Genomic DNA, 72,089 nt, shown 5'->3' on the forward strand with positions numbered 1-72,089 from the left:
GTCTCAGGATTCACTTCCCCACTGTCCCAGGGAGAGCCCTGGGGTCAGCGTGATCCAGAGACACATGCAAGTAGCAAAGCAGCAAATGTTTCTCTCCTGAGACTCTAAAACCTGTCTAATTTTATCTCTCAAAATTGAAAGCAGACTTTCTGCCAGTCTTCCCATATCTTCCTTCCTGTCATTCTCCCTCTTTACCTAAAGCCTGAGACTTCCCTCTAAAGCCTGAGACTTTTAAAATTGTTCAAAATTAAATCTTAACTTTGTCACCTGGGCTCACCTCGAAGTGAGGTACAAGCCCAGATTCCTGAATGTCCTTATGTTAAGCAGCAGCTCCATGTATTTTCACTCTCCCCTTTGGGCTTTTTTAAAATCCCAGCATTTTTCCAGTGTTACTTTGATGTTTCACCACTTCCCAGCAGATCCCTTCCCTTCTCCTTCCCTGGAAAGGTCTGGCAAAAACATCTCTCCAACAGGTTTTGAAATGACATCTCTTCCCCTGTTGGTGCTACTCTCTTCCCTTTGTGTTTTCACCTTTCCAGAGCCATTACCTTGGCCTATTCATTCCCCAGAGACCCGCTTTTCCCCTCGGGGCTCGCAAGTCAGTGCTTTGCACAATGCAGACAATTTATTTGCATGCTCCTCATTTCAAAACAGAGGCCACATTAAATTTGATGAGACTATACAAATGTTTAAATTTCAACACACACCTCATCAGACTGAACCGACTGCACTGTCCTTATGGGAAATTCAAGGAGCGAAAAGCCCACGCAGTCACACTCCGTGTCCCCAGCTGGAGTGGGGGAGAGGAATGTATATATGCATACATATTTTGAAATAAATATATATTAAGAGCAATACTTTCAGTAAAACAAATTCTCAACCATTCCTTTTTTTCCACAGTAAGACAAATAAGCTCAAAAGGGATGGAGTGTGATAAAAAGGAAACCCCAAAGAGGAAGGAACAGACAGGAATTGTGTGCAGCTGGGAAGGAAAAACTTTGCAACAGTAATTAATATGGAAATAATCTTCGCCCAGTCTGCAGAAAGCGTGACATATCTTAAGGTCATTCCAACTCAGAAAATCTTTTCTAAGCTGAATCCTTAAAGGGGGGTGATTTAAATTAATAGGTACAAACACCCTCAGCTGCACAACAGTGACCACAATCACAGGCGCAGGCCAAAGGATGCCCGAGGTGCAGTCAGAGCCAACAGCATCCTCTCGAGAAGGGCAACAGAAAAGCTGCTCCTTGAAAGTCCTATCTATAGACACAAAGATGTTCTTGGGAAGTGTAAAATCAGTAGTTGCTTGTCAGATATTACTCTCTTACATTATATTTAGGAAGAGCACGAAAGAGTTCTAGTGATTAAACACTACCATTACAGCAGGCTGGCAATAACAGCTCTCCTAGTTGACTTCCAGCTGCCATCACCGAGGGCACTTGACTTGCAAAAGTCAGTCTGTCCTCCTGGTGATTCCAGCACAACCCCATTTTCCTCCTGGCAATGACAAACTTTGTCTGCCTTTATCACCGGGCTGAAAACAGAATTTCCTATGCAAGTCACACCTGCAAAAATATATTCAACATGACAGAGCTAATCAATGACAATACTGTGGAGACAGTTGAACAGCACTTCCACAGAGATCATCGCCGGTTTGTAAAAACTCTGGGCCGCAAATAATTCATTGCCCCTTTATTGAATAATTAGATATTAACAGAGAACCACTGATTAGACTGTACTGATATCATAGTGCATATTTTCTCTCTTGACTTTGTCACTGAGGTCACTATACAACCCAAAGCCGAGGAGGATAGAGGGAGACAGTGTATGGGCATGGCTATATGGAGAAGCCTTTCATTAACCTTGCTGATCCCCCATAATTTCATATGTCAGCAGCTAATCAGCGACTCACTGACATCATCAAGGGATAGGGAGAAAAGATCTCCCGAGGGAACGATCGCTCCTCACAGGAGAAAATCTATACTTATACCAGGAGGTTACATGTATTTTGCAAATAAATAAAGTGTTCTTGCATTATTTTTAATTAGTGTTGAAATATATGTTTCTACTGTTGGCGACAATGATTTATATTCAGCGTGATGGAGATCGCAGTTAAAGGAGTCAGTCCTTGATAGTCCACTCGCTTCAGTCTTTGTCCAGTGTTCATACTTCATCACTTAAGAAACATAAGCAAAATCATCTTCTTACTGACTCCTAGTCCACAGTTTTACTAACAGCATTGGTTTCCCAGCCAGAAGAGGAAATACAAGGGACACTGGTTTTCATAGAGTTGGATTTTAACCATTTTGTATTTACTTAATACTCTTATCCCAGAAGATTTTGTACATCTAATCAACACAGCAGTTAATTCATCTACAGCCAAAAAAAAGCCTCCTCCTAAGCGGGATATAGATGCCTCTTTAACGGCTTGCCAGGGTACCAAAGGGCAGTGCAGACTGGGGGGGTCACCCACACCAGCATGGGGTGTGCAGAGGATGCTGGCCAGGGGTTGTGGGATTACATCACTTGAATTTCAAGGAAATAGCATGGGATCTGAAGGGATAACAGATAGTCAAGCCTAGCCCATGTCATTCAAAAGGTTTCCCAGAGCAATGCATTTTCCCACAACCTGCCCGAGCACAGAGGGAGAAGGGAAGTGCCACGTCCTGCATTGGTGCTGCTGAACTGCCCTGGCTCTTCTCGGGAGCAGCGGTAGTTTGTCTGGCAGTCCAGCCTAGACCCTGATGTATGGGTGATCTTATGAGATCACAGCCTGGACTGCAGTAGCTGCAGGGGTATTTCACAGAATCACAGAATCGTCTAGGTTAGAAAAGACCTTGAAGATCATCCAGTCCAACCATTGACCTAACACTGACAGTTCCCCACTACACCATATCCCTAAGCACTATGTCAACCTGACTCTTAAACACCTCCAGGGATGGGGACTCCACCACCTCCCTGGGCAGCCCATTCCAACACCTAACAACCCCTTCTGTAAAGAAATGTTTCCTAATATCTAGTCTAAACCTTCCCTGGCGCAATTTGAGGCCATTCCCTCTTGTCCTATCGCTTGTTACTTGGTTAAAGAGGCTCATCCCCAGCTCTCTGCACCCTCCTTTCAGGTAGCTGTAGAGGGCGATGAGGTCATTTCCACCACATGGTGTGGATGGGGAGTGTCACACAGCTCATTAATACTAATAGAAGGCACTTGTTAACAAGGAAGAGGTGGGCAGCAGGGAGTGAGGTCCCTCACACCCCCAGAAAACAAGCCTTGAAACCCTGCATCCCTTCCCACAGAGATATATATTCGGAAACAGGCAGCCTACCTGTGTAGTCTTTCTACAGGGTATTGTACAGGCATCAGTTTGACAAAACCAGCCCATTTGGAAAGCCAAAGAACCTTCCCCCTTGCACAGTGCTAAGGACACACCTCACTCGCCTCCTGCGTAACACACACCTCCCACAGCCACTTGTTAAGCATCCCCAAGACCAGCTCAGTATCATGCTGCATGTCCATGAGGCAATTACCTCAACCAAAAATAATAATTAAAGAATTATATTCCTCGGCATCACTATCCTATGGACTGATGGATTTGTGCAACTGGACCTGATTTTGCAGGATGTTGAATGCCCCAAATCCCTAACGACTACACGTGAGCTCAATGCCTGGTGTCATGTGTCTCTATTCATCCATCGACCACCCAGCAGTAGACGTGTCACGTCCCCATATGGAAAAACTCACCCCACCTCAATAAGACATTATATATGTACAACTAATGCAACACCATCATCAACCTAAATAAAGGCTTTCCCAACAACCAGGTTAGCTTGAACGTATAAGGATATCTTGTATCCAAAATATAATTACAATAGTGCTTGATGACAGTTAAAGTGCAGAAGAACCTCACATTTCAGTCTTTCAAAATCACCTGTATAGAATGGAAAAATAGACATTTCTGCCTTAACAGTGAGATTTGCCCTGCACTGACAGAGAATTTTGAAGAAAAACATATCCAGACAAGAGAACATGGTATGTTAAAAAAAAAAAAAAAAGTATTTAAAGAAGTAATTTTGGAGTGGGGGGAATATTACAGTTGAATTCTACTTAGAACTGGACATTTTTTTCTACTGTGATAGATGGTACCCTTCAAGCAAGCAGATCTTACAGAGCAGTTGACTATTCTTTTTTCCTGAGTTTTGGAGGGTTATGAGCTAAAAAAGTAACACAGCAGAGGTAAACAGTGTACTTAATTTCACACAACTCTTGCTTAACAGTAGTAAACTAATGACATCCCAAATCACTAAATCAAGTAACTTTTAGGAACATGCTCAGGTGATAACATGAAACATATTCACTTACATTGGTGGCAAAACAACAATATTCTAAAATATTATTTTTGTATAGATTTGCACTTTTTTTTTTTTCTGGCTGTAAATATATATATTTCTAAAACTCAATCTCTGATTAGCACCTCTTCTCTTAGCACTGACAGAGTCTGCACCTATAGATCTCATGGGTCTCAGCAAGCAGTCCTGATCTATAATTTAAAATGTTGGAATTACAGAATTACTTACTTCTTGTAACCTTCATTCTGCTTCTTCTGTTTTGTTGAATACAAATATTTTAATTGCTAGGGAACTGTGTCTAATATGCTACATTCTAGTTCAAATCATGACCATATGTATTATAACACAAAGCCATTAATAGCAGCATATCCAGGAAATTGCCACTTACAATCAGCTGCCTGCCAACACATTATAACCACACCAAAATCAAAGATGAAATAGTATTTGCCTGGTAATGAGAATATTTCCTATTTAAGTTGCTATAGAGGTTATTCCTTCCACAGTTCATGTGAAGTTGAACATCACTTATTGGCAAATGTTTGCCTCTCCCCCAGGTATGATTTTTGTGGTTGTTAATGTATCCACTTAAAATCTTCTTGATTTCTGGAGTATAAGAACTTGATCCACTTGCTTAAGATAGGTATCACGTGCCACTTCTTTAGGGTGTCGAAGGCAAGCGCATGGGACTAGCAGGTAGAGCACAGGATTTGCCCACTCCTGCCCTGGCAGCTGGGGACCAGCCAGAGCACCCAGGGGCAACCAAAATGGCCACTGAATTGAGCCCTAAATGCAAATCTTGATGGTGTTATGGAGGCTCCCAAATGAGCAACCAACTATTAACACAGTTAACTAGCTCTCCGTAAATTACAGGTTCGAATGTCTGTGAGAGGAGAACAGAACAACTTTTTAGGGTTTAACGGCAACCCAAAACACATAACAAAGAACTCCATGGGGTTTAACGGCAACCCAAAACACAGAACAAAGCCCCACTCCCTAGGGTTTAACGGCAACCCAAACCGCTTTATCACTCACCTGACAAGTGAGGGCTCTCAACCTCGAGGACCTGCTCAGGGCAGCGTCCCGACCCAAGGCCCCTCGAGGAGTTTCCTTGGGCAGTGTCCTGACCCAAGGGGAGAGTCCTCGACCGCAGCGTGCAGCTCCAGGGGATGAGCTCAAAATGGCTCCCCCAGGGGACTCCATTTATACCCAGGCCCAATCTGACCTGTAGTGAATAGCGGCTCCCATTGGCCAAAGGCCCCAATTACCGCGAAGCCCTGAGAACAAAGGCAGCCAGGAGCTGCTGCACTTCAGCAGCCAAGAAGCTCTGCTTTCATTGGGCGGATGCACCTGCCACAGATGGATACATTTTTATTCAAGACTTGCAAATACTTATTCAAGACTAACACTATTTAGAGTCAATGTTAAAAAACCCCCAACAAATTAGCACTACACATGTAGGATAATATTTTAAGAATAAGACCTTACTTTCTTTCCTCAACAATGATGTGGCTACTCAGACACTTGAGAATTGCAGAAAGTTATGGTACTTCAGGTTTCTTCATTCTTTATTCTACCTATGTTGCAAAACTGGAATTCAGAATAAAAAAAAAGTTTCATTGCTTTAAAATTGAATTCTGATTTTTTTTTTTTGACAGCATGTTATTGATTTATCATTATAGTGAGACTTAATTCCTACTCATTAGGGGTTTTTTTACTTGCATCTAGTTCTCCTACAAGGTCCATTTATGAATCTAATCTGAGTTTAACCCAGTTTTTACTTTAATTAAATGGGTATATAATTGAGAATAAGGATTTTTGAACTCAGGACCAAATAACCCTATTTGCTCTCCGTGACCTGCACATCATCTTTAGGCATATCACCTAAATAACCTTAAATGATCACATCCTTAAACAAAATTTACATGAAAAGAGAAATGGGCAATAAATAGAATAAAATCCAAACCCAAGGCAAAAATAGTATTTTCCAAGAGTAATCTTTTCAATGGGTCCATGAGAGCAAGTTAATTTGCCATATGAAAACCAAGGTTTCCCAGTGTTCTGGGGTTACCATGGTATAGGAAATTCAGTAAATCTATATATAAACAAGCAATTCTTAGCATATGCAGAAGGCACATCTGATACCCTCATCATGGTCCACAGCCTCGTTATACAGTTTGTTCTACTTGGGATATAATATAATTTCACACCTAAAAATATGTACTTTAAGGTACTAAATGTTAAATATCTGTTCTCTATTCCTACCTACCCCGAAGTTACAAAAAAAGCTCCTTTTTCTGCTGTTATTGCTATCTTAGTGCTGTGAAGAGGATTCAGTCAACCTTCTAATTTTAATTTTCTTGAAGAATCCCTGGAAAGATATGTAAATTGTTTCTTTCAAGATACTGAGCGCTTTGTTTTGCTTTAAAATACATCACTAGAAGCAAAGTCTAGGCTTCAATAACTTCTGAATGTCAGCACATCTCTGATTTCTAAAATGTGTGTTTTAGGCAGTGATATTGTGAGCGAGGAGCTTGTTCCAACTCTGCGATAATGCCGGCATTAATTTTCACTTATAATTGTTTCCTCCTTAAACAGCCCCACAGAGAGAGACTCGCATCCCTTCATTACACATAACTTATCATGGCATTAAATTTGCCTAAATTGTACTCTAGTGCTGCCATACTGCTGACCCTTAAGTCTGTAAACAAATACATTTGTTCTCCATATATTTATGTTTTGTCTTCTAAATTGTGAGAAAATGAGCCTAGAATCTTCATATTGTAATTGTATCATCAAAGCCTGTTGAGAATACGATAAAGTAACCAGAAGTTAAATTATCAATAAGAGTCATTTATTTTGCATTTTTATTTTAAAGAATACTTATGAGAATTGTGATAAATTAGCAGTGACAAACTACTTCTTGCAGGCTGATTTTGTGTGGAGAGTTTAATTAAACATTGCAGCTGTTTATCTCTATGGTGATTAAATTTTCATATGTAAATTACATGTATTAAGATCAAGATACTTATGTAAATGTCACTTGCCTTAATGTTTTGTGTTACTGTTATTAACATCTAACCATCAGCTTGTAATCTTCTTGTATTGCATTACACTGGCATGCACTACATGACTAAAATAAGTAGATTTATATCTTAATAATAAACAAGTTTTTAAAAAGAACATCTTACTATGTAATTGAGATGTAGATAAAAAATAAAAAATAAACTGTCGAGTGTGAACCGCTGTAAATTTGAGAACCTCATTGGTTCGAGCCACATGAGTTGAATGCCTCCCATCTGTCAGCAAACTACTTGAATAGAATTTAACTGGGTAGCAATGTTTCTGATACTAGGGCCAAGTACAGACCCCAGAGGCAAGTGTGCTACTTACACTGCTGGGAGAGAACAGCATCATTTCACTGTACATACCCTGAGACCAAAACAAAATTTACCTGGGTATCAGGGATCTATATGTCCACTTAGAATGAGTCTCCCATCTACCTTATAGCAATTGAGGGTATAATGTTTTATTTTGTGTTGTCACTGCCAAATAAAACACAGAATACCACTAGAGTTTTGATATGAACACTTTATAAACAACAACAAAAAGGATTTATATTTCAAGAAGAAAAAAAAAGCTCAAGATCCACCCACACCTATTTCCAACAATCAAAAGAAACCCCTAATAGATCACAAATGTTTCTGCAGCAACAGCACTTTAACAGCCTGGATCTTACAGAGAGGCAACAGAAGAAAAGTGCTGGGATTTGCCATTTACTTGATTTTCCACATATTTTTTTTCTAATTTTGCTGTACCCTCATAAGTATTACTCTTATTCACTTTGATGATAAAGATTAGCAACAACTTGGAATGAAGAAATAGGGAGATCTGCGATCTGATCTTAGTTATTAGAGAGGGGGAAAGTCTTATTATAAAAACTTACAACTCCAATGCAGGAAAGACTTTTCATTATGTCAGTCATGCTTGGAGCCTACTGAAAGGCAGACACTCATTGATGGCAGGAAATCAAATTCATCATTTGCAAAAACAAATTAAGAGACCAAATTGCAGTAGGCAATACACAGAAAATAAGATAAAAACAGTTAGGATTAATTTCTTTTGAGGAATCTATAGGTTATATATGATCTCAGAGTTTGCATTTGTTTGTGTGATGGGTAGGAAGAAAGGAAAAGATCACTGGAGGGCGGGAGCCTCATTTTCTTACACTGTCATCCAAGAGGCATGCCACTATCAAACAAGAGTACATTATCTCAATGATCTACACAAAAGCAATGAAACACTTTGAAGATGCCCCAAATAATTGTATGGATGTTCTGATGGGGAAATTGAAGATGAGCATTGTCTAGCGGCTTAGAAGAAGTTCAATAACTCTCTCAGCAACATGATGTGCTTTGAAGAAAGAGCAGTCAGCTAGCTTGGCAGCATAAGAAATCAGCAGTTATTTTAATGGGTACTATCCCTCAGTGTTAATAACTTCATCAGAGGATAGTCTGACTTTGTACTTGTAGGGTGTCATATACACATCTTCCTCAACAGCTCTAATCTGTAAATTCATTTGGAGTTTCCTTTTTATTTTAGAGTCTTAAATTACATCCCAAGTACTCTTTTGGGATTAATTCAATTTACTTACAAAATCTTCTATTTCCAAATTAAAAATACACAATATATCTTGTTTAAATGTACCCATACATTAAACTGTTTAAAAAGTGTTTGTTCCTTTTCCCAGCACCATATTTCAGGTCTTAACAGAGAATGTTTGCAACGTTCAAAATCTCCTCAAGTCTTTGTCAATGGTTTGGGTTTGATTGCTCCCAGCCATCTCAGCTGCTCTGCTCTACCTCTAACATATTATTCCACGACTCCTACGTTCACTTGTTAAGCTAAAGAGATGAGAGTAATGTTTTGGAGAGTATGTACCTTCCTTTAAGAAATGTGGTAAATTTAAGAAAGAGAACAGGTCTAGGAGGAATTGATGCTGCAAGGCATTTCACTCACTCTACCCATTTACCCTGAGGACCACTGCAAATTTACCCTTACAAATTTCTTTTTCAGATTACAATAACTCCAATTCCAATGAGTTTGGAGGTTTTTTTCCAATAAAATAAAGTCGGATTACATAAACCTCTGGGTTTGCAACTGTTCCTTCCCATGGAAAGGCTGCTGTGGCAGAAAAATAAATCTTTCCAACTTTTGTAGATAGCCACATCTCCAATTAATTGGAAATAGAGTTCTGGATATCATCATAACGTTTTGGGTCTTTTTTTTTTTTTTTTTTTAATCTACTGTTTTTAAAACTGCTTCTCACCAAGGCAATGCTGGTGACAGCAGCTTTCTTCTCCTGCACTGAGCACACGTCTTTGATGCGAAACTGCAGCCCGTGACACATTGCCAGCTGAAATGGGGCATCATTTCTGCAGCTGCAGAAAGACTTAACCCAGACAAGCAAAACTGCTGACACACTCCAGAGTACCTTCTCCAACATGAGGGAAGTCTCGCAGGCTACCAAAGGGAAAGACAAAGACCACAAGCTCATTTCTCCGAGCCATCTTCACCAGTAGCTCCTTACTTCAGTAGATTTCTTGGGCAACGAAGTGTCATTCAGCATAAGTGAAGAATTCGTCCTTTCATGCATAAATGGATTAGTTTTCTATTGCGAAAATGTTTGCAGCAGCTCAGGCTGGAGTGTCTCAGTTTATCACTATTACAACCACCACAGTGTAAAAAATGGAGTGTGGGACCATAAAAAGACAGAGAAAAGAGGACCAGGATAATTGTAAGGGAGAAAGCTTGTCCTTCTTCACGCAAATCTCACTAATCATCAATAATCAAGCAGAAAGAGTGAAATACTGTTTATAGGGGTTTTGTAAATTACTACATTATCATAAAGATTGCCTGAATCTCTCAGCAGCTCTTAAACATGGACAGATCATGATAAAGTCCACCAAGAGGCATTTTTCTTCAACAAGAAAACCTTCTTGTGCTATTTAAGTTTAGTTTGCCATAAAACTTCCTATATTCACTGGCTGGCTGTCTACTGAAAATAATAACCCTGAATAATGATCATAGCCGGGGTAGTTGGCAGCAGATCCACTACAATTACCAAAAGTTAATTAGAATTATTAAAATAACAAACACAAGGCCACCGATATTATACATCTACATTTAATAATGGAATCCAACAGTGCATCTGATTCATGAACTACATTATTTTAAAGCCTTTTCTTTCTCACCAAATTAAATATTGATGGATTATCCTCTCTGAATCAGTCAGTGGATTGAATTCTATTTATACAGGCCCTAAAAATTAAGCTACAGAGCAGAACTATAAAGAGCCTGTTGTCTCCCCAAACAGTAAAATAACTTGAAGTTCATTTTTGCTTGTTGTTTGCCCATCCACAGTATTATGTTTGGAAAATGAATTTCTAGAGCTAAAAGCAACTGGTCAGACAATTTCATCAAATGCAGTTTCACCTCCTATTGCTAATTTAATACAAATTTATTTAAGGCCGTGCTTAAAGAAATTTCAAGTTCAAGTTGTCAACATCTTTGCACCCACATGAACCCTAATAATATTAACATGCTGTATATATGCACAATCTCTCACAGCTTTAATTTTCAGGAGCATTACAACACCTCTCTGCTCTCAGAAATGCTTGTCTGTGGACCTCCTGCTTTCTTCCTTCACACTATGATTATTTTAATCAGACAACTCAGAACAGATTTAACATGTGTTTACTTCACTTCTGCGTGTGCACAGTATTGTAAAGAACCTCGCTTTATTTTTAGATCCTAAACTGAATTATGCAGCACATGGTATCAGAAGAGAATTTTGAAGCTTTTATATTGGCAAATTTGAAGAGGAATTGCTGACACATATAATGCTGCTTTACACAGACAAGCATTGTCAAGTCCACACATAGTCATACTTTCTGTTCACTTTTTTAATGAAATCAACACCATTTCAGGCCACTCTCTCTTCATTTGGCAAAATGCAAATATCAGTTTAACCTCCATAACTGAAAAGATACAGAGCTCCCTGATCTGCTCAGAGGATTTTCTTTCAAGTCACAAGAAAAAGTGCAATTCTTCTTTCCCTAACCAGCCATCTTAGCCACCAGCCTTCCCAATTCCTCCATGCTGTACATATAAAAAGAAAATACATAAATAGTCTTGATATTTTCAAGCAAAATATTCCTAAAGGCAATTAAGAACATAAGCAAGAAGCCAAATATTGTCTATTAGGATAAAAAAAATTACAAGCCAGGTAATGGATCTATATCTACTCTCCCCTCTTTTAGTTACCATGGTTTAAATTACATTATTTAAGAAAGAAAGAATATAAGATTCAACAGAACCATTAAAAAAGCTCAGAGGTCCTCAGGCTGTAAATTGCTTTTCTGAACTTCACATACATAGCAGAGTGAAAGTGTGGAAGAAGTAGGAGATGCAGCTCCACTATAACCACTTGAAAGTAAAGATTGTCACTTCCTATAGGAGCGCCATCTCTCCAAATTATTTTCAGATCTTTAATTCTAAGTAGTTGCAAGGTTATGAACCCAAATTTCCCCTGTGATGCTGTAGTGAAGATAAAACAAAAAAAAAAACAGGGCAAAGATGATTGTTTTGAAAAATCTTTTTAACAATAACCACAAGCTTATGTTATAAACTGTCCTGCAGCAACTGTAGTTTAGGAAAATGCAATGAAACATAACCCAGTCATGTCCAGATTTTGACTGTAAAGTATAACAATTCTGTAAAGTACGTTTACACTAAATTTACAAATCCTATAGCATATTAGATGAAACATAATCAAATGTATCAACAACTGCATTTAATATCACAGAATCACAGCATCATCTCAGTTGGAAAGGACCTTGAAGATCCTCCAGTCCAACCATGAACCTCACACTGACCGTTCCCAACTCCACCAGATCCCTCAGCGCTGGGTCAACCCGACTCTTCAACCCCTCCAGGGATGGGGACTCCCCCCCTGCCCTGGGCAGCCCATTCCAACGCCCAACAACCCCTTCTGCAAAGAAATACTTCCTAAGAGCCAGTCTGACCCTGCCCTGGCGCAGCTTGAGGCCATTCCCTCTTGTCCGGGCGCTTGTTCCTTGGGTCAAGAGACTCATCCCCCCCTCTCTGCAACCTCCTTTTAGGGATTTGTAGAAATATAGGTTCAAAAAAATAAGATGCATATTTTAACTTTAAGCAACTTCATGTAGATTAATTAAAAGCGAAACCATAAACGTTGAAATAAATTGTATGTATTGCAACTATATCTCCTCTTTCATTTACTGTTGCAACTGCAAGAATATAGAAAATAAAACCGGTTACCTGGCAAATCAGCCAAAGAGAATTCAAATAAGGTGACCTACTCGAGCTATCTAAACACATTTCCTTCCTCAGGGTCCAGGTCACGAAAAGACTGAAATAACAGTGCAGAGTTGTATATTAATGTTTAAAAATAGTAGAGGGGAAAAAAGAGCAAGAGGGAAGAGCTTTCCCTGCTGCTGGAACTTGAACCAAATTTTAATGTCAAATAAAGTCTAACAAATCCATCCAGGTGGCTGGCAGAGCAAAACACACTACTCAGCTGAACACCCAAAAAAGCTTCTACACGCATTCTGAGGGAAAAAACATATGAGCCCAAGCAACAGGTTGCTGTAAGGACAAGTTAGAAACTCTCAATCTTAAAAAATAAAATAAAATACTGGAGACTTCATCAACAACTTATCATAGCGTTAGCTGCAAAAGCCTTAATAAAGATCAGCCTTTAAACAGCAGCTATCCAAAATGAATAACACATCAAAAATTATAAAATTACAAATAACAACTTTAAAGCATAGGAATAACACAGAAATAACATGAGATGCTGGGGAAAGGGAGGCGTCAGGAAGGGCGGCTGTCCCGGCCCAGCACAGGAGATGCAGCTGCCATGCGCATGGACGCCCATCTGTACAGACATGTCGTTGCACGTGCATGACAATTCCTCACCGTGCATGTACAACACAGCTAACAGGACTCCAACTCACCAGAGAACAAAATTTGCCCTTTTTCTCACTTCTCTAGTAATGATAAGAAGCCATGGAGACTCCCTCACTCATCTCCTTGACCACTTCGACATTGCTTTTCTTCCAATCTGCTCCTTTTTGTTTCCCAGAATATCTAGGGATTTTTACTAATTAAATAATTTCACACTATATTATCTATAGTTAACATGAAACCAAGCTTTACTAATTTGATCTCCATATGTCTAGCACCATTTATTCATGCTGTATCACCATCTCTGAACATAGATTACAATTGACCTCTTGGTCTCTCTTCTAAAGCTTTCACAACACTCACAGCTGTCGAAAGAGTTGAACATAACCCAGTGAAGCCAGTATTGGGAGTTAGCTAAATATCTAGCTGAATTGCAGATTGATTAGCTAGATGCATTTTTTTAAAAATCAATCCACATAAATTTTCAAGGAAGCTTGTCCTTCAAGTGGGGTACTAGAAAAGGAGCAATTTTGGGACTTCCTTCTGCCTTTTCCCCTCCCTCTCTCTCTTCCATCCTCTCTAGTCCTCCTTCCTTGTTTCAAAACTTGGCCATTGTTGGTCACCATTTATTTTGGCTTTTAGTATTGTGAAAACACTTTTTTTATTTCCATGCCATCATGAATTTTTCACTTTCCCCCCATTCTGTGTGCAGTGCCCCCTTCCCTGTACGGCATGAGGATGTGCACGTCCAACGTGGGCTCCTATAAACACAGGGAAAGACCCAATTTGTTCAGCTTTTGCTTTGAGTGGACACACGGATTCCCTTCCTCTTGCTTTTAAAATCTCCCTTTGTAAATTTTCAAGCAGTGATGTCAGTTTTGGTATCGTCATTCCCTGAGGGTCCTAAACTTAATTATATTGTTTTTACTCTTCTCTAATTAAAATAGCCACTCTGCATTTCCAAGAGAGCTGTTCTCTCTCAGAAAACAATTAAATGATACTTGAAACTTGTCCAAACTGTGTTTGGGCCACCATGGTTAAACAGTTGAGAAGTGTTAAAAGTTGGATCCTTCATTAAAACCTGCACAGTAAGATTTCTGAAGACCTAAAATAACAAGCCACTGAAACCTTAAGGTGTGGGGGTCATTTTTACCATCGATTTCCACTGCTATGGCTGAATCAAAAGGAGCTTTGTCACTGACTCAGAAGCTTTCATGAAGCCAGGCCTTCATGTACTAGTTACTGAATCGAAATTCCACCCAACTGAAGTGTGAAAATATTTTCAGCATATTTATCAGCACCTCCTCTCGCTCAGAGTGAAAACAAAATGACTAGATTATAGTAGAGTGAAAGACAGAATATTAGTCCCCTGTGCTGCCAGTGCCCCCAGATTTCTGCCAATACATGTCACTCCCAACCGGAGCGACCTCACACTATTTTATTTAATCAGCCCATTTCCAAATTCTTTAAAAAAACAAATGAAGTTAAATAACAAATAGCATAAATATTTTAATAGGCCTTCACATTACCAACTGCCAGACCAGCTGTCTAAATTGCAAGAGTTTTGGTGGCTTTTTTGTCATTTTATTTTTCTTATAAACCAGAAACACATACGTCTATGCCACAAAAGGCATCTGTCTCGGGAGTGATCCCTGGCCCCAGGCACATGGCACAGACGGGTCCCTGTGGACACTTTTCTGCTGAGGGATGCTGGGTCCCATCTCCGCAGCCGTACCAGCATCGTTTCCCTGGACTCCCTCTGCTCTCAAGGAGGGGAGAGGAGAAAAAGAGTCCTGATCTCAACATATCAAGTTCAGCTTCCTTCCTGAATAATTTTCAATACTACACAGAAAACAAGATGGAAAAATAATTATAATACTGCGTATTTACCTGCAAACCATAAGGCAGACAATAAAAAGCAGTTCTGCTCATGGTTCCCCACTTGTAGAAAGTCTTGTTTTGCACAGCCATGGTCCCAAAGAGCAGACTTGGCTTCATCCATTCAATATTTTGGGAATGTGATGGCTTTTGTGACAGATGCTTCTTTATTTTGAGTATTTTACAACACGCTACTAGAAAACACGAGGAAGACGATGCTTGCAACACCATATGCCAAAGGGATCAGATCCGAAGGAGGTGAGTTAAATATCTACAGCTGTGTATTTAATGGTATGTTCATAGAGAGAAAGATAGATGCTTTGAATCTGTACATAAAATACCTCTGATAGTACATAAAAAAAAAAAAAAAATCTTAATTAAACACTCCCAGTCCAGTCTTTTCTATGGTAAATGTAATTTTAAATATTTGTGAAACTAGGAGAGAGGAAACAGTAACTTCTCAAAAGCAGAAAAGACCTATCTAAAAAAAAATAAAATAAGGAAGATACAAGCTCTTACTATGAAATATGAAAAATAAAACTCCTTTACGACACTGAAACAGTGAGATGGTGATGACAATTCACTCCTCTCTTTGTGCCTCATGTAGGCTAAACTCCAAGCAAGTTCAGTTTTTAAAGACAGGCATAATGCCCACTGAATGCAAAAGAGAGACAAGCTCACTAGCTGAATTTTAAGGAAAAAGAGCTGAAATTTTTTTCCACTACAGAAATTGGAAACACAGAGGCAACGCATGAGCAGCATTGCACACTGACTAGATCCAGCTTTCATACTGTGGAGGTGTACATGCATACCCATACCACAGTTTTCAGGCTGAACTTTTTATTAGATTAAATAATAAATGGACCCAAGGTATATACTGATTTCATTTAATTAACAGTCACTAAGCAACAGTAGTTGATTGTGAAATTTTGTACTATACTAAGGATATTGATTTTCATTAGGGGTACTGATTTTCCTAGAACACCATGCTAATAACAACATGTGCTCTTTTTTCTGCAACTTAACTTTAAGTTAAAAACTTACATGGAGCCTCAAGGATAGTTTACATGCAGCTAAAAAGATTTTGTCGAAAACCTTACTATTGCTTATTCTTGATGTTCCCCAGACTTCCTTATAATAATTACTACCACTGGGTTTTTTTATTTATTATTTTCCTTCTCAGCTAAATTACTCCCCTGCACGTCAGTAAAGCACAACACTAATAACCACTCTGAATATTGAGTCCCCAGCAGTGAGGTTGCCCAGCAGTTCAATGCAGTGAGATTGTTCATTGTGCTTTAATAAAAACTTAATGGGCAGGATTATCTCTTTCAAAAGCAAATGGTGGATGACACGATGGCCTTGAGCCCAACAGAGTAATACAAGAGTTCAGCAATGTTTTTCTATTTCTCAGCCTCTGGAGCAGTGGAAAAGGTCCCTACATGGCTGTAGTAAAACTGTTATTATGGTAAAAAAGAACAATTTTTGGTTTTCTTTCGAGGGGAAGCAGATGAGGTTTGTGTGGTGCCACCACAGGAGGGAGCCCTCTCCTCAAAAATTTACAGGTTCAGAAGAGCTGAAACCAAAGCAAGTACAACCTTGCAGGTTGTGGGTGACTCCGAGATGCACAGTCCAGGACCAGCATCACAAACCCCAAATCACCCCAGTCAAGTCTTCAGGAAAGCCATGGAGAGGTGAAATCCCCAGACGGAGAGACAAAAGCCATTTTTTGTACTATTCTCACTTAACACGAGTGGACACAGAGAAAGCTTATAGTAAAAATCATCACAGTGAGGTGCATTATTTCTGCCCAAAATGTGAGCTCAAGACAATAACAACAGCAATCAAATTTACAGGCAATGTATGGCAAAGAGTAAGACAAATTGACCCTGGAAATCTGAGATTTTACCCCATAAATTCTGCCGCTGCAGTTGCTGTTCTCCCAGTGAGGCAGCTGGCCGGCAGCTTCCCCTTGCCTTCACCTCCCACCACTGCTCAGCCTCCAGCATCTCTGGCAGTTTCAGCACCGACATCTCTGCATTTTTAACTTTATTTTTTAAATATTCATAGATAAGTGTTTGAACCACACAGCCTGAATCTCTCCCACCACCCTATTACTGACTTAATTCATTACCAAGTAGGTGCTAAAGCGGCCAAGGTGATTTTTCACTCCACATTGCACAAAGCTTGTATGCATACAGAAACATCTAAAATATTTAAATCACAAATTTAAATGCTTCAAATTGAGCTTGTTTTGGTATCCTAATCCTCCATTCGCTGCTGCTGTCATGTGCACTGAATATGACTGGGTTCCTGCGGAGAAGGTGTAATTACAGACCAGATCATACCACATGCAGAGAAGGGAGTTGGATAAAGTTCACACAGCCTTAAATCTGGTCCTTCCTGATGTCAAATGCTTAATCTGAAACCCAAATAACGGTGCTTTCCTGCAATCCATTTCTGTTTCCATTGCAGAAGACCCCACGACCAAGTTCTGAATATCCATCCACCACTGCAGAGGGCTAACGTTCAGCAAAAGTCATGGGAAGAAAAGGTTGTTATCAGTCCTCAACCCTCAACAAGTCCTGATGGACACAACGTGGTGCAGAGATGCAGATCCACCTCAGTTTGAGGGCATTTCCCGCCCAAATGTCAGAGCCCTGAGACCAGAAGAGAAAAGACCCAGAAACCAGAGCAAACCCCCGTAATGGAAGGTGCTGCTGTGGTCCATCCTGGTTCTCATCAGAGGAATTAAAGCAGGTTACGTGGGGGAAGCATTTTGAAAAAGAAAATAATCATGAAGTAAACGTATAGCTTGTCAAGAGTCTTCCTGAGGTATTAAAATACAAGGACATTTCTCCTACCTTATATTACTTTATACAGCTTCATATAACTTTGTATGTTTTGCAAACTTTAAGTATAACAATTAGCTTAAAGAAGGTGTCTTCACATGGTAAGCCAAAATATTAGGGAACATTATTATATATCTGTCCTCAGTCTCTCACTGCTCATAAGGCCACATGATCCAAAAGCTTAAAGACAAAACTTCTGAGACACAACTTCCACCTACACCAAATTCAGCTGCTCCCTTATTTAAAACTGTGTATACAAACGCGTATCGTGTAACAGGAGGGTGGCAGAACGGTGAAGCACCACACTCTTCTACCTACTAATTACTGTTAAATGGGAAAAGATTTGACAGTACACTGTATACTTCTCAGAAGAGGTCTCATTTTCTTTCTTTACTTTTATTAACTAACTTGGTCTATAATTAAAAGAACAGTTTGAATCGTTGTGATAAAGCGACACGACTGCTTTACTCTTCACTTTTTCGTTAACGCGCTGCATGCATTGTACCATCCTTGATCATACTATTACTTTTTTTAATTAATAAAGAATGAAAGAGCATTTCAACTGGGTTCAGCAGTGAGAAATCCTACACTTCTTCTCTGCCTTATCTACAAATCTTGTGCTGTGGCCTTCCCCCAGTGTGCACACAGGGAGCAGAATTGGCAACGGGACTTTCATCCTCCGGGCAGAGCTCAGGCAAGCCACGGATGTTTCACAGGAGCAGTGCTGCGAGTGTCCAGACATTTAGGTGTTTACGTGAACTAAACATCTTGTGAAGTCAGCACTGCATACACATGAAGTAATGGAAAGCAAAGCTTTCCTGAGATCAGCTAGGCTCCTTTCCTCCCCACACACATATTTAATTATAGTGGTTGGATCAAGCTGTCAGTGCCTTGTGCTCTTTTTCTCCCCATACATGATATGGAAAAAGACTTGGCAAAGAAACATCCTCTTTGTTTCCTAAAAGATATATTTCTCCTTTTTTTAAATAAGCCATTAAACACATTGTTCTCATCTCATCAATCTCTACCTCTCCTGTTAGACTCTCGGTCTCAGGGTGCAACATGAGCTTGGCAGGAAGCTTTCACAACGCTGCCCATCCTTGACCGCATTGTTTGGGAGAGCATGCTGCTCACACCATCACACTGAATTCCTGTGGTTTCATCCTGAGGAAGAGTTATTTGCAAACTCTTCCTTGGATGCAAACAGGGAACCGAGCAGATTTATATATGCCTGTAGGTATGTGCATATGCACACAAATCACATGCTAGATTTTACCTTTGTTTAATCTTCATCTCTTTCTATTAACTCAGCATGTGCTCTCAGGATGGGACTACCAGAAGGAGGATGGGCATGCTGAAGTCCCAGCAGTGCAACTGGCCTCACAACACTCCACTGTAGGCAACACATCATAAATCAAAATTTCATAAACTGGTGACGAACTGCCATTGCTACCTGAAACTTCCTTCCAAAAACCAGAGTGGAATGAATGAGCAAAGAGGCCTTCTCTAATTCATGCACTTATATACTGTCAAAAATTATGTAGTTGATGCTTCCATTCATCTAAATTTGCCTGGCAATAAGTCAGGCTGCCCACAGAATTTTCTATTAACAATTACACACGCACGGCTGCAATTACGGCTTTGCCCACACTGTTCACCTAGTGCTGGATAGTGCCAAAATAACTCTGTGTGTATATACATAAACATCTATTCTCAGGCACAGCTTTAAATTTCACCACTTTATCCTGAAATCACTACTAAAAATAAATGTTTAGGGTCATCTAATCTGCTCTTCTCTCTCGTGCACTTTGGTGGCTCTTTTCTGCTTCAGGAAAAAATAAAGTAGATCTAACAGCCCTCATGGACAGGAATCCTTTCTTGATTTCATTCTTTTACTCCTGAAGTCCCTCTACTCTCCCACACAGACTAGACAAACATTTATCTAAATATTTGCTTAGCATAAGGCCTATGAAATCATATCTAACACCTAGGAATAGGAAGCCAAGGTTGGAGAACTCTCAGATAATTGATAAATACCAGTCAAATCTATCTTTCATGACAAGGCCAGTGATATAGATACTTAACTACCAATTGAAAGTTTCCAGAAATTTCATTTACACATTTGTCCAGGACTCTCGCATTTGTCTGGGAGCTAAAAATAAATGGAATTGTTGATATTCATAGATAACGACTGTTTAAGTAAGCAGAAATTCAGATCTGAAACATCTCAATTTTACAGAGAGGGTCCCAGTACCATTGCCTGGCACAATTTACATGGATTTATCGTTTATCTGTCAGAAACAAAAATTACATCTTGAAAAACAAGTAGAAAGAAAACAAAAATATATCCCATCCTAAAGGAAATGTAATTACAAACAGAATTTCATTGTTCAGTTCTTAGTAAAATGTAAAAGTTGTGATTGCAGCAGATTTTGCACAGTATTCGGAGAAGCATCATTTAACTTTGGGTCAAGTGTTTTTTTCTATCGCTGAAGACACCACACCAGAAGGAAAAAAAAAAAAAATGGAGTGAAACATCATCATTCATGGGCAAGAACATAAATTTCTAGATACATAAAATGTTCTTTTACATCATTTTTTCTTACCTAAAATGTTCTTTTACATCATTTTTTCTTCACCTACTAATGTGGTTGCCAGGTCTTCCTTCTCTTTATGAAAGATTGCCTTACATCAGCAATTAATTCGGCCTTGTCTTCATCCACTGCAAAAAGAAAACAAACTAAAGGTAACAAAAATATTTCCTGATCCAAAATTAATGCCTTTACCCTGAAAAGAAAGTAAATATTGGTTTGTACTAGGAGCCACTGCAGGGTGGACATGGGCAATCCCAGTCTGACCAGGAGAGACTGAAGACCCAGATGCAATGTGGTGACTTACAGGCAACAAATGTCATGCAGATAAATGTTAATTATGGCTGTGCTGGACTTGAAGCAAAAGTGTTCAGTACAATCACTGCACTGCTGCAGCTCGGATTAAAAGTTGCTTCTCTTAATCAACCAATTCTACTACTTCCAAAGATGACCTTTTCCGAGAATATTTTTATTTTAATTATTTTATTAATTGCTGTCTGAATAGCCTGCTTGGAATATAAAAGACAAACAACTCTTTCCTCTCCCTGTAACAATTAGCAGAGATGATAAAGCTCAAATTTCTAACTTAGTTAATTTAGCATGTCAAAAACCAATCTTTTCCTGGTAATTTCAATACACTGAATGTCACAGAAAGGCCAAGTGACAGATTGCTGCATTTCAGTCAGAACACTCATCCTACTAAAAATGTAATCACTGATGTTCAGATTTCATTTGACTATGCACTGTACAATATTTGGTTTGTGGGTAGCCTTTGGCATCTCCTTTTCCCCCCTCTCATACAATAAAAAAATGAATTAATGTTGCATACTGAGTTCCAACGTAAGTTTTGAGAATTACATGGACAGGTAAACCTAAACCATGATCCTTTAATTTAATTCTGAGTTGAGATTTGACACCGATTAATACTGAGCTCAGTATTATTACTGAGTAGTACTGAGTTCAGATTCAATAACATTGGTGAGAACTGGAAGTAGCTTTCCAATTCATACTCATGAGACTACAAAGTCCATCAAAACTAAATTAAAATCCTTTACCAATCATTATCATGCTCCATGTTTAATCACGTTCATAGAAAACTGCCTGAACTTCATTATCACAGTATGAATAGGCTCCACTTGTAAGCTGACTTTCAGGGCTCTGTCATCTTTATTGTGCCCCATCTTTCAGCAAGCTTTTCATGCATCTATTTGTTACAAATGATTTTGATGTAAAGGAAATGTATTTGTCTTCTTTTCCAAGAGTGGTTTCATAACCTCACTATGTTCCAAAGCTAAATAACACATATGGTTCGTGTTTAACAACCTCCATTTGGTGCTTCATATGTGTACTTTTCCTTTTTGCTTCCAAGTATATGGCTGCAGAGCACTGAGGATCAGGCACCAGCGTGGGTGAACGCTCTCTGAATAGGCTTGCTTTTCAATTGTCAGACAGCAATTGACTGAAATCAGGGAAAAAATGATTATTCTGACAGCCTTTGATAAGTCATTGGCTCAAAAACTCTTTCTGTTCAAAGTCTCCTATGTCTATCAGATATTCAGTGAGGCATATGGCATCTTCTTGATGCGATACCCATTATTGATATGAAATGGTAACCTCTGTGTTCTTCAACAAGCCTCCCATAGTCCTGCCCATGCTTTACTTTCAGTAACAGCTTCCTCCAACCAGTCCGTGCAAACAGGCCCGAGGCTGCCCTCACCTGCTCTGCACGCTGACATTTGTCATTTTGATTTGTGCTTCAAGCGTGCGGAAAGTTTGATAAATGGTTGACTTTTGCCCAAACTGAAGCTATGACAGCTGAAGGTACTGTCAACAGACAAGTGCCAGAGATAGAAAAAGGAGCTACACCGGAGGATGAAGAGTTCCAACAGTGAGAACATAAGACGGAGTCTTTTATGCAACACTTTGTTCTAACTGTTTTTAATATTTACATTAAAATATAGGTCAGCTGAAATGATGGGCAGAAGATCAATCCCTTGAGGAAGTGCTAACTGCATGTCAGTACCTGTACATGGGAAAGCGGTTCGGTCAAATTACCCACTTCAGGCTCTGCTTTACACTTCTTATCTTTCCCAGTTTCCCTACATGACCTGGCATACCTGTGCAACCTCACCAGAAAACTAATTAAGCATTAAGATGAGTCCTGGATGGAGCAGTGTTAGACAGGACCACTTCCAGCCTCTAGACACCAATGCATGAAATAGCATCGGAAACATGCGTTTTTCATTAGAGCCCTTGTTAATAGCCTAAGGAAGTGCCTCCTGCAAAGTATCAGATCATAAGTTGTAATGAGCATTTTAATTAATACTATCCCACTGCCAGGGAAAAATATTACATGTAAATTCAATACATTATTTGCACTGGGGAACCATGGCTGTTTGTTCACAGGCAGTGTCAACACAACCAGAAGACCAATAACGTGTATCTCAAACACATTAGTTCCCCACAACATGTATCTGCATCAAAATTTTCAAGATACCTTCACAACCGGCTTTTGGATCCAGATCTCTTCATGTATAGTCATTTCTAGTCATGTTCACAATAAAAGAGTTCAAGGTTCAAGGGGAGATAGCAAGAAAAAAGAGTGGAGGAATTGCCATAACACCCTAAGATGCACGGAGAAAGGTTCCTAAATAGGTTATTTTACAAGAGACAGCAGCTGTAAATGCATATTAAGTTTTGTATCCTTTCTGGATGGGTAGAAAGAACTGCACCTCTAAGTAATATGAGAAACTTCAGTTCATTAAACAAACCTTAAGGGGAAGCGTAAATGAGAAGTGTTTTATATTCAGTGTCATCAATTCAGCTGAAAACATGTTTGTACCACTCCATGAAATGAATGCTTTTTATAGTGCCTTTCCTGCCAACGTTGCCTCATGAACATAATAAAATTAAACATGTAAAACCAACTCTGGAGCTGGCAGCTAGCAAATAAATTCTTGAGAAACAGTAATACACATTTCTAAACAAACAGCTCATCAAATATGAGGAGAAAAATAGGTAAACTGAGGAAAGCATAATGCAGAGGGTATGTTGAATACATATACAGGTCAGAGGAAAGGGAAAGAGACTCTTTAGCAGAAGAAGCAGCTTTCTCCCCAGATGCCAGCCCCCACAAAGAACCACATTAGTCCCTGGGGTCAAGTCTTTCCCCATGGATTTCTGCAGCCTCCTGCGTTACAGCATTGTCCGCAACACCATAGCCCACAGAAATGATTAATGTACAGATGTTTCTTCACTAGATCCACCAACGGAGGTCAGTTACCGTAGAATCAAGCTCAACTCAAGCCCCCAAAATCTGGCTTCACACCCCTGCTGCAGAAGGGACCCTGATGGCCGTTGAAGGGACCTTTGTTCCAAGGGACCACATGCATCACACCGCAGCAGGATCACACCATGCAGGCAAGGCCACGGCCAAGGAAAGGGCTCAAACCCTGCTGCTATTGTCCATGGACATCCTGCCCATGATGCAGGTGAGGACCCTGTGCTCCCTTCCTGAAGCTGAGCAGCTACCCTTGATGTCTCACCAAAATTCAGATATATTCCCTTCTTAGCAAAACAAAACAGCCTAGGTTAAAAGAGGAGGGGGATGGTTTTGTTTTGGGGTTTTCTGTGGGTTATTTTAGGAACAGAAAAAGCCCATCCTCTCTTCATTCCCTTCCACTCCAGCAACAAACCCTCCGGAGGCAGCAAAGCTTGAAGGACTCTCTCCCCAACTGCCACCCTTTCACATCAGTTGATCTCAAAACAGCTGAAAGGAGGAATATAAAGCGCACAAAGATCTCCAAAGTTATGCCACAGTCATCAAATACCAGAAGCATTTGGAAACCACTCTTGTGGCCCCGAGTAGGAGCAAACCTCTCCAAATAAGGAAGCATTTCTCCTCCAACGTGCAGAAATTGGCAGCTCCCCTCCTGGAGTTTATGTAAGATTTCTCAAATAGATTAGCCAACAAACAAATGTCAAATAGCCTCCCTTCTGGCTTCAGAAAGAAATCAGCAGGCTTTCATCCACAGAAATGGATTCTGATAAGATTTTAAGTTGGGACACAAGTTTCCATGTTGCCACGATGGAGTTTAAAGAAATTTCCAAATATGCTATAACGAGCAACCAATGACGAATTGACGAGAAATCGCCACGCTGCCATCCCGAAGTCCCCCCTGTCACATCCCCATAAGGGTAATGTGCATTTACAGAAAAATGTGGGTTCAGGATCAGATTACAGCAACACTGTGCTAAATAGCAATGGCATGACAAATATGAAATACTAATGGAAAATAGTTAATATGAAGACAAAATATTCCAGAGGGGTCTCAGAGGGGTCAAATAATGCTGTATTTTTAATATTTAGCTATACCTATTTCTCCCACAAGATTGACTAAGTAAGTTCAACTTCACTTTCCAGTAAAAGGCTGCAGGGCAGCTACTGAAAACTTTTTGGAGAAGAGATCTTAAAACCAGGCTATCCTGGGTGTTGGTTAACCAAGAGATGATATGGCAAGTGCTTAGCAACAATCTTTCCAAATTTTTTTTAACCTCCACCAGCCTCCCACAGAGAATGACAATGAGTTATTACCTACTGACAATGAGCTCTTTCTTCTGCTTCTTGTCCCATTAGGCCCTGATCTTTGATGCTTCTGCACAGAAGTTACTTTGAATATCTAAATACCTAGAAGAAGTGATTGTTTGCACAAAAGACTCTTCACAGCAGTGAGAATTTGGGGCTACTGAATACAAAATCTCAGAATAAGGGATCCAGCTTGTTTTGCCTGTAAAGTGCTCAGCACTTCGGAGCTCAGAGTAATGGCACTGAAAAATAAAGTTTCAGTTATTTATTAAACTGTCTATCAGAATTAGTGATGTTTATATATGCATGCACTTACATAGCTTCACTTTCTGAACAGCAAATAAAAACAAGCCACGGATCACTGATATAGTCTAATAACATAGAGAGAGATTCCTTCCTTTGAGGCAAAATCCAATTTTGTGGGATTTGAAACCTCATGGCATATCTATTGCTTTTTCTTCAGTATACAGACCAAGTAACACAGAGGGCAGGCCAGCATCTGTTGCACTGACAAATCTCAATCCTAACAAGATATTCACACACAGACAGCAAAGAACAAAGGTACCAAAGATTATCAGGTGTTTTGAGGCACTGAATAAAACAGGCTTTGATCCACATTCACAGAAGAAAGGTAAGATGGTCATTTACCAGGGTTTAAAAGGACTAAACATAGAGAAGCAAAATATAGAGGCTAGGCTTAATTCTGCTTTTTCCACTTAAAAGCTTCTTCCATGCCATGCATAAATACAAATAGGCAGCTGATGGCAAAAGAGGGCATGGCAAAATACATCTGGGAAGATGCATGAAAAAGTGTTTTTTCTTATATTCCATGCAAACTACACTCTGGTTTGATCATCCCTTCCACCCGCATGATGTCAGTCCCAAGTTCTTTTATGTGGGCAATTAATAACTCTTATCCATTGCTTGACTTATCTTTCTTTAACATGTGTAGATCACATGGAGATGAACTGTGTGAATTACTACCCTGTGGAGCCAAGTGAATAATTTTCTTTTTACTGTCCTGAAGTTCTTATTTCTTAACTTGAATGAATAAGAAATACCGTATATATATAGTTCAAGAGGGACACAAGAAACTCCCTTGCCCAAACACATGCTTTTCTCTTGATTTATTATTCAGATTTATAAATGTACTCTCTTCACTGTTTGAGTTACACGTTTTTCCTCTGTTAAGAAATAAGGATTAAATCTTAACCACAGTGCCTTTGTTTAAGCTTAATTTTGCTGAGCACCATTTTCTTCCTAGCTTTTCTGCCTCCTGCAAATCAGAAGTTAGATGACTAAGTTCTTCCTGCTGCCACAAACTGATTTTTCGAACACAAGATTTCACTTGTTTGGCTTGTGCATAGAATACCATAAAATCCAATCATAGTGTCTGCATCGACTAAATCTTTGTTTAAAACTTAACTATGGAGGCTCAGCATGCCCTTTTTCTCCAGAGCACATTGGAGACAGCCCTGAGGGAGTCAAAAAATGACAAGATTCCTCCAAGGACATTTCTAAATTGGCCCCAGAACAGGGGCACTGAGCAAACAGGGACTTCAGTACTTCAGAATTCAGCCTTTCAGTTATATTTTATGTAAAATAAGTTCTCATCCCAATATAGCACAATCAATCATTACATAGCATGGAGGAGTTTTCAGGTCAAAGGTGCCTTTCCTGTACAACTGGCAAAGATAAATGTGAGAAACAATCTCTGATACCTTTTCACTTTCATGACCCTGGATCTTCACCTTTGCCTTAAAGTCCAGAGACAGCTGATTACAGAGGCATGATGCCAAGGAAGTCTGAGCAATATTTCTCCTTACATGGCTGTGGCAAGTACATTGACTCTAGTTTATTAATGAAAAGTCATTAATGAATCCGAACTACACAACTGTGAAGGTTTCTCTAGCTCAACTTCCAAAATGGAGTTAGGCATCACAAATTCGAATGAAAATACAAGAGTAGAAGTTCTACATTAAATTTATCAATGTTTTTCTCTATCCAAACTACAGCAGCTGTAGCCAGCAGCAGTTTCATTCAGATTTGTATCCATGAGGTTTTACTATTTCAGAGTCACTCTGACATCTTCAGAAATTTTCCTTGTCATTTACTGAGATAAAACTGTTAATATCACAATAACAAGCCCCAGGACTCTCTGAAATTTTTTTTTTTTTTCATTTGAAGGAGTGACAGTCAGTCTGTCCATAAGAGTCAGTGCTGGCAAGACTAGAATGAACTGATTCTCCCAGATCTGCACAAAGACAAAGCCATCCTTACTAGAAATTCTATCTTTCCAGACCAAGTCCTCCCACTGGAGCTTGCATGTGGACTGTCAGGTTTAAAAGTCCAAAGCGCTGAAGATTAATTCCCTAGTATGGTTTGCATATATTTATGAAAGGTACCAAATTAAACCTCACACCTGAAGGAGCCTGTAGTTCTTGAAGGAAACGCAGTTCAGTTATTGATAATACTGAGTTAAGATAACCCTCCTTTTGTCACCAAAGCTGGTCTGTTAGAAGGTAGAAGACAACAGCTTTTGAAAAACTCGCCATGTTGAAGAAAATCTATTCCCTCTGCAGAGAGGGGGAACTGGTCCATTAGATATAAAGATATACTTTCATTGCAGTCAACATTTAGCCTTTTCCAGACTTTATTTTCCATCTCGTCAAACTCACCTGCAATGATTATTAAGTAGTAAAAATCTGAGAACAAAGAATAAAAGTGTACTCAAACTTAAGCCCATATGTAAAATGCCTGTATCTGTAAATTTAGAAATTAATCTGAGCTTAAAGAAAAACCTATGTTAAGTTTAATACTTCAATTACAATTCCACAGGAGCAGAAAGAGCCAATTGAACATATGCTATGGTGCCTTTCTGTTATGGACACAGATTCCAACATGAACATGACACACTAATTGTGCAATTACAGCCCATTCAGCAAAGAGGGTTTTCTTTGTGATAATTTCTGTACCAACATACTTTTCAAGAATATGGTTTGATGTTTTCCCCCAGATCTTTTTTTAAGACAGTGCTGAGCAACATGGTAATTAACAAAGAATTTTTTGAAAAAATAGAAACTATGTTAACCAGAGGTACATAACATGTAAAGCTCTTCTGTGCTACAATAATCTTGTGGCTATAGAAGCTAGTGGATAGTATAAACAGAATGATCCTGACAAACGGAAGAATTAAATAGAGATTAACTAAAACAGAAACAATAAAGACATATTAAAAAGATTTCTAGAAGGAATAAATCAAATCATAAATACATTATTAGAGAACTTGGGGTCAGCAATAATATTATTGGAAAGGATCTTTGAATTAGTCTCTCCTTGCTTATTATGTAGGCAATCATATGGTTCACATCACTGAGGTATCTGAGTAGCTCCCAGCTCCTAGAATGCCCTTACGCAATGGGGAGAGAAGCATTTGCTCTTCACAGGTGGAAAATGATCAAATGAAGGGTTAAATCACATGTCCAAAGTTACACAGGATCCTGAGAGAGTAGGAAATTCAGGAATGAAGTAGCTCCCCTGTATCCTATTTAGGCAAAGTGCCTGCCAGTGTAAACAAACCTTATAAAATGAGCTTTGCCAATTCGGTCTGTTTTCCAAGTTCATGTGTCTCTGTGCTTCCCCATGTTCGGTTTATTCATTTGCGATGACCTCACACAACTTTATAGGAGCAAGAAAAAATGGCCTAAAAGCCATAGCCTCCATACAAGCAGTAATGTCTTGACAAATTGTTTTGGTACCTTCTCTGATATTCGGTTGACATGTTCTATCGTAGTTGTTTTCATGACTAAAACCACTTCACCTTCTCAGCATAAAAAATCATTTGTCAAGGATTAAAAGCACACACTACCCTATAAAAAGACCAGAACACTTCCTAAGCAAGAGTTAACCCTCGATCAATACCTAAGACACGTAGATATTATCAGAATGCCTTGGCTTGAAGTGTTAATTTTGTTTTCAAGTTAAATTCCTGAAGGACTTTCTGACATTCACAGTGAAAAATCCCAAGTCAAGACTTTGCTCAGTAATTTCATTCAGCTTGTTTTGTTGTATCAGTTGTTTGTTCAGTATTTATTCCCAGGTTTTGTTTTCATGTCAGCTCCGTACCCACTCTGCTGCCCTTGTTTATCACATGGCTTTCTACACACTCATAATTCTTTGAGCTTCCTTTCAAGTAGCTTGGGAAAAAAAAAAAAAATCACAGTATGAGTTCATGAAACAATGTATGAATAAGTCATTTCCCGCTTTAAATACACCTCTGAGTAAATGATCCAGAGACTTTTCAAGAACCATTTACATAACAGTCGCTGATACAGTCTTCAAATTTTCATGTCAATCTCAAAATGGCATTTTAAATCACCCCATTTTCCTAAATGAGGTGAGCGAATTTTAAGAGCAGATTTTCCAACTTCTAGAGCTCTTCTTTTAGTCACAAATCTTTAAACGTTGAATCCCCCTCTTCTTTCTTCATTAGGGGTAGTGCAGAAATTACAGAAATGCTCTGTATGTATAACCTATAATCCAAATGCAGTAGGGGTGCGACTTCAAATAGTACATTTTCTTTTACAACTACAAATGCCATAAATTTCAGCAACTGTCAATCCCACTTCACAGTCTGCAGTTTGAAAATAAAATTTGGAGGCTTTGCTAGATGTGAACAACCATCTACTGCAGTAGTACTGGGAAGACACCTATGAATCACAAGATGCTCAACTGGTTACAAATAAATTTAGGTAATTTCCAGGCATAATTCATAGACAAGTAAATAAGAAAGAAGAATTTGGTTTCCACATGGATTTCTGAAGTACTGCAAAAACATCTATGCTTGCTTGGGCTGAGAGGCCAAGAATAGGCTCAAAGGCCAATCTCTCAAACCTTGTTGGAGTGGGAATAAGAGTAATGAAGGTCAAACACCACTAACTGGCATCCAGAGAAGTTTATGGATATGGTTCCTGCAACAGCGTGATTGCTCCAAAGACACCAAGGGATGCATGCTAATTCATAAAGTGGATCATCAAGGGGTCACAAGCTCCATGTGCTAGCTCTGCACAGCGTGCTACAGAGCATTACTGAAAAGTTTTTCTTTGCCTCAGGGAGGTACAGGGCTCTGCTGAAGAGCTTCTCCTTCCCTTTGATTACACAGATGGAGTCAAGGACTTCTGCTGCCAGCCTGAGAACAGAAAGCCAGTGTTCAGATGAGCTTCTCTTGAAATGTCGTTGCGCTCAAAGGTCTTGGAGCACAAAACAAAGGGCAGAGACAGAGACTGTGATCTATGGTGCTGCGAGAATCTCTTTGGAGACCAGCCTCTACATCTGCAACAGTCCTGATTATTTTTTTTGCTGAACCAGGAGTTTAGGAGATGGAGGGATAAAAGAGCACATCCATAGCAGTTGGCACTTTTGTTTGATTGACCTAAAAGAACTCATGGACTGGGAGACATAAATTCCCAGAGATACAGCCACATTTCTTTTTTTGGCTTTGAGTATGAATGCCAAAAAAATAGGACAGTTGACTTTGATGTGCCCTATTCCCAGAAAGGAGAGGCAGCAGTTGTGACCTTGAGAGACTAAAACCCACAGAACAGCCTATTCAGGTTCACTGAAGAGGTCATAGCCTTGTAGGTGTTCAATCCAGAAATACAACGTGATTTAAAACAGAGCTAAAGGAGAAGACAAAGCAACTGGGGGAAGGGAAGTTGCCAGAAGGCTAACTCCAGGCTGAAGCATAAAAAGAACAAGAAAAAGGCAAGGCACGTTCACAATGATATTAAAAGGGAATCTGCAAAGAGTCAGAGGTTGAGGACCTGTGACCCTATCCTAATACAGCTGAGCATGAGCACTGGGTCACCAAGGCATTTGAAAGGACCTGAGGAGGAGAGGTGCAATCCATCATTTTTATTACCAGCTACGCCATGCACAGGGAAGGAGAGAAGCTTAGAGTCACCCTTGTGCTGGGTGATGTTGTTAGGATTCCTCAGAAAACCTTCATGCATAAGGCTTAGCAAAAGGACAGCACTGCCAGAGGAGAGGAAATTAAGAAAGATGATGTCAAAATTAGAAAAAGGGGTAACCAGAGGAACAGCCAGAAGAAATCAGAGGGAAAACTGCTTCTTGGTTTTGTGACAGTAATCTCAGAAGTGCATCTTTCTGGTAGAAGTCAGGATTTTATCAAATTTCAACAGGTAGCGGTGCCAACTCTGTTGCACAATAAACACTGGAGAAGAGAGTTTAGAGAACATATCAGTCATAACTACATGACATGTTAGTGATGCTTGTTTCTCAGAGTGAGAACAAACAGTATAATTCAACTTCTAATGAAGTCAAACAACCCAAAAAGTAAAAGAGCAAAAGGAAACACGCTCTCTCTCTCCCCCATCACAAAACACATTAGCAAAATGGAGTGTTCATGATTAATTCACATTCCTTTCCGATCGTCTATCTTGCTAAAGCAGCATAAAATTCAACTCATTGTTTCTTCTCTCTGAAGATATAGGAGACATGACATCATGGCATCTCATGTAACAGTCAAACCAAAAAGCACAGCTGAGAGGTTTTGAGGTTTCCTAGCAAACATCAGGATGTCTGCAGCAATTTTACCTTTTTGGTGAGAACTTCAAACTGTATCCACAAGGAAAGGATTTATTAGACACTTTGCAAAGAGCACAGCATTTGCTGCCCCCGCTGTGTGTTGATGGACAGAAAATTCTACAACATCACATTATTTTAAGACTCAAGGCTCCTAAATTAGGCCATAAAAATGCAGAGAGTGGAGATCTTTATAACCAGAGAGAGACTCAGGGAGGCACTGAGATGGACTCCTTTACTGGATACTGAGATAATTAGAAGTTAGTGACAATTGGTACAATATACAAGGGGAGAAAAGATTTTCCTTTTCTAAAGAAGAAAGCTAAAACACTTCAAGTATACTACACTTCATAAGAGCAAGTTTTTTCAAGCTATTTCAATTAAGCCTCGCAAACTCTTCAAAATCTTTCAGATTGTTCCAGATCTCACCTGACTCTGTTCTACATTTTCATGCAAGAAAAAGTTTTTTTACTTTGAAAATCTGCATAATTAAAAACGGTACTGTCTTCTGATTGATAAAGTTTCAAGTGACAGCTTTGCAGCAAGCTGCCTCCCACACAGAAGCAATTTGTAAAAGCCTTTCAGAGTTTTATGTAACTGAAAAATCCAAGTTGCTTTCATCCAGGTCTTTCTTTCTAGCACCAGTTTAAATGTGACTGCAAGGAACTGCAACAAATATATGCTTGAATATAAGATTAATTTAGATACCAATAATTTTACCTAATTACAAGGCACCGACTGACAGCAAAGGCTTTTTCTTGTTCCTATTTTGTATTTGGCAAATTTAGAAATAATTTTATTTTTAAAGCCCAATTTAACCCTAATTTTTTCAAACCCATCTGGACACACAACACACATTTGCTATCAGCTTGAGCGTCCCACAAGAGCAAAATCTAAAGGAACTTAAGCAAGAAGAAATAGAAAATGACATCAATTCTTTCACTGGGTTTGGGTGAATACAAATCTGTATTTGTTTTCTATTTTCAGTCATATTGTACATTAAACACTAGAGGGAGTACAAAAGAAAGCTGAATATTTTCTTCAGACAAAAGTGGGGTACGATCAAAATTTGAACATGAGTTGTAAAGGATTCATATATCCATATATCTCCAAATTTCCCAGAGATCTTGAAAGCTGGTAGGGATAGTACAATTACCCACCCTAGATATAAATTTACCTGTAGCTGGTAAGAATTCTAGCTCTTAGAAAATAATCTAAAACTCAAATCAGTAACCTGGATGTGTCTTCCCAAGCACACCTTTTTTAGCTTTTGAGGTAAAGCACAGCAAAAAACTTGAAAGCAATGCAGCTGGATCAAAGTTTGCCCAATATAACACAGTAAAACACATTTTTACTAAAAACAAACATTACTAAGGGGTTCTTTGTATGTTTGTTTAACAAACTGATCTAGTTCTTATAACCAAATAATTGTGATATTCACAGACCAACCACTGCAACAAATGTAGTAGAAGCTTAGTGAAAACATTAACTTGAGTCTGTATTGAAAGATGAGAAAAAATGGGAGAGTAAAATACTAAGAAAATGTAAAGACATTCCTATTTTAGTACTGTTAGATATGGCTAGTAAATTATTTGAATGCTCTAAAATTATAGTCAGCTATTTCATAAGGTTCACAATAAGTACATCTCCAATCGTCATGAACATGAATTTTCATTTACTTTGTATTTTGATTGTTCAACAGAAACAGGCTAAAATGAGTAAAAGAGAATTCATACCTTAGATGAGACTATTAGGACTAAAAGACAAGTCAGAAGAAGAGCTGCCTATATGTCATATTTTGCTTTAGACTTTTCCTTTCCTTTGTGATAAAGAACCAAAATCAAAGTTCAGTGTGATTTCCAAAAAGGTCATAGTCAGATAACAACACAAGGAAAGTGTTAGGAAAAGACAACTCTACAAACCTCAAGCAAATCCACAAGACAAAGAATCTGACCTCAAAATAAAACTCCAATAATTTCCCATTTTGGTACAGAACCGAGAAATCACAGACTCATAGAATAACCTCATCTGTAAGACCTCTGGAGGTCTCCGGTCCAAACGCCTGCTCAAAACAGAGCCAACTTCCAAGCCAGGCCAAGTCACTCGAGGTGTCATCCCCTTCCTCACTTCCCACAGCATTTTAAATGTTTTAAATACTATCATCCTGAGGTCACTGCAGCCAGGGCTCCCACTGACCTCCACGTCCTCAGCCAGTTCCTTCCCATTCTTCACTAGCAGATCCAGCAGAGCACCTCCCCTAAGGAACCTGTCCAGGGAGCACATCAAGAAATTGTCCCTAACGCTCTCTAGAAATCTCCTACATTGCTTCCACCCTAACCAGTTGCCCTTGCAGCAGATGGTTACAGTCCCCCACAGGAATTACGAGGTTTCCTCCAGCTGATTGAAAGAACCTTGGCCCACCTACACCTCTGCACCATATGCCTCCCATGCTGTGCCCTTCACCAGCTTCTCCAACTCTCCTGTCCCAGACCCTCCCAGTCAGCTCAGCATCTGCTCCCCAACACGGCTCTGAGCGTGAGCTGCTCCTTTGAGCATGAACTCCCCGCTCCTCATCTCAAACTTCATTCCCAAACACTTGAAATACCCTGTTAATACACAAATTCATGACCAAAAGGGAAGGAGACAGGTTTGTTTCATATTGGTTTCCTGCCCTTATGGAAAGAAGATATCAGCCAATTAGCTGTACTCCATGCTTGCAAGTCTGAAGACTTTCGTTTCATACAAAAATGACAGCAGCCTGAATGATGAGGTAAAAATGCTCAAGACAGCAAACCTGGAATACCCTTTGCTAGGCACATTTGAATGACTTGCTTTTTTAGAGTCAGTAGACTTTTCTCTTTTGTTCCAGCTCTGTTGTGATCTTTCAACATCCAAGTATTACTTAATTCAGGAGTTTGTCAGATAAAAGAGATTTTTTTAAGAGGAGGTTTTCATTTATGAGTGATTTGTTCTTGGTGGGGAGTTTTCTTAACAGCAAATCTATATTAATTGTTGTATTATGCAAATCAGAGTGCGAAATACTTTAAGTATATTTGCTGCTAGTTACTTGCAAGTAGAACTTGTTTTTTTAACCTACCCAGTAAAACAGGTAACAACCACTTACCATCTGCATCTTTGGACTACGTAGAGTCCAAATTCCCTTATATAAGAGAGAGAAGGAGAAATTTTGACTCTTGTCCTGTACAATTTTGCTGCAAACTTTGTTGTGTGTGGTTGCTCAAAGAGTGAATGTGGAAAAAGAAAATATTTGTATCGTAGTAATGGTCTCATCTATCTGTAGCACTTGACACCACAGCTGCCAGCTGTACGGATAAATATCATGTTGCAGATAGATTGTGTCTGCAAAGCAGCGAAAATGGAATGTTAATTTAGGCTCAGCCGTGCTAAAACCAGGGAGGGCTCCAAGAATGCTTGGGGTAAACGAGGTCTCCACTAAAGCCCGTGCCTTGCCCTAAGCCGAGGACCTTCTTAAAGTACTTTAAATTACTAATTTCTCTAACTAGTTTGAGTATTGAGTCTGATAGCTGTTAGAGAGAGAAGCACGCATACAAATAGATCAAAAGGATCACTCTTAGAAAACCCTTTTCATTCTTTTGTCTGTGTTCCCTGTTTCCTTTTGGCATCCCCTTTCTTGCTGGCTTGTTCTTTATGTTTTCCAGAACATGTTTCCTGTCCTCATCCATTCTCTTTATCTCTTCAGAGATGAGGTTCTGCAATGGAGGGAATGACCCACCCTCATTACCCAACACTACACAACACATATGTTGTCATTCCCCAGCAGCCTCAGTACTCTTCATTGTGCCACAAAGACGGAAGGGCCAGTGTTCAGCTTGCAGCAACCCATGACAATGCTGGGTCCACCATATCATGGCAGTGAAGTTTGCACCAGGACCTCCTGGTGCTCACCAGACATCCCCAAGAGAGCCAACCACTGGCAAGCTCAGCATCATCAGTGCCTGCCTGCAACAGCACCCCATGGATCACCTGTTGGACCCCAAAGCTGACCTACTCTTCTTCCACCTACTATTATAACTTTCAAAGCCAAAGCTATGTTTGAAACCTTTTCCTTTTCTTCTAACTCAAATGATGATGTTTTCCTTTTATCCAGCTGCCTGTCCATCCATCCATGTGATTATGGGGATAGACCAAATATAGTATCTACTGCATCCAACAACTAGAACTCCATCGCTGTCTTCACAGTGCAAATACATCCAGCCCAGCACTGGTTTTCTTGGATTCATGCATGCAAGCAAAGGTCTGTGGCTTAATGAACCAACACCTATCACCCGAACCAAAGTAAGTCCCTGCATGGGTTCACGGCCAAACAGAAGGTAAAAAGAAACAGAAGGCTAAACTACAATAGCATAATTAGGTATCCAAGTCCTCAGAAGTCATAACAATTATTCCAAATTAAGCCAAAGATAAGAGGGACAAATACTCAACAGCTACAAAAAGCAACCTACTGTCAAAATGGACTACTGATGTCATCCTACCACCCAGTATCTAGGGGAAAAAAATTTTAAAAAAAGAAAAGTCAGCTCAACCTCAGCATTTTAACTGCTTATGCTTCCCAACAGCTCTGAGCTATTGTGCTTTCTGTTCTTCAAGTGGCCAGACTTTGCTCTCCATTTGCGCTTTGCATCTCCTATTGCGCTTTCAGAGACAGAAGGCTGGACCAAGATGAACACTGGCCTATTCTAGTAGGTCATTTCTTATGTTCTTATCTATTTTCACATGCAAAACTAAAGCGACTGTTACTTGCACGCTAGAATACGCATCCAGAGAAAGCACTCATGTCGGGCCAGGTCCCAGTACATCACTGCAGACCATTACAGCACAAAAAAACTGGACTTTCCTTGCTGTACTCCAGGCTCTGCCACCGATCTACTGCACTTGCTTATGCAAACTCGCTCTGCAATCTGTGATTTCATCAAGATATATAAAATTGCCTCTGGCCTTCAATGAGAAGCTCACAGATGCTTTCCAAAAGCTTGTCTTCATCAAACAAGCTTGCAAACATGTTGACTTTATCCACCTGAGGTCAGGCCCTTAACTGAGATGCACGTGTGAAAAGGCAACGTATTCTAGACTAAATGAGCTCATTTAAATTTTTGGTAAATTCTTTAAGAACTAAATTAGGCTATATGGACCTCAGGAATTATCCATTTGCCTTCACAGAAGAAGTCAGGGCCAAAATCACTGTGAACTTACATCCTTCATAAGTGCTGCTAGATGAGATGAATCCAGTTAGGTTGTATAAAACACTTGGTTGAGATGGGCTTTGAACAGCACTGGGGTATCTGGGCACTACAGCACTGCAAGAAATGAAACGAAATATCCAAAGCACAAAAAATAAAGCAGAAACAGGTAAGGAGAGTAAGAAAGAGCATTGAAATGGGCGGTGAGGATATGAGCAAGTCCTTCTTACAGGGTTGTTGTGGTACAGTCCTTTTTCTATTATCTTTGCTGGTTTTAAATCACTTCTGTCAAGTCAAGTAATGAAAGAGACTTTGCTCTCAGGTTATAGACAGTGAATATCCTTGTTGTCAGTCAACTGTTACAGAACTTCAACTAAGCAGTGTTAATTATCTAATATCTAGGCACTTTTTCTACTTCATAGTAATTTTCCATCCTATTAGTTTTTATATCAGAAGTCATGCAGAACTGACTCTATTTATCTTTTGCACACTGGTATAGTTAGGGTTTCTTAAAATGCAGACCTGAATAAAATCTTAATATCCCTGTTAATTTGTCACCCATCTGAAAACTGAACTTGAAATAGTTTGCAGAATCTTTTCCACACAGGTCTTTTGTTTTAATTGAACTTTTCTTTTTCCCACAGGAAAGCTAATTTAGTATGACTTGCCAGTACTAAAATTGAAATTCTTTGGCTAATTAATTTTTGTACCTGAAACTGAATACAGCTGACTTTTTTTTTTTTTTTTTCCGTCCCCCCAGTTTTTAATACCTCCCTCTCAAAAATTTAATCCTTGGCATATGAAACTAAAGGAGAGTTAGAAAAGTTTTCAGGAATTAGAAAACTTTACAAGAATTACAAGGTTTAACGGGGATTACTTTACAGGGTTATAAAAGTTTTTCATCTCTACAGAGCCGGTAGCTAAAATACATGCAAAGTCTGGAGCCAGTGTGGGCTTCCATTACAGAAAAGTTGATGGTAAGACCGGAACCCATGAACTTTTCAACCTCATTTCCACCATAAAAACCAGGAGACACGTCAAAACTAATTTTCACAGGCAGAGACGAGATACACTGGTTATATGATTAGATAAATCCATAAGAGCTCAAAGAAAAAAAATGTTCTGCACTTACACCCTAAAGGGGCAAATTTTACCCCAGAAGTACCACTGGAGATGAACGTGATTGCAAGCATCAGGACTGTGGCTGACCTTAGGCTTTTATACTAAAATATTTGTATTGCATCAGGTTAGGCCTCAGACATTTCTCTGCTATTTTCTTTAATCTACAACTCCCTATTTAAATACTGCCGTGCCTTTAACACTCCAAAATCACCCAATTTTTTACACTAATGCTTACAGATATTTCTAACCATGGTACATCTTTTAGTAAATGTTCCTCTCTTTGGATTTCTGCCTAGCTGGTAGAATAATACCTTACTGACTTATATTTGCTGATGGCAGAGTTAAGATCAACTCCGGTAATTGCAGCAAGACCTGTAATAAATTTAAGCCACTTACATTACGCATACAAATGCTTCTGTGCAATGCCCAGAATACATAAAAGGTCACATTTCATGCCCAGGTGGGACACGGTGCTTCTTCAGCAGCTCAAAGGACCAAGCCTGAAGGCTGTCTCCCACTACCCAGGACTCCTCGGTGTGCCCCCAGCAGAATTTGCCTCCCCACCCTTGTTTTGCTTTCGTTAACAGGCCATGGAAGAGCCTACCAGGGCAATATAGAGAAGGGCTATACCCCAAGGCAGAAGGTAACACACACAACGTTTCACCACATCTCCAGCTGTGCCATGTCCCTCAACAATGGATGTGCCCAATAAGCTGCAGAACAGTTGCTTTGTTTCTCATACACAGTTGTGAAAGCAGAAAAATCACTGTGTTTTCTGTTCTCTTTCCCTTTTCCCTTGTACGTCTTTCTACACCACTGGTGATCTGGCTGAAAGCTTTCAAAGAATTAATCTGAGACTCCAGAAGAGACAAGGAAGCACCTGCTGAACGCGTGATGGCAACGCTACGCTGCGTATTGGCTTGTTTTGCTGTTTCTTATTCCTGATGGCTTTCTGACCAGTCACACCTTCATTCCGCAGGTTTTGAGAGTATTTGTGGAAACTCCTACACTGCAAAATGCACACATTTAACTCTACACTGGTTGGACACTGAAGTCATTTGTGTACAATATCACACGGATTTACAAGGATAAAAGTTTCAGCTGCATATTTTATGAATCATCACTACATATTTGAATCTCTTTAACCTTCACAAATGAGGGCCAGCCCTCGGGACTGCTGTGATGCAGATGAGCTAGCTCTGTTTTACAGAAATTCTTCCTGGAGACACTTGTCACTCTGGAGCAGACCCTCCAGAGCCACCACTCCAAACCAAATGCAGCAGCCTGGAAGGTGCCACAAGACATGACAGCAACACCCTTCACAGGCTTAGTTTTCCTGAAATGCTGAATTAAAGAAAGAGCAGGTGTCTGTTAAGTCTAGGCTTGCAGTTCCTTCAGATATGTGGGGAAGTGTCAGCATTATGCTTGCATTGATCTGGTTTTGGCTAGCAATGGAAGCTCGGAAGGAGAGAGCTGTCCTCTGTACATGCCCCAACATCCATCACCCACAAAGCACAGTTCTCCCCTTCACCTCACCCTCCTTTGAAGGCTTCTTTCCTCTGTCACACAGCCCAAGTAGAGAGCCCAAACCATTCCAAGCATGCCCACAAACCAGTGCTGATTTCCAGCAAACCAAAACACTCGGTGAACCCACTTTTTCAAAATTGTTTCCCAATTTGGGAATTCTGCTTGTGCGTTTGAATATGTACATGGCAAACACACAAAGCATGGTATTTATGCAACTCAGGACATTTGAAGGAGCAACAAATAAACATGACTTCTTCAACTCCGGTCTTCACATTATAAAATGATCTTTTCGCATGTGCATAGTTGAGGGAACGAAATGCCACATTTTTTAAGTGCATCCTATATAGGAAACTACACGTGAAGTGCCTCATTGGTTGTGACTGTAAACGTGCATTGCAACCAATAAAGCGTTACCTTCATATGAAACATTCTCCCATAAATTATCATCTTTCTCAATCATTATGTCTATAATAGAAAACACCTTTGTGAATCTAAGTGGTATGGCAGGTAGAGCACTGCATGAAATAATTAAATTTACGCTTATTAAAATAATCTGAATTCACAATACATCAACATCCAGACCACAAGACATCTTTCAAGACATAATACAAAATATAGATATTTAATGAAAATGGGAAGGAAGGTTTAGGAATTATTTTTCCTTTGAATGGATGACCTCTCAAACACCAGGAGCATCTCGCAGGAACTGTGAGCTCACTCTGGTGCAGATACATTACAATCACTGTGGCTGCTCTGCTGGATTCTGTTGTGAAAACAGACTTTTGGCAAAACATTAGTATTTTTGAGTTCTACATAACTGAAATATGTTTTATGCTGCATACTGTAGGTCTTTTTACTTAAATCTTACCAAAACTGAGGTGGCTTTGTCTTAGAGAGAGATTTAGTTTTCAAGAGACATTCGTCAAGCGGTATGTCATCTGTCAAACATAAATCAACTCACCTCTGCTGAGTAATTTTTTGTAATTACTTGAAAAGCAAAACCTTTAGAGGTACACATGCGACTTTTTTTGGTTTTTAGTAAGACACTATTTAGCTATTTCTGTTATCTTGGTCAGAAGCCCGCTGGTTTGTACGTGTGGTTTTGGACCTTATAAGCAATCAGCAACAAATAGTTAGATGCCTATAATTCAAGGATAGCACAGGATCCTGTCACTGCTATGCCTTAGCAATATTTTAAAATGCAGCAGAGCAATACTTCTGTTATTTTCCAACCTGCAAGGGGAAGAAGTGACACCTAAGGCTATGTCTACATTATTTATACCACTTTGATAGATTAAATCTTTACCACAAGGATGAGCTTTTAAAACATGCCTGAAAATGTTTAAAGATTCCACAGGTGCTCTTCCTGAGTGCAAACAAAGGCTTCTCTTTGTAGTACAAAAACAAAATTAAAATGTAACAAAGTCCTGGGAGCTACAGTTTGTGCTTAAAACAAATCCTTGACTGGACATGTTGGAATTATTTATTTTTAACTAACATATTTTTGGAACTCCCTAGAGTAATATATATATATATATATGGGGGGTGGTCGTGTGTGTGTATATACATGCACTAGATTCTACTATTAGAAATATTTGCTTTTTTATCCACATTCTCTACACTGAACAATAGCCACTGTAGATAATGTTATAAAATGTGGAGACTGATAAAGACCTTCACTAATTATTAATCAATCCTGGTACACTGTTAAATAAGCAGAACTATGAAAACAAACTTCACACTCCTAGCTGAACCTCTCTTGTCTAGAAAAGCAGAGATGATAACTTAATTTGAGATATCTCATACCAATTATTTGTGCAAATTTCAGTTTCACATTCATAGGTGGCATTAGCAAAGACTCAACAGTATTGAAAAAACTACTTTAAAAATATAAAATACAAGTCACAGGTGAATATACAGCATAGAGCTAACCACGCATGGTTTTTTGAAATCCATTTCTATACATCTAAAGACTGTGTTTCCCCCATATCCCTCATTTTGGGAGGAATTCGGTACTGGAGGAAAGGCTCCAGTGAAGGTATTCTTCCATCATATAACTTATCTACATTACCATAGATGTCCCATGTCGCTAGAGATCATGACAACACAACATGCTGCCTTCTGATTTAATGGCTTTTAAATTTTTGTCAAATCATTAATGAATTACATTTCTCTGACAATATTAGCTTACACTGTAAAACCATCTACAGACACCAAGTTTCTTGAAATATAGCTGGAAACAAAGTAAATGAGTCCATTTGAAATTTCAAGACATTTCATATGCTGTCAAAAATATGTAAAACGAGAAATGAGATGTGGTGAGGTCCTTGTGTGGGACTGTGAAGCTAACAGATAGATGAACATGAATGTCTTTGAAATCTGATTTATTCAAATATATTTCTTAAGTATTGCTGACATTATTTGTACATGTGGGGATTTCAGTCAAATGGTTCTGATTATCTTATAAATATGTAGAGCAATTAGTAGGAGACAACTTCTGCTGTTTATGACCATGGATTACAGCAAGCAATGCAGAATACACAATTCCAGTAAAAACTTTCGATACTGTGAACTTCTGTTGTCTCTTCAGAATACTAAATTTTCTAATTACCTTGAATATATCATTCAAGCCATGGCTTACACAGCAGTGTAAAGAATTAAGTAAAATGAAGATAAGACTGATGGAATGACTTTTGCAGTATCATACAATACACCCATGACAGACCTGGGGAGCAGAACCAAGTTGTCCCATCTCTACAAGTAATGTTACTTACAAGAATTAACTTCCTCTGTTTTTCCTGAAAGGAGATGAGCTCTGAAGAAAGTGAATAAATTCCTCAATTTGGAAGAGAACTGCACATGAAGAAAATATCTACTGGAAGTCCTGGGGCTGACAGTACAGTGCATGGGCCCTGGAAGGATGCACAGAGACATTATTTTGGGAGAATTAAGCCAACTGGAATGATACACCTTATAGAAGAAAACTGTCTGCTATTATTTGGTCCTCCTGAGTTCAAGGAAACAGAACTTGTGGTATGTTTAATTGTACATAAAAGCAATTCCACAGAGCATATACTGGACTTGCACGACCATTTTTCCCTCCTCTTGGAGACTGCTTGAGCACCTCAAATACTGTGTTCGGTTTTGGGTCCCTCACTACAAGAAAGTCATTGAGGTATTGGAGTGCATCCAAAGAAGAACAACGAAGCTGGTGAAGGGCCTAGAGCACAAGTCTCATGAGGAGCAGCTGATGGAACTGGGGGTGTTTGGTCTGGAGAAAAGGAGGCTGAGGGGGTACCTCATTGCCCTCTACAACTACCTGAAAGGAGGGTGTAGCAAGGTGGGGGTCTGTCTCTTCTCATGGGTAACAAGCGATAGGACAAGAGGAAACAGCCTCAAGTTATGCCAGGGGAGGTTTAGATTGGATATTAAGAAAAAATTCTTCACCAAAAGAGTTGTCAAGCACTGGAACAGGCTGCCCAGGGAAGTGGTAGAGTCACCATCTCTGGAGGTATTTAAAAGACATGTAGATGTGGGACTTGAGGGCATGGTTTTGTGGTGCACTTGGCAATGCTAGGTTAATGGTTGGACTTGATGACCTTAAAGGTCTTTTCCAACCTAAACGATTCTATGATTTTATGTTTCTATTCTACAAGAGAGAACATGAGAAATGACACAAATTCCACGCCTACAAATGGCTGTGGACTCCTCCTGTCAAATCTCAAGCCCAGTTTTAATAGGAAAATACTCCCAAAATATTAAGCTTTTTTGTCTTTTTAAATAAAGTATAGCTATTATACCACTGACATTGATTTTGTTTCTTATTCTTAGGCTATTTAATCATTTCCAAATTTGGAGGCAAGCAAAAATTAAAAGATTAAAAACCCATAAACCATATCTGAATCTGCCATTAGAGCTAGACCAGTCTTAAACAAATTATCTGTTAACTAGCTGCACAGATTACAATGGTGTTAACAGAACAGAGTTTGGTCTTGAATTTGCAACCGAAGAAAGATGCTGAGTTCCATTAAAGTCAGTAAAAGCTCAAGTAGAAGGAAGATCAGAAAATGTTCTTTATTCTGATCGCTGTAACCTGATGATCACTGTCTTCTCTTATGCCTCCATGACAAAGAACAAAAGGCCAGAATTTTAGGACTCATTTCAGCATAAAATTGCTTTAAAATGTCTTTCTGAAATAGATTTCTTCTTTCTAATTCCCAAGGAGTTCATAACTGTATTTTTAGAAAGGCAATTTGGAATTTAACAAATACAGATAGTTGGAAATGTCTTTGTGCTGTCTTACTTTCACAAAAAGACATTAAGGTCATATTTTTTTCAAAAGTGGAGATTACTTTTGAGTGGTCGTAACCATGGCTACCAGATTCGGAACCAAATAAACCAGCTGAAATTGGAACCCAGCAAGATGTGTATAATGCACATGATTTGATCCACAATAACTGTGACTCAGAATTACAGAAAATCTTCTCAGTTGCTATCGCAAGCATTCCCAAATAGGGAAGAGGAGAGACCTGCACCGCACCAAATTCATTCATGGATCTGTTAGTCCATTTTGTAGCAGCCACTCCAATGTTACTGTCACCACCACCCCCCCCTACTTTTTGTTTGATTTGGGGCTTCGTTGACCTGTCCTACAGTCTAAGGTCTTTAGTTTTGTATTTGGCTTGTTTTCCCCTCGGCAGAGAGACTATGAACTTCAGGAACCAGGAATCTGGTTCACTCAGTTCAACCTAAGTAAGTAGAAATGAGAAAATCAGATGTCATCTGATTTATTGAGGGAAAAAGGTAGACTGCCCTTTTACATACTTTGTTCAGTCATCTTTCCTCTTATTTCAAGATTTTTCTGTTACGGAATTCAGGACTCTTCAAAGTATGAGAAAGACTGAGACTTAAAGGCCTAATAGGGGTGAGTTGACAGGTATATTCATTTTCAAAGAGTGATGACACTGTTTTAAATATTTAATGCACTGAAAAACATATGGAAAGAAAAATAATGTGAAGTTGGCTTTTGCACGATAACACCATATTTTCTGTATCTTTCTATGTTGCAGCCACATTATACAGAACTGTAAAAAGGAAAATGGCAGATTTCAAATCAGTTATCATGGTGCTATCAGCTTTAAAAAACTAATCTTTTTTTTCCACTTTTTTCATTCTTCCAGCGCAATCAATAAACAAGCCATGGCTATCAATCTCCACGCCATGTAGCAATATTTTATTTTCAAGCTGATAGCTTCACATGATGAATTATAGTCATTAGAAAGCATGATAGTGTGTTACATTAGCTTCAGCACACTTGTAAGTGTTGCTGACAGAATAAAGTGGGAGGGTTTGCTTATTATTATTATTATTATCTGCATTTGAGATGTAAATATTACCCTGAGTATGCACCATTCTTGACTGCCCATCAGAGCCAACTTTAATTTTTCCCAAGCATTTGAAATGACATTTCAAGTCTATTTCCCCAATAAATATTTTGCATTTGCAACATTCGAATGCAGTTTTATGGTTAAACATTTGGATAGGTAACCATTTACGTTAGCAAAATGTGAAAAGAAAAAAACCATCTGAAGCATTTATCTGCTATCCAGGTACATTAAAATGTCCACAAAGACAGGATCATGACTGCAAAGTGAATTATAACTAGGCACCTCTGACCTAGAAAGCAAGAAAAAGAATACTTTTAGTAAATAATTATGCACATAGCGTAATAAAAGTCATCTCAGCAACATGGAGCTCCTGCGTTATGCAGCTTAACAAGCTGCCAGAAGTCTGAACTGAACTAGTAAAAGTGACTCTCTGTGCCAGTAAAACAGAACAGCTTTACCATCTTTGAGACCTTTCTTCTAAATCTTTTCTACGTAAAAGCTTTTTTGCTCCTGCACTTGTAGCAGCCAACATAAAAGCGAGGCATCTTCAGATGGATTGAGGGACTAGAAATTAAAATAGGTCTCTCCAATGCCTTTAATGTCACAAAAAAACACCCTGACAGGAGGCACACTTGAAGGCAGACAGTGGAAATGGGTTTTGCGGCTGGCAGATTCGCTCTCTGGAGCCATGGGATCAGCGGGGGGGAAAGGCGAGGCAGGAAGGGGAGCAGCCCGGACTGGGGGAACTGGGGAGCAGAGTGGGATAAAAGCCACAGGATAAAGCCTGGGAGAAAATTTAGCGAAGGCACCAGAAGTGGAGAAAATGAGGAAAGGGAAAAAAAGTGCCCCGTCCTCCCTTTTAGTTACAAGCCATCCAGAGCCGAGATTAGAGCTACATTAGAAGAAAAAGCTTCTATTGCCAAACTTAATGGGCTTATGTGGACACCGTGTTGTGCTCCTGGATCCAATAATAAATAACATGTCCAAAGATGCTGTAAGTGATAGCTACAAAATCTGAGCACACGCTGCTCAGACAACACTTATGGGATTATTATTGTGTTCTGTTGTGTGATCTGCAGAGGACTGTGAACCTCAAAAAATGCCAGAAGCATCTGAAAACAGGGGGAAGAGATTGAATTTTATTTAAAAAAAAAAAAAAAGAAAAAGAAAAAGAACCAACATAAATCAGGAGAGGAATGAAATATAAACGATAAATTTGCACTGAAAAGAAATGAGCTGGCCATGGCTAATTATTGGAATTTGGAGGAATATTTTCTAGCTGGCTGCTGGGAGGGGGTGCAGGATTGCAACTCAAAGATGGATTCCAGGTGAGATATTTGAAAATCATCAAAGAAGCAGCTTCTAACAAATTAACTGGGACTGAATTGTTTCTTTTGTAAAATCTTGCAACAAACACGAGTTTTGAAATCCACTCCTAAATTTTTGCTAAAGTTTGTTAAATAAACTTGCACTCTGTTCTGGTCTAAACCCTGTCTGATGTTGGGACCCAGAGTGAGGGGGGCCAAAGCCAGTCGGATTCAAATGCAGTCTTTTTGCCGAGACAACATCCCTGTGCAAGCAGGAGTTGTGTTTAAAGGGACCATCGTCCTGGGAGATGTGAGGGGACCCCAAACGGGATGTATCCTCCTAGTTTGCAGGGGTTTATCCAGAAGAGCTGCCTTCAGGGGAAACTTCCCACTGGCAAGAGCAAACAAGCACCTTGCCCAAATGAATGGAGAGTGAAATATTACTTCTTATCTCCAGGTAAACCTCTGTGGCATCACAAACCTTTAGCAGCATACAGTATTTATTTGAAGCATTAGTGGAGTGTCATAAATGAGTGTTAAGAGTGTTATGTAGCAGTATCGTAACTGAGATAACTTTCTGAACATGATTAATAAAGAAATGTTCATTGAATTGATTTTAGCTGAGTGATTGTAATTCTCACAAAAGTGAATTTCAAATGTTTACCTGCTAGTCAAAGGAAAGAGAATAAAGCCCAATTGCTTCAATTAATTGCAATATATAAGATCTAAATATTCTTAAATTTCAAGTCTGTCTTCATCTGAAAAGTAAACATCTGGCATATTAAATTCCTACATGAGCATTAAGGCTTTCAGTCTTCTTTACAGTAGCTTATTTTATAACCTACCTACCTTATGTTATACCAGTAGGTTATACGTACTACTGTAAATTTCAAAAAATAGACTTTGTAGTACAATGTACAATATTTACAATAGAGTTTTTACATCCTTACATAATGATAACTGACATCTATATTAACTCATATATTCACTAAATACATTCTGCACCTACAAAAGCCAATTAACTTTGCCCCATCGATGTCTAAAAAATACCTCCATTGCATTTGCATTCACTGACATCAGCAAGAGCCAGACTAGGACAGGCTACAGATCTCAGCACAGAACTGCAACACTTTGTACTTTTCTATCTAGTTCACTAAGCAACTAGTTAGAAAGATAGAAATAACACAGCAGCTGTCAGTCATTGCAATCGTCTCATCTCCTTTTTTCTTTTACATTTTCCAGCTAGATGCAATGACCCACCTGTCTGTCCCTACTCCAGAACTCTACTCTGGGCACTTCTTCTAAATCTGCTGCACCCCGTCCTGAAGATTTCTATATCAAGCATAGCAGAAGTGCATTCAACTCTGATTCAGGCCAATATTAAGATCACTCCTGTTCAAGAACCTTGCTGCATTCACACAGCAGTGGATCTAAGCCTATTGCACATTTTTTCATTACATGCAAGCTGCCATCTTGTAAGAAAAGAGGAATAAACATATGGATATGAAATATGTTGGAATAATCACTTTCTGCACTGATACTTGTCTGTCTGTGTAGACATCAGAGAACACATAATATCTAGCTTTCTACATGTTGTGTTATTTCACACCGCCTCCCATTTCACACGGAAAAGGCACTTGACTTTGTCTAATACAAGCTCAATTTCTCATAGATTTACCACCAAGAAGAATCCAACTATCTAAAGCAGTCCTGTTTATTTCATGAAAAATATTGTAAATTTAAGGTATGGAGTGTTAAAAGATCATCAATATTGCAATGACTAATGAAGATATAGGTCACATAACTTGCTTGAGTGCACAGTTCACTATTTTTTCAAGGGAACAAGAAAAAAAATGGATCTAGTGTGCAGCAGCTAAGAAGCTGTTAACTACTTAGGCATTTAAGACTTACACTGTTCAGACTTAAAATTGTATCAATTTAGAAACAGTACTGACATACCGTTATTAGAAGCCACAAAAACACAGAATAACTAAGGTCAACATTTAAGAAACACATTTTTCTTTTCTAAAGACAACATGGAGCCAATTGAACACGAAACAATAATGCAGAGATTTAAGTGATTCAGGTATTCAGACAAGAAAGACTTTGGGGAGAGGGAGAGTAGTAAGTGAGGAGCAGAGACATTACTCTGTCTGTTCTCCTATAGGATTAATAAGCAAATTATATATCATCACTTCTCCTCCAACATTTCAGAAGCGTATCTGGTCTTTTTGGGAATCTATCTTAGTATGCCAAGTAGCTGCCAAGACTTCCACACTCTCCATGCAGATGATTAAACTGGTCAAAATATTGTTATGTGAAAAATGAGTAAGTCAGGGGATAATGAATCTCTGGATTTTGAGTTGTCTGAAAAACCTCAGAAGAAATTTGGCAGCATGGAACATGCTCGTGATGAAACGGAGCAGAGGAAAAGACAGGCACGAGGTCTCAAAAAACAGCCCTGCACCACAGGGCACAGTCGTTTGTACGACTTTGTAGCTAAACCTATTCTGGTTTGTTCCTGTTTATTTTGTCTCCATTGAATAAATGTTTATATGAAGAAACAAAACAATTTTTTTTTATAAAAACCTACCTCTGCAGCTGAATGAGTTGACTGGTTTCATAGCATCTAGTGACCACCAGGAGTTCATGTTTGCACTTACTTTGCACCCTGTCTGGAAGGAAAAAGTCATGAATTTTAGTCTCCATTCATCCCATGCTGCATGGTACAAGCATGGCACATCCATTTCGCTGCTCACCTCGCTTTTTCTCACATGAAAAATGGGTAAGATCTTGCTGACATCACAAGGATCTTGCTTTAATTAATTACCTTTTCTTGCAGAAGAGCGTTCAGCTCACAATGCTATTATTATTATTATTGAAGTACAGATCCTCCACACTAATGAGTATCCTGGAAAGATATGCAACTAAATGGCTACATATAGGAGATACTTAATGTCATCAGAGGCTTTAATGAAAAATACAAAAGTTTTGAGCTGTACTTTGATCTGGGTGTGCTTTCAATAACTAGAGCAAAGTATTGTGAAAGCCACGGAGGGGTGCAGCAGGAGCTCAGCTCTCAATGAGATATTCCTCATAGCAGAGGGATGGTCAGAGCCAATGTCTGCAGCTCCACTGATCAAAGAGTAAATATAGTAATTTCAATATTCATGGGCAATACTTTTCAAGTTTTTTCATTTTTTCAGGTCTCCTTCTCAAACCAATTAATCCCCTTTCTAGAGAGTCAAGCCAAGCTTTCTCATTTATAGTAACTTGGAAATAGATGCAAAAAATTCACCTTTTGCATTTGGAATAGTGTTCCCCAGAGCTGCTCTGTCTTTACAAGGATTTAAAAGCAAGAAATCTTCCAGAATGCAGACTTACCGGAAACACATTTTGATCTGTAAATACTATCCTTAAAAACAAAATCCTCCAAACCTACATTTATAGGCTTATTTTCATGATGACAGTTTCGCTACATTTGTTGAATTGTAAACCATGTAAAGCTCAGCAATAAAACGTCTGCAATCTGTAGCGGTAATGGGAGGCATGTCTCATAAACAAGATAAGTTGTTTCTTGCCAATATTGTTACACTTCATAAATACGAACTCAAGTCTGTTTTGCGTTTCCTAGATCAGTAGCAGACTTTTATTTTAATTAAACACAACATATAAAATATTCATTTAAAAAACAAACATCATTGTTTTAAAGACATTATACTAAATTAAATTATAGTGCTTTTGCCATAAAGTTCTTGAACAAAAGAACAATTTTGAATTCTGAGTGGATTGAGACAGCACAAGTGTCCATCAAAAACCTATAGTAGGAAGATGGTAGCTGCCCTATGAATAAATAAACTATTTATATTTCCTGATAATTTAAGTGCTTATATGAACTTATTCCAACTCCCAAAGACTACTCATTTCAGCTGTGGTTGTAATTAAGAAACTACATCACATGGCAGCAAGGAAGATGCTGCCAGTCCCATTTTATGCAGCAGAACTACTGTTTCACTTCACACTGACATAATTTATAGTCTCATTTCATTAGACTAATGCTGGCTATCTTTGATAGAGCTGTCTTTGACAGTCTCTATCCCAAAAGTACTTTAGTTTTTGAAACCTGCCCTCCTGAATACAGATTGACCAGGATCCTGAAATACGTTCACAACACATATCAGCTAGAGCCTCATTCAATAAAAATGCTATTCCTAGTTTAGTAACACAAATCCAGCTTCTGGATTTAGCATGGAATCCAAACACGTTTCTTCTGACATGAGCCTCAGAGATGGTATAAATTAGAGAAACGAAGTTTTTAAATTTTCAGTAAAGAGGTATTTTAGGAATTGAGAAGAAACTAGCCAGAAACATCTGAATACTGATTTGTACTATCGAACCAGCAACCCATAACCATGGCCTGGGAGGCAGCAGCCATCTACAAAAAGTTTCCTGCAAGGCCAGCGTGGAAATACGTATCACTCTTGTAAAGCTACGAAAACAGCCAGCACCAGGAATTCACCGTGTTACAGGAATAGGCAGCAATTTACTTCAGAAACTCCTTAGCTGATAGCAATAGCTTGGTCACATCACATCACCCTTCTGTCCCTTTAAATAAAAGTTTATAAATAACTAAAATTACTCAATTATGGCTTTAAGTGTTGCACACTACTGCATTGCCTTGTTTATTACTAAAGCCACTTAAACAGATTTCAGAAAGTAGACTTGGCCTGTTAACATCTGTACCGAATTCATAATCTTCTGAGGTCACTGCCTGAAAGGACTCTGCAAAACAGACCATCAGCCAGAGCTTGCTCCAGACTGGCCAAAGCTTTATGTTGATTTAATTCCATCCTTCCACTCCCAAAGGAAACTGGAAGGAAAAGAATAAACACAAAGCTGCATTAATGTACTGCTTATGGAATTTCAGGAGAGTAGAAATGGAAATATTAAATAATAGAAAAAATTAAAGTCTTGAGATGTGCCTATGTCTTGGGTCACTGAAAAACAAGATGTGCCTCAAACACATATTCTACTAGGAATTTTCCAGAAAGGAATTCCTCAATCAGCTCCAGATTCAAGAAGATGAAGAAAAGATGGAGTAAACTCCCTGTCCTGTGAGGATCAACAACCTGGCACCTTGTGCAGTCCTGGAGTCCTCCAGCTTTGCTGCAAGATATGTGAACTATTTATTTTTTGATGGTAAAACAAATGTAACAATGGACTGAATGGGGAGCACATTCTCAATGGGGATCTTCAGAGACTTCCTTCCTCAGGCCATCCTTCTACAGGATTTGCCGTGTTTCAAGCCTTAAATCCATCTTTTTCACAAGAAAAAGCTGAAAAGATTAAAAAGATGGGTTTAAAGCTTGAAAGATGTCATTTTCACAAGAAAAAGATGAATAAGAAAATGCATAAAACCCTGACCATCACCTTTACTCTAAATCTGATGGCTAACAGTTACATTCATTTCACAGAGCCATATGTGCAGAAGAAGCATAAACCATCCTTTCCTTTATATGCTCATCTACAGCATGAGTCACCTCAGCTCATTTTTTTTCAGTTTATAAGTTCTAAAGTTTTAATAACTGTTTCTAGTAAACAAGATTATAGTCTTTCAATTTAAAAAAAAAAAAAACCCTTTCCTTTCAGATTTCCTCCTATTTTCTGCAAATTAACAGTTTTTATTAAAAGAACTCACAATTGCTGTTTGGCAACAGACTTGATGCTTTGAGCTCATATATACTTTCCCTAATCTCTTAATTTGGCAAGGAATATACTTTCATTCCAAATTGTTGTTCGTACCTCTACTGATTCATTACACACAGATATGGTGCAAAAGCAAAGTCATTTTAGCAGGTTTTAGGTTTTATAATATTGTAGCATTCCTAATTAAACAGTCAGATATAAAAGACAAACCACACTGGGAATATTTCTATTCCTAGTTGATTTACATTAAAACAAACTGGAGGTAATTTATATAAATGAATTGTAGTAATAAAAAACTACACTAATCAGACCAACTATTGTATGGGGTGGGGAAGGGGAGAAGGGATTAATTGTGCCTCCAGATTGAGAAGGAATCTATGATTCCTGCCCGTCTCCTATATTTAGGCTTATTGAGAAGCAACTTCAACCCTGGCACAAACACTTGGAACTCCTCAAGAGAGATCTGAATAAATCGGATAAGTGTTTAGTGAACTAATTTGGTCACTGCTTCCTGTAAGCCTGAGTTATCAAACTTGACGTTTTAATCACACAGTCATTTATTTTTATAAAAAGTGTAAAATTTTAAATTACTAAATTAGACTAGTACTCAATATATCAACAAACTGGTCAGTAATTGCCTTTCATATGGATTCCCAGCGTAGGCTGTTTCCTGATCAGTATTTTCCTCTAATGAAAAACTTCTAATGTTTTCAGATTTTGAGACAACAGAGCTATAAAAGCTGTCAATTCAGTCCCTTCCGTAGGCCGTGAGCTGTAAAATCACCAGATGGATCCTCTTTGCTTACCCTAAAACCTGAACGAGATTTCTTCAAAATAAATCACGAGCTGTGCTGGCTCTGAAAGGACAGAGGCACATCAAATCATTTTGCACTTCAGCGGGCTATAACCAAATTCATCTTTTCTCTCCCTTTTCAATACATCCAAAGCTGTGCCGGTGGAGGGAGCGACAATGGATAACCCCGCTGGCTGGTAGGCTGCGGGAGCAGGGAATTGAAAGGACAGGAGATCTGTTCTTCTCATGGGACCACACGTCCATCAGCAAGGCAATATTAAACTCCTATTTGGCTGAGAAACACAGAATTTCAGGCCCAGTAGCTCCAAAGGGGGACTAATACGCCGCAATGCAAAGCAGCTGAGTCCAGACGCCTAATACTTCTGCACATTTTTTTCATCTCACAGAGCTTTAGAGAGTCACCACCTTCTCTAATAAAAGTCTGAACGAAAGCTAGGCTTCTTAAAGCAAGGATTTGGGTTGGCTTTGGAAGACATTTTGTATCGTCAAAGTCTTTCTGTTCTCCTAAGCAAATACGATCTCCTTGGTTTCTCATTCTCAGATGTCTAGCCTTTTCCACGCTAACCAGAAAAGTCTGTTCCTTGATTGGATATCATATTCTTTACAAGTCATAAATATTTGCATCATGTGAAAGAAGTGACTCACCAACCATATTTAATTACAGAGTAAACTGAGAGGATTATTATTTATATTGCCAAATGTAGTTCAGATGCAGGTCTCCTCCACAGCACAAACCCATCGCCACCTTAATTCATGTCTTCAGTGAAGCAAGAGCTTGACCGTGTTAAGATCCCTTACTGCCCTCGCTGTGCAGTTTGACGTGTTCTTTGTTATTTGCTGCAGGCTAAAATAAAATGCGCACCAAAGCTACCATGGGGATATGTGCAAGAATTGGACAACACGCTGCTCCACAAGGCCAAACAGAAACCCAGCTGAAAGCAGCTCTGTGAACGTACACAGACGAAAAATTTCTCTGTATTTTTGCAATACAAGAAAAATTTCTCTGTATTTTTACAATACAAAAGGTGCGGCTACACCACGTGATAGATAAGGCACATTACGCCAATCTCGGTGTTAAGAAAACGGAACAATGTGTTGACAGGTAGTACTCTGATTGTGGGGTGGCTGTGCCTACAGTACATGCTGCTACAACCCAGGGCAACATTAACACCTTTGCTGAAGGAGTTTGGCAGAGACAGCTACAGTGGAAGTGCCACAGATCCTCCACTTTTCCCTAGTCAGTCCAGTAGTATTGTGCTTATGCTGATATAATCAAATTGGAATAAATTAATCTTTTTTTAGAGATTGTTATTTATCTTGAGTGGCTTGGAATTATGTTTTTGCTGATCTGAATGAATTATATTCTAAATAACAATTAAATTAACTTTGGTATTTTGATTAGCATGGCGAGAGCCTTGAGCTGTTTATTTTATAATCATTCAAATAACGTTTTTACTCAACAGCTTTATCAAAACATTTTCATAAGCTAGAACTTGCATAGCATTTAGCAAATTGAAAATAGCTACCAATATCAATACCACTACTAGAAAACAATCAGTAGCTAGAAATGCAATGTTACCCCATTTTACGGATGGAAATACAGTACATTGAAAAACTTCTCCCCAGCCACATAGAAAGTTATTAGCAGAACGTGTGTAACAATTATTTCTGTAAAAGTTAAAGATATGTTTAACAGGGAATATACAAAGCATCTACATGAAATTAAGCATGTTCGTAATTACTGTGATGACTCAAGGAATGTTTCAGCAGGTGTGTAAGCAGAGTCACACCTACTGAAAAGGAATGGGAATATGAAATTGCTTTTTTATTATCATTCTAGTTAGGTGAACAGCCATTTAGAAAAATGTATGCTAAAAGTTTCTGCCAAGCTAAATACTTTCTAACATATTAACTATTATTAAAAAAGCTTTAGCAAATCCCCAGGTATCTTTATTTTTCCCAAATGTGTACGAAACACCTCAAACATACTGTACGAGCCTAATAAACAGTTACGTACCTTCTGTTACAAATACATTAAAGCACGGAGCCTACAAGAGGATGTATCTGGGTGTAGGATTCTATGTGCGTATTCGGAAACGGAAGGAGCGTGTCTCACGATCGCTTCACTCTGCCGTTAGGAGCGATGAAAACCTCTCACGGGGCTCGCCTGGGGTCCCTGGAGCCAGTAATTCTCAACATCATAGAGGTGGGATCAAGAAGCACCACTGACATTGTTCAGCTGGACCAAAGTCCAGCTCAGCAACATTTTCCAAAGTTAAAAAATTTACTTCCATCAATTCTAAATATATGTAGAGCTAAATATAGTAAACCTCAACTTGAAAAATCACGGCTAAAGCTAACATACACTCAGTCTCAGTCTGTGCACCAGCTGTGGATAAAAATGTGCTGAAAAGTAGAACATTTTGTCTCTTTTCATTTATCAAACATTCAGTTGCAAACACACAGTCATCTGTTTAAGAAGAGCTGAGAATCTGTTAAAATTATTCATTTCATGGTTTTGTGAATTTAAATCACAATTTTCTCTGGAATTTAAATTCTCAGGTAACTTTTTATGGATAATGCTTTCAATCAAAAAAACGTTGGTTATTGAAGGTCTTTTTTTAAATGTACTTATACATTTTGGCAACAATTTTTCATTTATTTATTCAAATAAGGAATTAATATAAGCAATGTAATTTTGCTAGACAGTTGTAAAACACATATCTGCATCACGCCTGCAGATTAATGAATCAACCTAACTGCTAGTATAAATACAGATATTATTTTATTTCTTTTTTCTACAAATTATCATAGGTAGTGTGGATTGCTAATGCATTGTCAACTTTGACATCTCCATCTCTCACGAGGAAGGAATCACATGTTTATACAGTTAACTAAGTCCCTCAATGCTTCTGTGTGATCAGGAATAAGACAGCACAGGACCCAGGTGGACTCAAGATGGAAGGTTTTAAGCAGATCTAAGACTTTATGCTTTATTTGCTTTTCAAACCTGTAAGAATAACAAAGGATGGTTCAAGGGTCCATTGAACTGGTGATTCTTTGAAAGCCAAATAAAATTTTCACTGTCTAGAACACAGCCGTCTGTATCTGAACTAAATCTGTATAGTCTCTTTAAGGTCAAGGGAAAGAAATATGTTTACTTCCCCACCTTGAACACTCCTATTCCCTCGCTGGCTGTGCCCCGTTTGAGGCCCAATCCTAATCCTCCTTGTGATCAATTTTTTTCTTCTTTCTTGCACATTCCCTTAGCATTTTGTTCTTCTTTCCCCTCATGGTACAAACATGTATGTAGCCTCTGTCATCTTAAAAATGTCTGATGTTATCCCTGCTTCTCCCACTGCCCTTTCTCCTTTTTTCTCTTTTTCTCTCCTTTTTTCAGAGTTCTCAGGAGCTGCTTTGCCACCTCTCCCTGCTGTCCCTTCCCCTTAACTCTCTTCCAGATTACCTCCCTCTGCTTCCCTTCTCTTGGACTTGTTCAGCTCTGCTGAAGAACCACCTTCCAAGGACAAGAACGCTGCAAATCTCCCTTACTTCTTAAATTCGAAAACCAGTATGACTTCATCTTTTTTTAAAGCACCCATTGCCTAATCTCCTTGCTGTTGGGTTGGGTTTTTTTATTCCCCCTGACCTAAGGTTCCAAGACTCCATCACCTTTTTTCTCCTCTCCACTCTCTATAGGGGAGGATGGGCTTTCAAGACACCCCTACATTACATTTTTCTTCAGCAGCTTTGACGTATCTTTACATTTGAGGACAGCATCCCACTCAACTACCTCCTCATCCTCTATCAAATGCTTCCTAAAAACTCATGGCGTTCCTGGTGACAGGAAAAGAGTTCATCAAAGTGCTGGCACTGAACTGCTCTGTGAGTGAACCTCCTACGCCCTGGGATAAAAATAAACAACAACAGTCAGAAATATTGCTAAGAAACCATATGCTTCAGATTTTTGGCTATCACCAAAAGAATGGGAATCGTTGGTACTCTGGGTCCCCAAGAATCAAACCACACATAAAGTAAAAATAATAACAATAAATCTTTCAGATAAGTTTGAAGTATAGACAATCTGATGAAGTGCACTGGCTCTATTTTTTAATTCTTAGCAAACTATTTGAGATTGTTAAAGTGTCTGTTATGTTATTTTTCTTCCCAACTCAGAGCCCCAGACAGCTGGAGGTGTTTAAAGAAAAAAGTAATGTGCATTTTTTCCACAATATGTAGAATTCCTATTCTTATATTAGTTTTTATTCTTAGAAGCTTGAACTGAAATTTGAGTTCCACAGCAATGCTCCCACTAATTGCCTTGAATAATTCAAATTTTACCACTCTCAAGGGCACAACTGGAGCCAGACTGTTATAAGCCATATTTGTTACTCTGGAGCCAACAAAATAAGTATGCTTTATGCTGTAGAGCACGCTGAGCTTAAGTTACATTATTTTGTTTGTTTCGAATTTAGACAAGTGAAAAAAATCACAGCCGATTGGCTTGTCAAAGGAGCCTACCAATAAACACAGAACAAGCCAAATTTTACTTTTAAAGCAGCAGGAATACATGAAAATTACAGTGTAACCCTGAAATTTGTACTTTGCCGAACAAAATTAGAAAAGGCCTAAACTGTGGGATCTCTCTATTTTTGGCTCAAGAGAGAAATTCTGAAGCTGCTGATGATTTGAAATGGGTCCTGAAGAGAAGGAAGGAAGGAAATTAGAATTTTTTTTAACTTACAAAATTGTCTTGCCTGTGTAATAACACTGAGCATGACTGTCACTCTGAAGACATATTAGCTCATTTAGGTAATTAGTGTGAGCAGCATGTTTCCCTGCTTATTCCATTCAATTATAGGGTGCTCACTTTGTCATTACTGGAGTATCTTAATGTGACTTGTAATTAGTGTAATTACAATCCAATGTTAATTATATCTGCCACTTAGACATAATTTTATATAGTAATGGTCTTATTCTCAATAACCTTATTATGTTGTTTATTCAAACAGGAATTTAGCCTTCTTTCATGCGTCAAATATGGAGATTACAAAAAGTACTGCCTGTCATTTTTGTAGTTATGACTAGGGGATCTTTGCATTGCAAAATCATATTTGGGGCAATCAATGAATGGAGAAAAACAAATTATAGAGACAGATTATTAGAGACATGCTGAACTAACAAAAATAATTTGCACAGGAGGCGCATTAAGACATACTCTGGTTCAGGAGTGCCACGGAGAGAGAGGTCAGTGTCCGTAAGTTAGCCAGAGAACAAGAGACTGCAATATATAAAGTATACGTGGTGGTGTATGTACTCCTAGTGCTGGTATTACTATTTCTTTTATTAGTAGGGTAATAAAATAGCAAGACTAGATGTGCCAAATAATCTCCCAGGAAAAGCTGCTCGGTGGCAATGACACCTTTTAGGACAGGGCTTATGCATCTGATAAGGGGGTTTATTATTTCACAGGCTTCCTTTCTCTGATCAACAGCATTTTTGGAGGTACACACACAGGTTTAGTTCAGACAAAGAGTGGGGTTTTGCACAACAGTCCCTGCTTCCTGAGCTTTGCTTCACCTTGAGGAGTTGGACTTCTTCTGGATGAAGCAAAACTGAAAGACATGCCCCAGGAAAGCCCCTGATGCCCTGGTAAAGGATGTTCTCCCATGGCACTGGACCACAATGAGTCAGAATAAAAAGCCAAACACGGCCAGCGGGTTCTCAGCACCATCTTGCTCTACAGATCTGCTCCCACTGGGCCCCACCACTTGCTGCTACAGCCATAAATTCATTAGACAGTAATCATTGAGTCATTCTGGAAAAATAAGGTTTCCTTGGAATTAGCCCCAGACTGGAATAAAATCTTTCTGGACCCAAATCACAGTCTACCCCATGCGTTCCTACCTGCTATCTCTAACATACATAGTTACATATATTTAGATTAAAAAACCCTAAAACAGCCAGGCAAAACAATGCACATATTTTTCCTCCACAGAGGCCCAAAAGGACAAGCAACACATGACAAATATTAGTCATGTTATTTAATGCATGATGTTGAAGAGCGGCATAAGAACCAGAGGAGCGGAGAAGGGAATTTGGCAGCTCTCTGGGAGATGGAAACCAAGATCCCCCCTAATCCATGTCTTTTACTGAGAGTCTGAAAAGGGTTTCAAGCTTTGAGCTCACTCCTCGGAGGCTAATGAATCATTCAGATTTCCATGGCTCAGGGTGATGTCCCAAGACAGCTGGCAGCTTTCTTTGAGCTTAAGAAAATCAAGAAATTTCAAAATGAAAGCAGAGAGTCAGTGAAAATAAAAGTAAATCAGAGGCATGTATACCCCACAATGGTGTTATCGCTCACCCAGCTGGAGAACCAGGAAACATTCTCCAGTACTGAAGAGAGGCTTAAGGAGCAAAACCCCGCATTGTGAGTTAAGCCCTCTCCTTTGCTCTCTGCTGCGGAGAAGCCTTTCTCCCAGGTCCACGCAGTTCTCCACGCTGCCCATCTCTGCCTGTTACCAGACGTGCAATGCAAACGCAACCGTTTGTTCTTGTTCGTCTTCTCAGCTATCGCCTTTTGGAAAACATGTGTGCGCAGGCACGTTCCCTCGTGAGCTACTGGAACCAAATGCTGCTTCTGCCTTAGGCCTGTTTTAATGGCAACGACGCTCTCTTGTTTTTCTCAGCATCATGCTTAGCTTTTGAACTATTTTAGCAGTCTCACATGCAAGATGTCACCTTAGCCCCTTTATGTTTCTTTCACATAAAATAGAATTATTTTTACTACTAAATCTGTTGCATTAAGTGGGTATGAAATCTGCCTAGATTTACTTTCTTTAAAACTGTCAGACATCCTAGAATCACTCTATTGAAAGAAGAATTCAGATTTAAGATATTTACTGACATTTTTATAATGGCCCAAAGGAAAAATAAAAATATGGTTTTTTGTTGTTGTTTGAGTGATTGCACAGAACACATCTGGATTACCACAATTCTATAATCTTAAAGTTATTTTAACAAGACAGTTCCTATTAAGTGTGACTGGGAATTTCATGTATGAAAGTATCTCGAATACAACAAATAACTTAGTGCACAACATTGCTTAGGTAGACACCTTAGCATTACACAATCAAATATACCACTTGGTTATAGAACACTATAATCTGTCCTTCATGCAATATAAATCTTACTGGTACTTCTGCATAAACAGTGATTTCTCACTGGCTGCCAATTAAATCACATTTCTGCCAATAATGCTCAGTAAATTGACAGGCCTACCTGCTTTACTTGATTTTTTTTTTTTTAATTTTAAACTCGAAGTCCATCTCCTAATAGCAGTTGGTGGATTTACAGTTCTCCAGTGACTGAAGTGACTCAGCCCTCTGTCCTGCGTGTTATAACACCACACAAGGACTGCTGTAATTGCCTCAAAAAGCACCGCCTGCTGCATTTTATTGCCTAAATACAGTCAGCAGGGGCATCTCTGGAACGTGCATTCAAACCAAGGCTGCTCGTTATCTATTAACCAGCAGCTATCTTAAGTAAGTTGTTCCACTTTGGAACTGATCCATCTGTGCCTGAAAGGACTCAGCAGGAAGAGCAGGTCCACTGTGTAAAAAACGCCTGTTGTCTTTTGCCACCTTGCTGTCCTGCTAAAACAGTGCCAAGTTATGTGTGATAAGAGGCTACCTCCCTCCCTTTTAGTACTTTTTATAAACAAAGCACTGTTACTGGCCACTACAGCTATAGGTAAACCATGTTTGAAAATTAATTCAAGATGATTGGAAAAAAGAGAAGCCTGTACTAGCTCTTCTTAACCCCAGGACAGACTGGGAGCTGGTCACACCTCCAGGAATCATTTCCTACCAGGAATCATTTGCCTGTTTCCCTTGGAGAGGTTGCCTACTCAGGAGGGAATTCCCCTGGCATTCTCCAGGATGGGTTTCTGTTTTCCACATAGCCCCCCAGACAGCAGGGTTTGCCCACCTCAGAGTCACAGGAATCAGGCTGGAGAAGGTGGCCAAAGATGACAGGGTCCGTTCACCTCTTCCAAGGAGGCACCAAGCTCCGCTGTGGTGCTTCTCAGAAAGGTTTCCTCAGACACTGCCCCGAAACTTCCAGGGAAGAACTTTTCACAGTCTCTGTGGAGAATTTGTTCCAGTACTTAACTACCTTAATATTAGAAATGGTTCCCTCATTTTTTAACCAACTCTTCGCTGCTGTGCCTTCTTGATATCATTACTCTTCATCTATCACAAGGGGCATGGAGAACAGATTGCTGCTTCTCCTCTTGCAGCAACCCTTTCCATATTTGAAGACTGTATTACTGTCATTGGGCATCCTGCAGCTAGATGAGAAAACAGTGCACGTGCCCAGGTGGCCAAGAAAGCCAACGGCATCCTGGTTTGTATTAGAAATAGTGTGACCAGCAGAAGTAGGGAGGTGATAGTCCCCCTGTACTCTGCACTGGTGAGGCCCCACCTGGAGTATTGTGTCCAGTTTTGGGCACCTCAATACGAGAGAGATCTCGGGGTGCTGGAGCAAGTGCAGAGGAGGGCAACGAAGCTGGGGAAGGGCCTAGAGAATAAATCCTGTGAGGAGAGATTCAAGGAGCTGGGACTGTTTAGCTTGAGGAGGAGAAGGATGAGGGGAGACCTCATCACTCTCTACAGCTCCCTGAAAGGACATTGTAGAGAGGTTGGTGCTGGTCTCTTCTCACAGGGAATTAGCGATAAAACAAGAGGGAATGGCTTTAAACTGCAACAGGGGAGGTTTAGACTGGACATTAGGAAAAAATTCTTCACAGAAAGAGTGGTCAGAGAGTGGAATAGGCTGCCCAGGGAGGGGGTGGAGTCACCATCCCTGGATGTGTTTAAGGGTCGTTTGGATGAGATGTTGGGGGATGTGGTGTAGGGGAGAACTTTGTAGAGTAGGGCTGATGGTTGGACTCGATGATCCCAAGGGTCTTTTCCAACCTGAATGATTCTGTGATTCTGATTCTGTGACTAGACCTGGGAAATATGCTCAGCCTCTTCATTCTTAGACTCTTCCCATTCATTCCTGCAGGCTTAGTCACCTTCTGCACCCTGTGGTCCTTGTTTCAGCAAGGATCGCCTTGCTTTGTCTCCTCAGCACCACGATAGATCCTGAGCCACCTATATCCCTGATCCCACAGCGAAGGGTGTAAAACTAGAGATGGATTATCATCCGCAGGACATCTATGAAGGCACCAGCAAACACACTGGGAGCTACCAGGGAGCTCACTGGCATCCAGTACCGTCACCTAGAGCATGACTGCAGCTCCAGAGCTGGGCTATGATGGAGGCAAATGACAGCTCTGGTCCATCAGTGGTCAGACACCCTGTCAAACAGCCTGCACCTAAGCACCAAACTCCTGTCTTCTCGTACAGCTTCACAGTAACCACAATGTCAACTCTGGAACAAGTGATGAATGACATCAATTACTGCATTGCAGACATACGAGTCACACTAATGCACAACAAATACAGCACTCCTTTAATTACAGTTACAGACATGTACATTTGTTTTTCTTAGTAATTAAAATGTTCTATTGTACTTAATATTGTTATTGGTGTTCTTTGGTTAAGCGCAATTTAACTTGCTTTCTCAAGAAAGATGGGTATTATTTAAAATGAAAAATATATCTCTTTCGTTAATATTCTTTTTCTAATGTTATTGCTTTCCGTGACTGCAGATCTAGAACACAGTAACTTCCCCTGAGTTTGTTCCGAAAGTTTCTAGAAGGTAATGCTGCTCTAAAGCCCAAGAAAACATTTATTTGTGATCGATTCAGGAAAATTTCCTGGTTGCTAAAGCACTTAATGTGATAAATGAGGTACCTGAAGCATTTGCAAGGCAAAGGAGCTTTCACAAGGAAAGCAGAGGTTGCACTAGGGTACTCCCTTGAGTGCACTGTTCACAGCTGATGTGCTGTAATTAATTCAAGAACAGCTGAAGGAACTCCCCTTAAGCCCTCTAAGATGAAAAGTTCCCCTACAAAAGGGGAAACATTTTAAGATGTTCCACGGTTGAGAGAAAAAAGTCACAGTGGTGATGGAAGCAGCTCAGTCCCACATCCACCTGCACAGAGAACCGGAGACCCTTCTTACTCATTATTTCTTTAATGCAGCTCACAACCCCACGTGAGAAGGTCTGCAAATATAAATTTGGTCTGTCATTAACGTTATTATTATTTGACTTGTCACAGCATAGAAAGAATTTCTTCCCTGCAGGAAATTATTATATTCCTTCTCTGCATACGGTCCCCTCTGCGGCCATAACCCATCCTTAATCAGCTCACCCAGAATGATCAAGGATGGAAAAAGTTACAGAAAGGAAAAGTTTCAGCACACATTCAGGGATGAAATACTGCAGACTGTAGTGCTGACTACCATACATCCTACACAAAGCAGGAAGATGTCCAGACCAAGAGCTTTAAACCACATTTTGGCTGACTTGCATTTCTAGAGAAAAGAGATTTTTTGCAAACAGCATGAGTGAAGAGCAGGCTCTTACAGACTTTCAAAGAATGTCCTCACTCATGTTTGCTGTACAGCGAACAATTCATTTCGAAACACACTCTCTCCGATGGCTGCCAGTAGCAGAATTTCTCCATTTTATGGTGTCACAGAAATGGCGATATTGTGAAAGCGTTCACAAAGGCTGACCGGTTTTAATCTCAGCTGTCATTTCCAATACTGTTTAAGTTTACGTAGTCTCTCTAGGAAGGATGGAGCAATGTTTAAACATTATCCACTCCCTTCCTGTAAATTCTTATACTGTTTTTATTCCTTATCTCAAGCTGGAGAATCTCAAGCTGAATCTGAGATCCTGTTCTCCCTGTATGACTCATTAGTAGAGCACAGAAATAATAATGCCAATGTTCACTTAAAAGAGGTTACAGTCCAGTCCAGATACACAAACTTTCATGTTTTCTTAGTTCAAGAACTGGAACTTCCCCAGCCCACCTTTCACGCACGGGCTTGATTTTGTCAGACTATGTAAATACTCTTTCAAACCAGATTTTTGCTTAATATGAAATGTAATGCTATTCAAACCCAATTACCAATACCGACATCATCTCATACCGAGCAGATTCAGACATTGTGTCAGAAACCAGCTATCTTGCAGCATTACCAACTTACAGGCAGGGAAAGAGTCACCTCAAGCATTCAAAGAGCAGCAGCAAGTTATGGAGAAGTTACTCCTGGCCCTCATCTGTGAGCTTGAGACCCACACTGCAGCACCTTCCCCTCCACCAGCTGTGCTCGTATCACCCCGGATACACAGATCCTGCCCCGGTCTGCAGTTTTTTCTCAGATTCAAGGAAACCCAGACTTTGCAAAATAATAATAAACATCACAAAGCCTCATGGTATAGAAATAGAAAATTGAGGGAGAACGGTGGTGCCGTTAATTCAGAATAAACCCTCTTCCTCCCACAGAAGGTATCTCAAAACCCACACAGTTAATGAATTAAGTCTATACTTGTAATGAGGTTAAATCAAGCAAGTTTGGGTCACTACTATAAACATTTCACACTATTTTAATGACAAAAAGGTAAACTTTCAAATGTAAAATTTGCAAACAGCATTAGGATTAGCATTAGGATTAAACTCCCATTAACTAACAGTTTCAGGTACCTAAAAATCTTTGCAAATCTCTTACAATATCCATTTTAACCAAACAGTTGGAAAAGGAATTTACTTCATTACCAAATCTTTTGCTTTGCATGTTGAGAAGCCAGTTTTCATGCAGGTATCACACGTGGTTAAGAGGCCTTAATAATTTAAAGCCACAAAAGAGAGACAATGATGTCCTGTATATATGAGAGGTGTCAGCCCACTATAATGTGAAGAACATAACATGCTGCACGATGCTGCCCTTTGTGCCAGTAGTTGCACTCATGAAGTGTTAACCAGCCTAACAGGGCTTTGTATTTCATTAAAACCTCGCCGTGTCCCCAGGGGACTGCAGCCCAAAATGAACAGCCTTAATGACACGTGTTAAGGACACATGGCTCACAAGGACGGACCCTTTCCAAACACACCACCAGCAACTTACTCTTTCGGTTTTGTTTTTATACCGAGATTTTCCTCATCTTGTGTGCTTAAGCCCCAAGCAACTCATCTACATTTCTCCACGACAACTCCCTAACTCTTCAGAGAGCACATTGAGGCAAACACTATCATAGCCAAGGAAGAAAGCAGCACTCTGAATTTAAATCAGCATAGTTTAAGCCCTCTAGCAAACAAGACCTCAGCTGCAGGCTCTCCTCTTCTTCGCTGCTTCCCAGCCATTGCCACCCTCACGTGAAAGAGCCCCTCCTGCCATGAGTGAACGTGACTCCTTTGACTCGAGTAGCTCTGAACCCATTTGCACAGCTTGTGAATTTGCCCCACTTGCTATTATTAAAACCTAAACAAGAAAGGCACACAGAATTCTTTTTTTTTTTTTTTTTGCTCCTGGCAAACAAAACACTGCCAGAATACTATATTGCTGCAATACGCTAACCTAGGGTTTAACCTAGCCAGCTGATACATACTAAAATTACAACTTGTATTCTCAGCACCAGAATTTTAACATGTGCTAGTTAACCTCTGTTAAAAATTCTCCTGTTTCCCCTTGTGTCTGCAGGGACACATGTTTTCCCACAATGTGCAGTCATGGTATAAGTAAGAGGCCTCCTGGTCTGCAGCCCATCCACCTGAACTGCCCGCCTGAGTCCCTCTCTCTGTCCTACAAGGAAGGGAAAATATATTTAATATATATACAGTTATGTATAACTAATAATATAACAAAAGCTTTCTCCTCTGAAAAGCAACAGATATCCAAGCTCTCTGTCAGGTCACATAATATACTTTGCAAAGTACTTTGCAATATGTACAATTTCAATTTTCCAGCAGAGACCAAAACAAATTAGCAGCTCATATTCCTCTGTGCTTTGATAATAATTTGTTTCCAGTTCTGTATCGGTGATCAGGGTTAGTGTAATGAGGGGCAGGAAACACTAACATTCTAATTAAAGTGGGGTGTATAGGAAGTAAACCGTAAATCAGCTAGTTAGCTGGAGCTCAGTGGGCAGTATTCCTCCTATGTGCTGAAAAGAAATGAATTTTTTTAAAAATTAAAAAATTAAAGGCCAGAGCCGAAACGGGAAGACAATTACTTTGATCTGGACCATACTTCCCAAGTTCTTTTTCAAAATCTTTTCCGAGGCTGAATGCTGTTACTTAGTATCTACAGGTTCCTAGATGCCACAGAGAATAGTATATCCATCCCGAAACTTAAAGATCTACTTTCTTGTTTGGGGAACCACGGCAGAGAACAAAGATGATGCACAAGTTGCATTCTCCTTTATGAAATTAAGCTATGTTGAATTTACAATGACCCATGTATATTTACGGATCAAGAAATTACTGGCCTCAGCAGCAATACCTACAACTAAGAATAGCAACATCAGCAAAACTCTACTTTTTACTGAGCTCACCTGCAGCACTTATAGAAAAATAAACTTACTATATAAATTATGCCTCACCTGCAGAAGAAAGTCTCTGTACACTCCTATAGCTACATATACAGAGCCCCCAGAGTAGAAGCAGCATATGCTTATGGAAGGAGTTTTTCTGCTGGCTTAGTAACACCAGCTTTTAGGAACATAAGCACAACAGACAAGAGTTCCTTGGTCAGGATAGCCACATCCACATCGTGGGCTTTTGCCCAGTGATATCATCTAGAGGCGTGAATTTTTCACAATTGGAGCAAATGTAGCTATGCCAGGAAAACGTTGCAGCGAGGGGAGGGAGAGGGAACAAGCCAAAGTGCCAAAATGTTTCAGGAGAATCAATCCCTTATATTCTGGGATTTCCAGCTGCCTGACTGGAGAAAATCTTAAGATTTTTTTCCACAGGAAAGTTATGACACAAGCCCCAGATCCAGAACTTTAAATGTGTTCATGCAGCACTTCTGGCAAACATAAGGGCACCTTCCGGCTCAGGACTTCATCACTGCCACATTCAGGCTTCTCCCATATTGCCTCCAGTTAATACACTTCTTGTTTTATTGTGATATAAGCTTCTTAGGCGTCTTACATCAAAAATTGTGCTGAAATAACTGTCAATAGTATCAGTAGGAATAACAGCAAATATCAGTAGGAAGATCGTATATCTTCACCATCATTTGAGAAAAAAAAAAAGATATGTTTAAAACCAAATTGAAAACATTTTCTCCTTCCACCACAGAAAGACTTTTTGGGGATCTGCAGAACATTAAGGATTTTTCCAGCTTGACTCAATAACCCCCATTTGAGTCTGGGACATACACATGAGGATTGCTGTGCCCAAGCCATTTCACAGCCATAACTGGCTTCTCTTCATCCTTACTTAAGCTTTCAGCCTTATCAATGAACCAAATCAGTTAAAGTTTTAGAAGCTACTTGAACATGAAAAAGAGCTAAGTGTATTTAAGTAAACACAAGGAGTGCCGAAATATCTCAAAGTCCAGAAGACCTCTGCAATGAGATTCCAGAAGCCCAATGTATCACTGCTCCACATGACAGAGACTGGGGATGATATCCTAAAAAATCTCCTGCTGTGCTGCATTAACATTAAATCTCCAACAGAGTGTTTGCCCTGATCTATCAGGCTGCCAGATTGAATTTAGCCTTCATCCATCATTTATCTGATATTAAGATCTATTTCTTTCTAAACTGATTTTGTAGCTTCAAGTATTACATGGTATTTCCTCAAAATAACTAGCATATCTGATGCTAATAAATCCCCTGGGTCGCAGTCATTGGCATTGGCACAGCAGGTCTAATATATGATGTAAATAATATATACAAGATATTCTCTTAAATCAAGTGTTAGACCATGATATTAAGATTCCTGCCTGAGGGCTCTAAACCCCTATGTAATATTCATTATAATTACTTCATTAAGCCCGCTTCTTTAGTACCTTTACACCAAAGCAATATCACCGAAGGAATTTGAAGGAATCACCTAATAACACTAAGGTAAGTCACAGTAGAGTCAGGACCTCTGTTTCTGAAGCATCCCCCAGTAAATATCCTTCAGAACCAGTTAAATACAGACCCCAGTCCCAAAGAACTGAAAATGTTGGGTTTCAGACCCCGTCCATTACATGAGCTTTATGATCAGAGACCGATGGTGTGAAGTGCTGAACATTCATTTTAAATGGCTTCACGCTGAGCCAAGCACGGCTCCTGCAACATGCTCCCAGCAGAGGCACGAGGAATTACTCAAACTAAGGTGTACTGCTCACAGCTTCACTGCCTCTTGTATTAAATTTGTGGTTTATAACATCCACAGAAAGAGCATAACTATAAAAGTTAAGACAAGTGACCATTACCATGGCCTGTGTCATGCTGCCTGCAACACCACTTGTCCTAAATATCAGGAGTAAATACACAACTCCAACAGCTCTTGGCTTGGCCAGACCTGGGTGTATTGCCTGCATCAAAGCTAGGAGCAAATAAAGCAGAGTTTGTTACTGCATATAATATTAACAGTGCTTGTTATTATTTATTTTTACTGTTTTGTTCCAAAAATTTGTATTTTTAGCAAATTTCTTAAACATGTCAGACCGGTGACGAAGCTGACACCATCTGTCAAAACATGATATCACCTTTAAGGTAGTAAATCCAAAAGGATTAGATAAACCACTATCTGCTGGGAAATTCCTAAACCGTCTGCTGTCCAGCAGGTTGTGGGATTCCCAAAAGTGGGGCAGTCATGCCTAAACAGTAGAGGTCTAACCACAGGTGGTAACAGAGGCTGCCGCGTTGTGAAACAGCACCTCTCCCAGCTCGTCTTGCCCCGAGCCTCTCGTTAACCCAGCAGGCTGAGACCTGGAAGTCAACACGATGCAAGTTTTGTGTTCGGATGGCTTAAAAAAAAAAAAAAAAAAAAAAAAAAAAAAAAGAATGCTGATTCATGAAGAGTCCTGCGTTTGTGACATTTTTTTTCCCCTCCTGTGTCAGTTCAGTTCCCTGTCAGACAAGAGAGATCCTCCAGAGCTGTGGGGAATGTCCTGATGATCTGGCTAGGAGTTATTCACTCCCTCCTGTCACATACATACCAGTACATAGAAAGAAAAATACACGTCTCATCATGCTTCTGTCCCAATTATTAAACTACAGAGGAAAAATGTGTTGGTCAGGGGAATTTGGACTACTACACAAATTCTTACATCCACAAAGTACCTGAAAACATTGGTTGGCAGAACACATTGTTGGTATTTCAAACACATTAAACAGCAGTGATGGATTTGAACAGCATTTAGCCTTCAGCTAATGCAGATAAGTTTAAGATGTAAAGCGTGCCTTTCCATAAGAAATCAACAGGAGTACCTACCTAATCTGCTTAAATTCTCCATAGGAGTCCTTATTTACATACATAGTTAAAGGCTTTTTGGAAACAGAGCCCTTATTCTGCCACGGCCCCAGTCGGGATTGTCACTCCATGAGCCTGTGCTTCCTTTATACAACAGTGCACAAACATTTCCCTGCGGTTCTACCACCAATGGCAAGTTACAGGTGATGGACATGGGAGAAAGACACAGTGTAATATAGGATCCTAGATACATTAGCTAACTATATTTTTTTTTTTTCCCATTTCAGTCTCCGCTTTTCTCTAATCTGCTTTCAGAAAAGCATTGCTTTGGCATGGGATGAAGTTAAAATAAGAAGCATTAGTAGCCCCAGGGTTCAGACCAAGACACAAAACGCCAGCCTGAAAAGCCACAGAGATATTTGAGAAGCCACCAGGTAAAGCCTGAACAAAAAGGCCTTCTCGTAACGTGCAGCTATCACCACAAAGAGGCCAGACCTTGTCTAGAGTCATCTTTTCAAGCCCAACGTAAATGTTAACAAAAATATCTATTTTAATGCCCTTTCAACACCATGCTCTTCTTCATAACTCTCTTTTTAGGATCTTTGTGACATTTATTGAGTTATCACATACCTATCAGAGATATACCTCTTCAGGTCTGGCACATATTCCAGCACTGACTGAAAACTTTTCATACTTATCAATCCATGCACATAAAATACATGCATGCCCATATACATAAATAAATACAGTTATGGCACTATTTTGATAGATGAGCTTTTTTGTAATACATTGCAAAGTCTTATGAGCATTTTATTGAACAATGTTTTGAAAAAAAGTTTACCCAGCTCTGAACCAAGCTGTTTCAAACTTATTGCCAACTATAACAAAGGACTACTGTGAAACATAACTCTTTTGTGGAATATACCATAATTGTACTTTTTGAAAGCTATGTCAAATCATTGACATTGACTTGGTATTCTACGGTATGAGAAATGCAGAAAAGTTACAATACATGTAAGTTGTAAATTAGATCCTAATCCAAACTTATCATTTTGATAGTTGTTAGACAGACTATTTGGGTGTGTCTTTAGCTCTGTGATTTTTCTATTCCTTTTTCAAGCTGTTGTCTTTTTCTCAGATTTTCAAAATCAGATTTTTCAATAATCTTTACAATAAATTGCATTACAGTTACAACAAAATACAGTTAAAATAAAGTCAAAGATAAACTCAAGCCAAATCACAAATACAAACTTACCAAAGATTTACAAAGAGAACAATCAGAGTCCAGAAGATGAAATCCAGAACACAGCATTTTGGGCAAATATTTGTTAGTTGTCAAGCATATTCCTGAAGGTAAACATCTGAAAAACAAAATTCACGTAAGATCAGAAGTGAGCAGTTATCCCATTTAGCATATGCACTAGCATATCTTTTTTTAATTCACCTTGTCCAATCGATGCGTTGTCCTTCACAATGTATGATGCAAAGAACAACCTAAGCTATGTCTACATTAGTGAGCACTGACAGGATCATCTCAACAGAGTAAAAGATTTGGTGCTGAGCATCTCCAGGGTGCAAAGCTAAGCACAGAAATGTGGACAGTCACACTCCCAACCCCATCTAAAACACTCGTGTAAACTTTCCTTTGAAGGCAGGAGAAATCCTGGACGGATTCAGACTGAGCAGACATTGGCATGTAATGGATTTACATACAGAAATTCCTCCATGTGATAAAGGAAGATCTTAAAAGTGTCTTGTTAATCATCAGAAGATGTTTAATGTGTTCATTATCACCTACTTTGATGCTATTCCATAGAGCTACGACATAAAGATTTCAGATGAAGATTGTACCTTCCAGATGGAAATGAAAACAGAACAACACTTATGTGCAAATAGAGGAGAAAAAAAGAAAGAAAAGCATATTTTCCAGAGAAAACAAGTTCTTGTTCTCTTGAGGATCCTCCCTCAACTGCCAAAACTGTGACAACAAAAACCACTTTTGAGATAGATTTAAGTGAGATTTTTAAAACATGTTTTGGTGACATTTTTCTTATTCTGCCATTCCTCATAAAGTCATGTAGCTTAATTAGCACAGGCCAAACACAAACAGAAGTATGAACCCCACGTATGCTTTCTGATATCCTGGAACTTCTCAAATTGAAGATACATTTACACAGCGTATTTAAGGCCTGCCCTGAAAATTTACATAGCACATTTACTCCTGCCCTGCAAACTACCTAAAGTCTATGGGATATGTCAAAATGTGCCACGCATGACGGCGTCTTACTGGATTTACTAGGTCTTACTGGAAGTTGGAGATGTCCATCTTCTTGCTAGAAAACAGCTTTTCTATCCTACCCTCTGGAAAAAGTCCCCTCAGGTGCTTCAGCCATTTCTGCACCTCGCATGAGCAATGTTTGATATTGGGTCTCTCCTGAGATCATCAAGACATAGTTTTAAGTTGAGAAACTGGAAATACACTGATACCTTGGTTATTTTTTAATATTTGAAGTTTTGAAATTGGTGAGTGGAACGCGAAGTTGCTTATTGCATTAAACACCAAATCCAGACAGAACTAGAACAGCGGACTGAGAACAAATGAGATGAGTAAAGGTGCCCAGCAAATTCATTTATCACAGTTTTGCAAACTGTCACATGAATCCCTCCTTAAATGACCATGATGTTTGTGCAACAGATCTCTCCCACAGTTTTACAATACATTATGCACCTTTAACTGCTTTCTTTGCCTTCTTCCACCCACTATTCGATC

This window comes from Strix uralensis, chromosome 6 (genome assembly GCF_047716275.1).
Source record: "Strix uralensis isolate ZFMK-TIS-50842 chromosome 6, bStrUra1, whole genome shotgun sequence".
NCBI lineage: Eukaryota > Metazoa > Chordata > Aves > Strigiformes > Strigidae > Strix > Strix uralensis.